General features: G+C 34.2%; 1 protein-coding gene and 1 gene segment (V, D, J or C); both read right to left on the minus strand.

The window, feature by feature from the left end:
• Positions 1 to 5,402: 5,402 nt before the first annotated feature.
• LOC111957167 (T-cell receptor alpha chain constant-like) lies at positions 5,403 to 48,469 on the minus strand. The segment is given in 5 exon segments: positions 5,403 to 5,920; positions 6,113 to 6,220; positions 6,347 to 6,391; positions 6,543 to 6,722; positions 48,439 to 48,469. Coding segments are annotated over 4 exon segments (348 nt in total).
• A 2,795-nt stretch (positions 48,470 to 51,264) lies between these two features.
• Positions 51,265 to 55,539, minus strand: trdc (T-cell receptor delta constant). Its single transcript, XM_070436646.1, has 6 exons — positions 55,287 to 55,539; positions 54,994 to 55,043; positions 53,306 to 53,596; positions 53,060 to 53,137; positions 52,808 to 52,917; positions 51,265 to 52,669 (listed from the first exon to the last, which is right to left on the minus strand). The coding sequence occupies exons 3-5, from the start codon at positions 53,490 to 53,492 to the stop codon at positions 52,808 to 52,810; spliced, it is 375 nt and encodes a 124-aa protein (XP_070292747.1). The 5' UTR covers positions 53,493 to 53,596; positions 54,994 to 55,043; positions 55,287 to 55,539; the 3' UTR covers positions 51,265 to 52,669.
• Between the last annotated feature and the right edge of the window lie 7,997 nt (positions 55,540 to 63,536).

The following is a 63,536-nucleotide window of genomic DNA, read 5'->3' on the forward strand; positions in this document are numbered from 1 at the left end:
AGACTATGGGAGGTGCACAGTACTGTACAATATAAAGCCATGAATACATGGAATTATAGTCCACATCAAGTAACTCATGCAAGCAGAAACTCTGATTTAAAAAAACAGATACAAATACACCTTATGGAACAGTGGGACTGTGAAGAGAGACACACACAGGCACAAAAATATGATAACATACGCACTATGAAGACACGTACAAATGGATTTTGTGTTGTAGATATGTGGTAGTAGTGGCATGAGGGCACATACTTAATGTGCTGTGAAATCTGTTTTTTTTATTGTATATAACTGTCTTAATTTTGCTGGACCCCAGGAAGAGCAGTTGCTGCCAATGGGGATCCATAATATATACAAATACAAACAGTCTAGAGACTAGTAAATGTCCTCATATTAGTTAAATACACAGACTCAAATGTTGCCGTGTACTATCGGGTTAATCATCTCTATTGCACTCCACACTGCCCTTTCCCACCTGGACAAAAGGAACACCTACAGTTGAAGTCGGAAGTTTACATTCACTTATGTTGGAGTCATTAAAACTTGTTTTTCAACCACTCCACAAATGTCTTGTTAAAACAAACTATAGTTTTGGCAAGTCAGTTAGGACATCTACTTTGTGCATGACACCAGTCATTTTTTCACCAATTATTTACAGACAGATTATTTCACAATTCCAGTGGGTCAGAAGTTTACATACACTAAGTTGACTGTGCCTTTAAATAGCTCGGAAAATTCCTGAAAATTATGTCATGGCTTTAGAAGCTTCTGATCGGCTAATTGACATCATTTGAGTCAATTGGAGGTGTACCTGTGGATGTATTTCAAGGCCTACCTTCAAACTCAGTGCCTCTCTGCTTGACATCATGGGAAAATCAAATGAAATCAGCCAAGACCTCGGGAAAAGAATTGTGGACCTCCACAAGTCTGGTTCATCCTTGGGAGCAATTTCAAAATGCCTGAAGGTACCGCGTTCATCTGTACAAACAATAGTATGCAAGTATAAACACCATGGGACCACGCAGCCGTCGTACCGCTCAGGAGGGAGACGCATTCTGTCTTCTAGAGATTAACGTACTTTGGTGCGAAAAGTGCAAATCAATTAAATGACTTAAATGTAAAGATGGCAAGATGCAGTAGATGGTATAGAGTACAGTATATACATATGAGATGAGTAATGTAGGGTATGTAAACATTATATTAAGTGGCATTGTTTAAAGTGGCTAGTGATACATTTTTACATCAATTTCTCCATTATTAAAGTGGCTGGAGTTGAGTCAGTATGTTGGCAGCAGCCACTCAATGTTAGTGGTGGCTGTTTAACAGTCTGATGGCCTTGAGATAGAAGCTGTGTTCCAGTCCAGAACAGACTATGGGAGGTGCACAGTACTGTACAATATAAAGCCATGAATACATGGAATTATAGTCCACATCAAGTAACTCATGCAAGCAGAAACTCTGATTTAAAAAACAGATACAAATACACCTTATGGAACAGTGGGACTGTGAGAGAGACACACACAGGCACAAAATATGATAACATACGCACTATGAAGACACGTACAAATGGATTTTGTGTTGTAGATATGTGGTAGTAGTGGCATGAGGGCACATACTTAATGTGCTGTGAAATCTGTTTTTTTTTATTGTATATAACTGTCTTAATTTTGCTGGACCCCAGGAAGAGCAGTTGCTGCCAATGGGGATCCATAATATATACAAATACAAACAGTCTAGAGACTAGTAAATGTCCTCATATTAGTTAAATACACAGACTCAAATGTTGCCGTGTACTATCGGGTTAATCATCTCTATTGCACTCCACACTGCCCTTTCCACCTGGACAAAAGGAACACCTACAGTTGAAGTCGGAAGTTTACATTCACTTATGTTGGAGTCATTAAAACTTGTTTTTCAACCACTCCACAAATGTCTTGTTAAAACAAACTATAGTTTTGGCAAGTCAGTTAGGACATCTACTTTGTGCATGACACCAGTCATTTTTTCACCAATTATTTTCAGACAGATTATTTCACATTCCAGTGGGTCAGAAGTTTACATACACTAAGTTGACTGTGCCTTTAAATAGCTCGGAAAATTCCTGAAAATTATGTCATGGCTTTAGAAGCTTCTGATCGGCTAATTGACATCATTTGAGTCAATTGGAGGTGTACCTGTGGATGTATTTCAAGGCCTACCTTCAAACTCAGTGCCTCTCTGCTTGACATCATGGGAAAATCAAATGAAATCAGCCAAGACCTCGGGAAAAGAATTGTGGACCTCACAAGTCTGGTTCATCCTTGGGAGCAATTTCAAAATGCCTGAAGGTACCGCGTTCATCTGTACAAACAATAGTATGCAAGTATAAACACCATGGGCCACGCAGCCGTCGTACCGCTCAGGAGGGAGACGCATTCTGTCTTCTAGAGATTAACGTACTTTGGTGCGAAAAGTGCAAATCAATCCCAGAACAACAGCAAAGGACCTTGTGAAGATGCTGGAGAAAACAGGTACAAAAGTATCTATATCCACAGTAAAACGACTCCTATATCGACATAACCTGAAAGGCCTCTCAGCAAGGAAGAAGCCACTGCTCCAGAACCACCATAAAAAAGCCAGACTACGGTTTGCAACTGCACATGGGGACACAGATCGTACTTTTTGGATAAATGTCCTCTGGTCTGATGAAACAAAAATAGAACTGTTTGGCCATAATGACCATCGTTATGTTTGGAGGAAAAAGGGGGACGCTTGCAAGCCGAAGAACACCACCAACCATGAAGCACGGGGTGGCAGCATCATGTTGTACGGGTGCTGCTGCAGGAGGGACTGGTGCACTTCACAAAATAGATGGCATCATGAGAAAGGAAAATTATGTGGATATATTAAAGCAACATCTCAAGACATCAGTCAGGAAGTTAAAGCTTGGTCACAAATGGGTCTTCGAAATGGACAATKRCCCCAAGCATACTTCCAAAGTTGTGGCAAAATGGCTTAAACAAAGTCAAGGTATTGGAGTGGCCATCACAAAGCCCTGACCTCAATCATATAGAACATTTGTGGGCAGAACTGGAAAAAGTGTGTGCGAGCAAGGAGGCCAACAAACCTGACTCAGTTACACCAGCAGTCAGGAGGATTGGGCCAAAATTTACCCAACTTATTGTGGGAAGCTTGTGGAAGGCTACCCGAAATGTTTGACCCAAGTTAAACAATTTAAAGGAAATGCTACCAAATACTAATTGAGTGTATGTAAATTTCTGACCCACTGGGAATGTGATGAAAGAAATAAAAGCTGACATAAATCATTCTCTCTACTATTATTCTGACATTTCACATTCTTCAAATAAAGTGGTGATCCTAACTGACCTAAGACAGGGAATTTTTACTAGGATTAAGTGTCAGGAATTGTGAAAACTGAGTTTAAATGTATTTGGCTAAGGTGTATGTAAACTTCTGACTTCAACTGTATGTGAGAATGCTATTCATTGACTACAGCTCAGCGTTCAACACCATAGTGCCCTCAAAGCTCATCAATAAGCTAAGGACCCTGGGACTAAACACCTCCCTCTGCAACTGGATCCTGGACTTCCTGACTGGCCGCCCCCAGGGGGCAAGGGTAGGTAACAACACACCCGCCACACTGATCCTCAACACAGGGGACTCTCGGGGGTGCGTGCTCAGTCTCCTCCTGTACTCCCTGTTCACTCATGACTGCACGGCCAGGCACGACTCCAACACGATCATTAAGTTTGCCGTTGACACAACAGTGGTAGGCCTGATCACCGACAACTACTAGACAGCCTATATAGAGGAGGTCAGAGACCTGGCCGTGTGGTGCCAGGACAACAACCTCTCCCTCAACGTGAGATGATTGTGGACTACAGGAAAAAGAAGACCGAGCACGCCCCCATTCTCATTGACGGGGCTGCAGTGGAGCAGGTTGAGAGCTTCAAGTTGTCCACATCACCAACAAACTAACATGGTCCAAGCACACCAAGACAGTCGTGAAGAGGGCACGACAAAACCTATTCCCCCTCAGGAGACGGAAAAGATTTGGCATGGGTCCTCAGATCCTCAAAAGGTTCTACAGCTGTACTATCGAGAACATCCTGACTGGTTGCATCACTGCCTGGTATGGCAACTACTCGGCCTCCGACCGCAAGGCACTACAAAGGGTAGTGCGAATGGCCCAGTACATCACTGGGGCCAAGCTTCCTGCCATCCAGGACCTCTATTCCAGGCGGTGTCAGAGGAAGGCCCTAAAAATTGGCAAAAACTCCAACCAGCCTAGTCATAGACTGTTCTCTCTGCTACCGCACGGCAAGCAGTACTGGAGCACCAAGTCTAGGTCCAAGAGGCTCCTAAACAGCTTCTACCCCCAAGCCATAAGACTCCTGAACATCTAATCAAATGACTACCCAGACTATTTGCATTGAACCCCCCCCCTCTTTTACACCGCTGCTACTCTCTGTTATCATCTATGCATAGTCACTTTAATAACTCTACCTACATGTACATATTACCTCAACTAACCGGTGCCCCCGCACATTGACTCTGTACCGGTACCCCCCTGTATATAGTCTTGCTATTGTTATTTTACTGCTGTTCTTTAATTACTTGTTACTTTTATTTCTTATTCTTATCCGTATTTTTTTAACTGCATTGTTATTTAGGGGCTAGTAAGTAAGCATTTCACTGTAAGGTCTACACCTGTTGCATTTAGCGCATGTGACTAATAAATTGAAATGTGATTTGACAATGTAAAACAAAACAAAGGAAATGTACGTGTTTTATTTAAATGGAAAGAACAGGTGGTGTGGATGTGGGTTGTGGATATATTTATTAAGCTTACAGGCTGAGCAAAGGCAGCTGCCAGCAATGTGTTTAACTTTTCATTCATACTGCCTTTGCTGGTATACCCTGGAAAACCTGACACATATAATGATCAAATCAACATGGGGTTTAGTTCTTCGTCTACAAATTCAAAAATAAAACCACTTGATTCAAAAAAATATCAAAATGTTATTATAATCCTATAATTGTAATATAACTTGTTTATTATATACAAATGTGTCAATATTAATGTGGTGTACGTGCTGTTAATAAATGGGTATTCTTGCATTTATAAACATCTAGACGAGAGTAACATGTTGTAAGCAATAAAAGCGTATTTATAAAGCATTTATAATAGCTTATTAATGAACATTACATTAGGTGTGTCTCTAAAACATTCAGACATGTGTTGCCTGATTAATGGGAATTATGAGGTATACTCATGAAGGAATGAAGGCATGAAGGAAATGACTTGGAGGATTTTTGTGAAAACTAATACAGTAGCTATATGAACAAAAAATGTAATCAACTTTGAATATACATTACAAACTTTAGGCAAAACAAATAACTCCATATAATGTATTTATTGAATTAATATTTTCATCAAAACAAAACACTTTACAAAGATTGTTTTTTATATCAACATACAAAAAGGAACAATTTCTTATATATTTCTGTTACATTTAGCTATATATTTTTACTCTAAAGAATAATACAAATTGAGGTTCATGATATTTCAAGCAAAGAGAGAGCATAATCAAAAACATTTGGATGTACTATCACAAGTCACAACAGTTGGAGAAAAAATATATATACAGATAAGCAAATTATAATACATCTTATTTATCACTTGAAGAACATGTTTACAAATCTTTCAACAGACATATTTTCTGCAAACCAATGTTGGATTCTTAATTTGAACCAATGTCTGTCTGGGAGGATAGTGATGTATTTGACATTCCAGACAATCAAGAGATTCCAATGAGTGCAATCTACTTCCTACAGTTAGAATGTAATTACAAGTCAATTCAGTAGTTCTTCTGGGAAGGATTTCTTGTGTTGTCTTTGAGGGACTGATGGACATCTTCTGAAAATATATAAATAAAACAAACAAATTAGTGCATGATATACACATACACATGCTCAGAGGTAAGAGTCATGCTAAATATCAGTCTTGGAAAACAAGGCATTGTCTTGTTCACAATATACCTTTCCATGAAAATATTCAATCACTAAACCATGTTATGCCTTGCAGATTGAGTTATAAAGAGAAACTCACTCTAACTCATCCACAGTCGAAGAGTCATCAGCACGTTGAAAACGATGGTCTTCAGGAACAGAATTCTCAGGCCCAGAATGGTCAGGGATAGGAARTTGATCTTTGCATCTAGAAATGGAAATACCATATTGATCAATATCTTATATTATAAGTAACAAGTGCCAAATAGGGTGATGTTTTTTTTTAGACGTTTGATCATATCACAAATGAGAGAGTAAATGCTCTGATATGTACCTGTGTCAAAATACCAGTTTGCTTCACATTTCTCTGAACCATCTCCTGGCAAATAGAGAAAATAAATAGTTAAGTATATCATACAGTATGGTTAGTGGCAACATTTAGAATCGTCATATTAATCTACACAAGTGATGTTCACAATGAGTGCACATAAATAAGGTAATATGCTGTGATTTGAAACATCTGAAAGTACCTTCCGGGCAATTTTCTGCGAGGGCAACCTGGCTGTAGTAGCTGTCCCCATTCACTCTGGTGGCCTCTGTCTTGTTGAATTCCGAGTGTGTATTAGCATCGTGTGCGCTGAAATCTGTAGCCAGGCAAGCTGTGGTATTGCTTGAGTTCAATCTGTAGTAGGATGGCTCATGTTTCTCTCCTGTAAAACATAAAAATAAACATGTATTTAGAACTTGGGCCTCCATTTCTAAGACCTTGGTTGGATTCAAAATAGTGGCATCATGACAATGCAAAGCATGTCAAATAAAGAATGATGTTACATCGGTTAACTATGTCTGAGCATTTWAAAAATGAACTGATACAAATACAAATACAACTGATATTGGCAAAATGATGGTAGTTGGCTAGTCAACCAAGTTCCGATTCTACAACTCAAAACCATTATTTCTCATTTGCAAGAATGTTTAGAATAACTACTTTAGCCTTATGCTGTGAATATGCTGATTCCGCATTTCATTGAACTACCTGTAGTTACACTCCATAATGAGACCGTTATCAAGCTAGCTGTCACATTGGCTGTTCTAATGTACGCTACATTATCATTTTCATTTGATTTTTTTAAAGAAAAAGTGTAATCCCTTACCCAAAGATTGTCACAGACATGGACCTACCCACAAAAACCTGTTTTCGTTTCTGTAACAGATTTCTTACGGGAAAATAACCAAATCATGTTGGCGAATTATATACCCCGAACATCAATTATATCAAACATATACTGTACACCCTTAACAAGGTCAGTGTCAGGTTTATGTCTTTAACTCCTGGCCTAGTTGTAAGGTTTCTTTATGAAGTGGCATTCAAGGTAGCTATCTCCGGTTTTTACACTTTATCTGTTCCTATATAACCACTAGGGGCTGCATCTTAACTTATAGATGCACGAACAAAAGTTAGGATATTGAACTAATCATGCATTGATTTAATGGGAGATTTTACTGAAAATTCAAGTCATGCCCCATGATTTCAAATTAGGATTCAGACAGACATTACAAACCTTTGGTGATCTAAGCAGGACTACTTTGTTTGTAATAATACTGAATCATTTAAATCACGTAAGAATAAGATTTTACATAGGATGTTTCAAATGTAGTACTTACTGGCCTCAATAGTGATCTTTACCGCAGTTCCAAAAACAAGTTTATTGATTCCTGTTCCAGTCACTCACAGTGCATTAGCTGTGAGCAATACCATTTATCGTTAGCTAGCTACATCAAATTAAATCTGTAGCATAATTTAAATAAAGATGAATATATACTTTCAATTTTTGATCAATTCTAAATTATATGTAAATATGTTCAATTCACTGAATGTACATATGAAGTAGTTTAGTATTTCAAGTAATGGCTATTTTTTTGGCAAGATTGCAATTGACAATATGTGTCATTTTAGCCAGTATGCAATATGTTTATAATGTTTCTCTGAAGTACTGTACTGTAATCTACTGTTACACCATTTTCAGATTACTTTGAGATTTTGAAATACTTTTTACTCAAAACTAATATCTTACAAATTGGATAAGATCTGGCATTTTAAACGTACTTGTCATAATGAAAATGTTGGTTCCTGAACCAAATGTGATCTTCTGATACTCATTCACACAATAACTTATTCTCATACAAAAACATAAAAGTATGGAAGGTGAAACCAATTTGTTAAAATGGTGTGTTTTGTAATTATATGTATTGTAATTCTTATAATAACGATGAGGTGTAAATGTCTACCAATAATCATTATAGATACTACAGCCCTACTTCACAGATATAGTAGCAAGTTAAATGTAAAATGTTACCAAGTTACCAATACATCATTTTTAAGATATATTTTCTATAATATTTATTGCTGCTACTACTATCGTAGACACATTATAAACTTACTTGAATGCACAATTAGTTGGATGCCATTTCCAAATGATATTTTGAATCCACTTGTCACACAGACATTGGCCTCATTACAAAAACAAACAACTAGATTTTACTTAAGATTGTATGTACAGTTTCCTCTTAGAATTTGCAAAGTTCAGAGATTTAGCATTTCAAGACTGAGGTTCTCACATTACTGATTTAGTATCTGTCAAAATAAGTTTAGATCTGCTCAGACTTCATGTATAGTTTCACACATCCTTAATTGGCTATCAATAACATGATACAATTCATTTGAGTCAGATGCATGTTGGTTAATGATAAGCGGCCTACATGAATAGCTGAATTGTTAATGGAGTTATAGAAATGTGTTGCTTACAATGTTGTATAGTGTATAGTCTCTGATAAAATATCAAATATGAATTGTTTAAACAATGTAGTACAAATGTAAATAGTATTACATAATACTATGAAGATATTGCACTTACGACAGAACAACACATTTTGTTCCACGTCCAAAAATGATTTTGTTGAAGTTGTTATTCACACAATAATATGTCCGATTGCAGAAACAACCCAACAATATTTTGTTTACCCCACAACAAGTTACTGCCTTTATTGAAATACCAAATCTTGAAATACCGAATAATAGTAAAGTATTACTAGTAAATGGACTTACTTGAATCAATTATTAATTTTGTTCCGGTCCCAAAGGTTACTTTGTCATATCCAGAATTCACACAACACTTTTCCCCATTACATAAACCCCCCTCTAACATGTGAATGAAACAGCTTTTCCCATGAAAGAACTCCTGGGCTCTGCCATTCTCATTTATTCAGATGAAGTTGTTGACTAATTGATTCATTAATCGTTCAAGGTTTGAATATTTCTGTTCACAATCAAAGACTTAAAGGCTTTGTTCTCACCCACAATTACATTTTTGAACTCATGACCTGTACGCAATAGTTCTTAACTTCTTATAATGTCATTGTACTCTAATAGTTTCATTTGGTCATTTTAACAAGTTTTGATCTTTATCTTATTTTCTATCTTACTATTCATTTAACCTATAATGAATCAATTAAATGCAGAGTATTTCAAATAAAGAATTATGTTACATCAATTAAAGGTCCATTGCAGCCGTTTTTATCTCGATATCAAATAACTTCTGGGTAACAATTAAGAATGTTAAAGTGGTCAAAAAGAAAAAGAAATCTGGGAGTGTTCTGAGTCGGGAGGGGAAAACTGAAAACTGTCTGTTATTGGTGGAGAGGTTTGGAACTTTCTTTCTTATTGGTCTTTTAACTAATTTACCGCCTGGTGATGTCACCAATCAGGCCAAAACTCCATCCCACCAAAACAGGCTGGAATTTCAGGCGGTCTTTTCAAACTGCTCTTACACTAAAAGGGCATTATCATAATTTTCACAATTTCACAGTATTATTCCAACCTCATAGTGTGGAAAGATATATAAAACCTAGAAAAATCTCGTTTTTGACTGCACTGGGCCTTTACCTATCTATAAGCGATTTCAAACATTAACTGATATAATCTTTTTTTTTTTAACAACATGGACAGCCTGATATTGGCAAAATGGTGGTAGCTGGCTAGTCAACCAAGTTCCTACTCTACAACTAAATGACCATTAGGGACTGCATCATTAACTTATAGATACAAGCACATACATAGGATATTGTGTTAATCATGCATTGGTTTAATGGGAGATTTGAATGAACATTCAAGTCATGTACCATGATCTCATTATGCAATTTCAGTGAACTACAACTTGTTCCTCTGATATTGGAAATACAAAACTTTGGAATTCTAAGCAAGGAGTACTTTGATTGCCATTTGTAATAATACTGGGCCAGTAAAATCACCTAAAATTAAGGCTTTACATAGGATGTTTCAAATATAGTATATACTGATCTTTATTCCTGCTCCAAAAATGAAGTTTATTGATTCCTGTTCCACTAACACAGTGCATTAACTGTGAGCAATAACCATTTATTTAGCTAACTACATCAAATGAAAACTGTAGTAGAAATAGAATATAGAGATTTTCACAGATTTTACGTWTAAAATAGTTATAAAAATAATAATATTTTTAAGTGTTGCGATTGAGATCGAGAATATCTATTTGCGAGCTTAAATCTTTTGACAATGACACTGTCATAACAAAACATGTAAAGTTATATTATTGCAAATGTAATACTTATTTTAATAAACACTTACGTGACAGGACAACAACTTTTGTTCCAGATCCAAATATGGTTTTGAAGTTGTTGTTATTCACACAATGATAGGTCAGGTTATAAAAACCTGACCCCAAAAAGCCCGGCAAAGAATTTATTAGAAATCTAATGTTTTGAAGATCTACTTATTAGATATGCTCTAGAGAAGAACATTGTATAATTAAAAGTATATTAATATATCATTATGTCATAATTAGAATTAGCAATTTTAAAAGAGATTTCACATTTCATTATCAGCAACATGATAACATTGATTTGGGTCTGAAATGTATTGGTGAATGGTAGGTGGCCAACATGAATAGTTGAATTGCAATAGATTCAGTTATAGAAATGTGTTGGTAACAATGATGTGTGTAGTGTACTGATATCTAGTTATATACTATCAAATATGAATCTGGTAAAACAATACAGTACAAACGGATCTAGTATTACTTACTACTATGTAGATATAGTACTTACTTGAAAAGACAAGTTTTGTTCCAGACAGCAAGTTTTGTTCTATTATCAATTTTGTGACACTGACAAAGGTTATTATGCCATATCCAATATTTTGCCCCATTGCAAAACCTTCCTTAACAACATCAATGCGATAACTTTCCCCATGAAAACATGGGTTCTCACATTCTCAAAATGTACGAGGTAGTTCACAAATGTACGAGGTAGTTCACAAAATTGTTAAGCAATATTTAACACTTTGAAGTAGTATTGAAGATTTGTGTTCATACTAAAATATGTAAAGGCTTGGTCCTAACATACAATTGAAGTTTTAAACCTGTCAAGTGTAACTAACTTTTTTTGAGTTATTCATCAACTTACTTGCTTGTATAATTAGTTGGGTTCCAACTCCAAATGTTATCTKATATCCAGTATTCACACAGCCAATGGCCTCATTACAAGAACCCTACCTGTTAACATGATTTGACTGACCATTTGATTATAGGCCTACAATAAGATTTATTTTCCATATCAATTTTGGCAAGATTGTCAAAACTCTCACCGCTTCACTTATTTCTGATAAGGGTAATTACATTTTAACCTGGCTAAAAAATAAATTGTGTGTCCTGCCGAAAGTAGATTTTGTTCCATCCATCATTCATCCATAATTTGAAAATGTGAATACCCAATGCATCTTAACAAGTAAACCCAATAAAGGTTTGTTGCTGCTGTCAAATCAATATATATATATATATATATATATATATAAAAAATACTCACTTGTTTCAATTATCAATTTAGTTCCTGCTCCAAATATGACTTTCCGGTTGTTAGCATTCACACATTGTATTAGTACTCAACAATAACCTACTCCACAACCTGCTCCAGGTTGGAATTGTGTGATGGCTTATATAACATCCATAAATGCATCTACAGAATAATGTCCATGTAAATGGGTACTAAATGTATTTTAAAAATGTGTTTGGACGGTAGAGTAAATATATTTGATCACTATCCTATTTTGTTTGTCAATTTGTTTAGAAATATTAATTCAAGAAATAATTTCTTAACAGACCTCATCCACCGTATTACATTAGAAAACAAGGAATTAAGTGTTCATTGTTTTGATTTGAAAGACTGCCTGTTTTATAGAGTGTCTATGAGGACATTTACAGTAACCATATCTAAATAATGTTGAATGTTTTGTAACAAACAAGCCTTTTTGAATGCATTTTTGAATGTACTTATATATATTTTTAATACTTACTGGAATAAACTGTCATCTTTGTGCCAAGTCCAAATATAAGTTTGTTGGCTCCATAAGTCACACTGTGTTGCATCTCTTAGCAATYACTGCCGCAAGTTAGTGTATTTTCTCATTTAAACAAAATGTACTACAAATGAGTTCACATTAGTGATTTACAAATTATAGTACAAAATAATAGTAGTTTGGTTGGATTATTTTCAAATATTTATTCATTTTTTTGAGTGGATGCAAATGCTATCAACATGTGTTATACTAGTGGGATGTTATTTATTATTATTTTTGACAAGACGAGGTAAATATAACCATCTCCCCCAATTTAGTGTAACCAGTTTAAAATGCAGGACTTTCCACAGAATCAAAATCTTTGACTTGGACATTGATTTGGAAACAATGGTTGTATTTGATTCCAATTTTCCGAAATGTGAAATGGTGAGTGAAATTTAGTTCCTTACTAGATTGTATTGACAGAGCGGTTCCCCTTCCAAAGATCAGTCTTCCCGTCCCATCATTCACACAGTAACATATGACATAACAGAAACACTGATTCACTAAAGGGGTTGGGACCACTCATCCATGTCTAACTTTAAGAAACGTTTGTCATGTGGGATACTGTTTTTAAATCAAACTAATTTGTATCATTGATAATTTCCCTTCAAACACATTGAGTTCATTTAACACTGCCATAAATCATCACCCTGAAGTATTACGTCATCTGTGATTAACAGATGGTCAGGAATTACTCACTGATTTCAATGATCAATTGAATTCCTTTTCCAAAAATGACCTTCCTCAGTCCAGAGTCAGTCCCACAATGCTTGGGCCTGAACCAAAAATGCATACTGTAATAAAGCTTCAATTGCTTCAGTAAAGTTAGGTATATAAAAACGAAGTCTCTGGGTTAAACCAATTAGACATTGAATCACTTCAGTCTACGTCCAATATTTGTTTAGAAGGTTGACAATTAAAATATTGTTGATTGATTGAGCTACAGTATAATTATTTTTCAAAACTTGAGATCAACCGAGTAAATCAACAAATCTGAACCCCACAATGTTTCTTACTTGTCTCTACAGATAGTGATGTTCCACTCCCAAAGATGAACTTTCCCACTCCAWCATTCACACACTAACAACAGGCTCAACAAAAACGATCACAGAGAGACCAGAGTCAACATGGAGTGACCACTCTTAATGGTGTAATTGATACTGACAACCATTCTTAAAACGCAATACATTTATGATGATCTACACCACTATCTTGTTTATGCACTTACTTGAATTGACGGTCAACTTTGTTCCCTGCCCAAACACAACTCTGTTGACTCCGACAGTCACACAGTGTTTGATATCTAAGCAAATACATGATTAGGATTTTAGACTGTCAGGATTGGTGAATTTAGTATATATTTTAAATGACACTAAACTATCAACTGGTTTCTCAGATATAATTTTATCATCCACCCTTTGCAATTGCCTATTTAATGCAAGGCGTACGTTTCTTTATCTAGCTTCATCAAAGAAAACTGTAGTAAAATGTAATAAAGAGATTTTCAAAGATTTAACATATAAAATAGTTTTGTATCTAAAAAAGTATRATATTTTGAAGTGGTGCGATTGCAAAACGACGATATTTATTTAAATGTTTAAATCTATTGACAACGACACTGTAGTCTGATGAAATGTCATATAAAACTAAACATATTAAGGTTTATTACTTAAAATGCTATACTTATTTTAATATACACTTACTTGACAGCACAACAAGTTTTGTACCAAATCCAAATATGATTTTGATATTGTTGGTATTCACACAATGATATGTCAGGTTGCAAAACTTAAATACTTAACTGCAACTTGATATTTTAAAGATCTACTTATAAGATATGTTCTACAGAAGAAAATTAGCGAATTACACTAATATTAATATAATAATTGTATTATAGTATTTGCAAAGTTCAGAGAGATTTAGCGTTAGTATTTGTCAAAACAACTTTAGATCTATTCTGTCAGACTTCATGTATACTTTTCATGTATACATTTCATGTATACTTTTCATGTATACTTTCTCTGTGACTTCAAGGTATAACTATCAGGAACATGATAATATTGATTTGGGTCTGATGCGTATTGGTTAATGGTTGGAGGTCTACATGAATAGTTAAATTGTTCATTGATATATACAGATGTTGCTTACAATGCTGTACAGTGTGTAGTCTACTGATATCTAGTGATATAATATCAAACATGAATGGGTTTAGACAGTACAAATATTAAAAAAAATATATAAAAAAATACAGTAACTAGTATTACTTATTGCTATGTTGATATTGCACTTACTTGACAAGACAACAACTTTTGTTCCAGATCCGAATGTTATTTTGTTTAAGTTGTTATTCACACAATGATATCTCTGGTTGCAAAAACAACCCAACAATGATAGCTGTTTAATGGAAATTCCAAACTGAAAACAGATGATTTAATAATCTAGTAGTTTAGAGATGTGAACTAGAAATAATCACCTCATTCGATCAATAGTTATGATTAATCTTCTAATAGTTTTTTCAACTGGATTTGGTAACACTTCTGTAGTAGCAATGTAATTGCACTAGTAACAGAATATCATTAACATGTTGTTAAATAGTAATTTAGTGATTACTTTATAATTGCATAGTAAGAGTAACACAGTTATCCCACAATAAGGAACTGCCTTTATTGAAATATCGCATCTTGAAATATAAAATAGTATTTCTAGTCAATTAAATTAACTTACTTGAATCTATTATCAATTTTGTGCCACTCCCAAATGTTATTTTGCCATATCCAGAATTCACACAACACTTTGCCCCATTGCATAAACCTTCCTTAACACCAATGGGATAATGTTTCCCATAAAAACACATTCTCAAACATGTAGAAATGCTGTATGAGGTGGTTCACTAACTTAGTAAGCAATGTTTTACACTTAAAAGTAGTATATTTGTGTTCATACTCAAAGACAAAAAGGCTAATTCCATTATATGTTTTACTTTGTCATTTTAGCATGTATTTTTCTTATAATTTGGAGATCTCTATTTTCCCTATCATTTTAACCTAATGCATTCATTAAGAGAAACAGTTCATGTGAAAATACTAAATCACAATTTATTGAACCYTATAAAATGTTTGAAACAAGTAAATTTGCATACTTTTTCATCAACTTACTTGCTTGTATAATTAGTTGGGTTCCGAATCCAAATATGATCTTATTTCCAGTATTCACACAGGCAATGGCCTCATGACAAAAACCTTAGCTGTTGACATGATTTGACTAACCATTTGATCATAGGCCTACAGTAGGATTTATTTTCCATATATATTTTATCAAGATTGTCAATAGTCTCACTGCTTCATTTATTTCTGATAAATGTCATACAATTTTAACCTGGCTGAACAAGTTCCCAGCCCAAAGTAGACTTTGTTCCATCTATCATTCACATAATTTGAAAATGTGAAAACCAAATGCATCATAACAAATAAACCAACAAATTGTTTGTAGCTGCTGTCAAATTATACTTATTTGAAAAATACTCACTTGATTCAATTATCAATTTAGTTCCTGCTCCAAATATTACTTTCCAGTTATTAACATTCACACATTGAATTAGTATTCAACAATAACTTACTCCACAGTTTACTCCAGGTTATAATTGTATAATAGTTTATCGAACATCAATAAATGCATCTATAGAATAATTTCCAGATAAATAGTTACTAAAAGTATTATACTAAATTTGCTTGGACAGTGGGTAAAAATATCAGATCACTATCCTATTTTGTTTGTCAATTACAACCTGGCTGAATAATAACCTTTATGCCCGCACCAAAGTAGATTTTGTTCCATCCATTGTTCACATAATTTGAAAGTTTACATGCCAGCTGCATCACAACAAATGAACCAACAAAAGGTTTGTTGTTGCTGACAAATTCATATTATTAGAAAAAATACTCACTTGTTTCAATTATCAATTTAGTTCCTGCTCCAAATATGACTTTCCGGTTGTTAGCATTCACACATTGTATTAGTACTCAACAATAACGTACTCCACAACCTACTCCAGGTAATAATTGTGTGATAGTTCAGATGACTATTCTATTTTGTTTGACTATTTTTTTTAACATATTAAATGAAAAGTTTTATTTCTTAACAGATATCATTCTTTGTTTCGCTTTAGAGAGCAACGAATTGAGTGTTGATTGTTTTGATTCTTACTTTCCCCTGATCATATATCTCCTTTAGAAGATTTTGAGATTGCATGCTTTCTAGAGTGTCTATGAAGACATTTACATCAACCATATGTAAATACTATTATCCTAAATGTTTACGTAACAAACATGGCTTTTAAGAATGAACAGCCTCTTTGCGAAAGAGAAGAAAGATAGTCTTACTAGATACTACATTTAGTTGTGTTCCACCTCCAAAGATCAGCTTCCATGTTCCATCATTCACACAGTAAGTATGGCCAATCAAAAAACCACTGACACCTTTGTGCATTTTTACATTCCATTTTTGTATATCTTTTGATGTTCAGTTGATTCTATTTGGAATACGTACTGGAATAAAYCATAATCTTTGTGCCAAGTCCAATTATACATTTGTTGGCTTCATAAGTCACACAATGTTGCATCTCCTAGCAATTACTGGTTCAAGTTATTATGTAATTTAAACTAAATGTATCACAAGGATTAGTGACTTCCTATTTATAGTAGTTTGGTTGGAATATTGTCCAATTAAGAGTACATTGATCCATCTTTGGGTGTCTAGACTTTAAACATATAAAACATACATGTTAGTAGTGGGATACTATAATTGGTGATATTTTTGACAAGACAAAGCATATCAAATATATTATGTGTATAATCAGCTAGAAGCACTCACTTGTCTCAATGACCAGTTTAGTTCCAGATCCAAAGAGGACTTTCTGGAATCCAGACGCAGTCACACAATACAACAAGCCTGACCAATAACCATCTTCCCCAATTTAGTAATCAGTTAACGACACATGACTTGTCACAGAATCAACATTTTTGAGTTGGACATAGATTTGGGACGCATGGTTGTATTCGATTCCTATTTCAAGGAAAATGTCAAATTCCACTAAATATAGATGTACATGGACTTCGAACCAGTGTTTCTTCTAAATAAACATTTCCATAAATTTGAAATACATGACATTTGTCTCCTTACTAGATTGTATTGACAGTGTTGTTCCAGTTCCAAAGTTCAACCCTCGAGTTCCATCMTTCACACAGTAACATATGRCATAACAGAAACACTGTTTCACTATGTTTGGGGTTGGTACACGCATCAATGTTTTAAATGTAAGATAACGCAGTCATTTTTTAATGGATTTTTTAAACAAACTTATTTGATGACTTTGCTCACTCTTGATTAAAGTACATTCTGGTGTCTCAGCAATTGTTGGCACCAGACATGTATTATGACATTCAACAGAATGTTGATTTCCGCAATCTACAGTTGCACTACGGACAATGCGATCAAGCTAGTAAATCAATTAATCCTAATACCAAAGCCTAGTTTTGATGTCTTACTTGTCTCTACAAATAGTCATGTTCCACTCCCAAAGATGAGCTTACCCACTCTAAAAATAGTTCAACAAAAACAATAACAGAGACCAGAGTCACCATGGAGCGAGACTACTCTTAGTGGAGTTGTTGATAATTGATAGCTTATTTTCTTGAGCAAATACTGACAGTCATTCATAAAATGCAATACGTTTATGATAATCCACATCACTATCTGGTTTATGCACTTACTTGGATTGACCGTCAACTTTGTTCCMTGCCCAAACACAACTCTGACCCCAACAGTCACACAGTGTTTGTTATYTAAGCAAATACATGATTAGGAATTTCAAATGACACTCAACTTGTAATTGCCTATTTAATGCTTCAGTTGTCTTACGCAATCCTACTGTAAGTCTTTCAAATCAAAGCCACATCCACTAAATTACATTTCAACATGGTTTCTTACTTGTTTCTACAAACAGTGATGTTCCACTGCCAAAGATGATCTTTCCTCCTCCAACATTCACACACTAAAAACAGGCTGAGCAARAACTATCACTGTAAATGTTTTAGCTAGTTGAACTTGACTTAATGTTAAGTTGGATGAACTTGTATATTATAATGTCACTAGTACTTTATGACCTAGTTTTGTCAACTTAACTTGGTTCTCAGAATTGACAACTTAAACATTTAGACAGCCAGATAACATTTAGACAGCCTGTTTTTACGTTGAAGCAATGCAGTTTTTACAGTGAAGATTACCAGATGCTACATATGAGTAGTTAGTGAGGTTATGGATATATGAGATACAGTATTAATATCTGTTTTTGGCACATATTATAAATTGGCAGCTAAAATATGTGACAATGTTTAGTTTGTGCATTTGTATGTGAATTGTCAGTCAACTTTGTTCCATTTCTCAAACACTACATTAATATTGAAATAATTGAACTTACTTGAGTCAACTATTMATTTTGTGCCTGATCCAAAGATGATTTTTAGGCCATCAGTCACACAACTAGAACCCACATTACATTAACCTTTTTGAAAAAAGACTAGTTAATCTTGTTTTATATACTGTTGTTCTGTTCATTCTGTTCATTCAGCTTTACTCCTTGACCGAATATGAGTTTGTTCGCAATATCAGTTTGCATTCATTGACTTTGTTTACGTTAGAGCACAACACTATGGGACTCATTCAAAAATTGAATTAACCTGGATCATTCAATAGCCATGTATTTATCTTAACTTAACATTCTTGTGATCTGTTGAATCTAGTACAATATTTAGACACTGATTATTGGCACAAGGAACTTTGTTTTTACTTACTGGATTTAATTATTAATCTTGTGCCTGTCCCAAAGACAATCTTGTAACCACCTCCAGTAGTCACACAGTATGAATCCATATTACATAAACTGTACAGGCTCTATGTTGACAAGTTAGAGTCAATTTGACCAATTCGGGAGATGTAATAAGTAAGTTACAATCCAATAATTTAGAAGGGACATTAGTTTTCAATTTTGATTTTGGAATTTTGGAATTTTATTTTAGTACCTCAATTGCCCGAAATGAAATGGGCCGCACATCTGATTCTGGTTACTCATAGTTTAAATAAAAACAGAGCACAGTATCAATTGGCTCAAAAAAATAACAGGTGTAACAGCTGAAGTACCATGTAACAACATGTTACTACACTGTAATAGGTGTCTGCCTGTGTAAATACTATGTAACTAGGCCACCTTTAAAAATATATATATATTTTTTWATGAACTTACTTGAGTAAACTATTAATTTTGTGCCTGTCCCAAAGATGATTTTGTTGAATCCACCACTAGTCACACAACATGAACCCACAGCACATAAACCTTTTAGCAAAATACAAGTTCATCTTCTAATGCTAAGAGCATTTCACTGGAAAATACACTGAAACTCTTTAGACAGTTTAGATTATTTTTTTATGAACTTACTCAAATCAGCGGTAAATGTTGTGCCTGTTCCAAATAGGATTTTGTTGAATCACTGTGAAACAGACTGTACATGGTAACACTGTGTGGATCAGTTTGACATGATTTTATACACATTGGGCCACTTTGAAATTGGCTCTTTAAGATATGGATTTGACATCAATTGTATATTCATCCATATTGCCTCATATTTGTCCTATGTGCCTCCTTTTTGCCTTGAACAATAACTAAGAATGACCTTTTGACACAGATCTTTTCTGTCATCTTCAACAACATGTAATTTTAAGTATAAAGCAAGAACTACAAGTAACTGTCATCTCATCTAAGTCATGTTAAACTTTCAATCAATGGGCTATGTTGATACGATACCATACAGCAGGCTATTTTACGGTACTTCACCTCAGTTCAGACTAACCTCCTAAATGGATTTAAATTGAAAATTAACTTACTTGAGTTCACTATTAATTTTGTGCCTGTCCCAAAGATGATTTTGAATCCATTCGTATTCACACAACAAGAACCCACATTACATAAACCTCTTAGCAAAACAATGTTCTCATCTGCTAGGGAATTGATTTCTTCACTGAAACAATACCTTGTATATAGTCAGTTACAACTATGTGGATCACTCAACAGAAAGTTTTCTTTTGGTACCATTTTTAAAGACTGATTTTACACTTTTGGATCACTTTTCAAATCTGAATGTCTTTTGCATTTCAATTAATTACCTAATGATGTGATTTGTCCAAACGATCTCTAACACAATATTGAAAATGAACTTACTTGAGTTAACTATTACTTTTGTGCCTGTTCCAAAGATGATTTTGTTGGCTCCARGAGTCACACATCAAGAACCCACATAACATAAACCTAGAATGTCTTCTAATAAGTGGACGATTCACTGAAATAATACCTTGAAAATAGTCCAAAGCATGATTATTTTGTCTTTATCTGAAATGCAGATCTGTAATCTACTACCAATGATGTAAGGTATCTATTAAACCATATTCTGCAGCATTTCATCAGGATAATAACATATTTACATATTTATTAATTCCATAATTTATTTTGTGTGTGTGTATTGTTGTGAATTGTTAGATATTAAGTCACTGTTGGAGCTAGGAACACAAGCATTTCACTACACCCACAATAACATCTGCTAAATAGGTGTATGCGTCCAATAACATTTGATTTGATTTGGATGAATGTTCACAGAAAAATAATCACTGCCACTTCCAGAGGTCCTCTTTGGAGAACATTTAGGAAGCTGTAAGACATAGCATTTACAACTCCTTGGGCTTAATAATACCAGTTTACAACACATATATGTACTGTAAGTGTTCAGACTGAGACAACATTTTAAATTGAAGGATTGGTATAAGTATGAGCAACAGTATTCATATCTGTTTTAAATCTTACTTGATTCCACAAAAACTGTTGTTCCACTTCCAAAGATCAGCTTTTGTGTTCCAGTATTCACACACTAACTGAAGGGTTAACAAAAACAGCAGACCCCAACAGCAGAGCTTCTAACTCATCATAATCAGTATTCACATACAGTGAATTCACTGTTGTATCGTTTGTTGTTGTATTCTTGTTATTGTATTCTTAAATGACTCAACTATGATTAATCTTACCTTTTAGAATGTGTTTTTACTTGAGCTAMTGATCAGCTTTATTCCTTGACTATGTTAAACCAATTAGATATTGAATCAATCTTTAGACTGCATCCAATATTTGTTTAGAAGATTGACAATTAAAATAATGTTGATATTTTGAAATACCAAGTACTATAAAAGTATTACTAGTAAAATAAACTAACTTACTTGAATCAATTATTAATTTTGTGCCGCTCCCAAAAGTTATTTTGTCATTTCCAGAATTCACACAATACTTTTCTCCAGTACATAAACCCTCTTGTACAATGTGAATGGAACAGCTTTTCCCATTAAAGCACTCCTGGGCTCTGCCATTCTCAAAAAAACATATATTGGGATGAGGTTCTTCACTAATTGATTCATTATTCGGGCAAGGGTTTCATATTTCAGTTCACACTCAAAGGCTTAAAGGCTTTGTTCTCACCTACAATTAAAGTTTCAAAGTTATTAATCGTACATAATAGCTCATATATTGTCATTATACTTGATCATAGTTTCATTTGGTCATTTTAACAAGTTTTGATCTTTATCTTATTTTTTCACTATCCTTTTAACTTATCATGAATCAATTAAAAGTAAAAAAATACTCATGTGAAAACCCTTTTCGACAAATGAAATTAGTGAAGGTACTAGCATCAATTCATTTTTCTTCAACTTACGTGCTTGTACAACTAGTTGGGTTCCAACTCCAAATATGATCTTATATCCAGCATTCACACAGACAATGGCCTCATTACAAAAACCTAATCTGTTAACATGACTTGATTGAACATTTGATCATTAAGATGTATTTTCAATATCTGTTTTGTCAAGTTAACATGCTCATTGCTTTACTAATTTATGATAAAAGAAATAAAATTGTATTTACAATCAGCCCATCCCAAAGTAGATGTTGACCTATCTATCATTCACACATTGAAAAAGTTGTAATAGGTCTTTTTTTATAAGTAATAAACAAACAAAAGGTTTGTTGCTGCTGTCAAATGAATGTTAATTAAAAAAAGACTCACTGCTTTCAATGATCAATTTAGTTCCTGCTCCAAATATGACTTTCCAGTTGTTATCATTCACACATTGAATTAGTACTCAACAAGAACCTACTCCAGGTTGGAATTGTGTGATGGTTCAAAGAGCATCCATAAATGCATATGCAGCATCATYTCCATGTAAATGGTTACTAAATGTATTATTAGAAGTGTTTAGACAGTGGGAAAATATATCAGATCACAGGCCTATTTAGTTTGAACATTTCTTGAAACTTTTAATGAAAACATTGAATTGCTTTAGAAAGCAAGGAGTTGAGTTTAACGATGACATTTACATCAACCATGTCTAAATACTGCTGAATGATTGTGTATCAAACAAGCATTTTAAACTACTGACTTTCTCTTGTTGGAAGAAGTGAAAGATAGTTTTTGCATTCCTTTTCTGTACATATCATCTTTGTGCCAAGTCCAAATATATGTGTTTGTCTCCACAAGTCACAGTGTTGCATCTTAGCAATGACTGGTAGAAGTTATTATGTAATTTTAACAACAATGTATTACAAAGGAGATCATTTTACTGATCTACAGTTTATAACACAAAATCATGGCAGTTTGCTTGGATTACATTGATTATTTTGGTGTCTGCACTGTAAATATACAGTCTAAACACATATTATAGTGGTGGGATAGTACAATGTGTTATTTTTTACAATAGAAAGTATATACAGTATTTCCCGTGTATAAGCAGCTAGAAGCATTGTCTCAATGAATAGTTTAGTTCCAGATCAAAACAGGAATTTCTGGGTTCCACACTATACAACAAGCCTGACCAAAAACAATTTTCACCAATTTAGTAATCAGATTAAAATGAAGAGTTTTTCACGGAATCTAGAAACTATGGTTCTATTTGATTCCTATTAGGCTACCTGGTGAAACCCGGGGCGGCAGGTAGCCTAGTGGTCAGAGCGTTGGACTAGTAACCAAAAGGTTGCAAGATCAAATCCCTGAGCTGACAAGGTAAAAATATGTCATTCTGCTCCTGACCAAGGCAGTTAACCCACTGTTCCTAGGCCGTCATTGTAAATAAGAATGTTCTAAACTGACTTGCCAAGTTAAATAAAGGTTTAAAAAAATGTAAGTATCAGATTAAACAATTTGCTTCTTCTAAGTAAAGATTTCAGAAATTTGAAATAGTGAGTTAAATTAAGTTCCTTACTAGATTGTATTGACAGTGTGGTTCCCCTTCCAAAGATCAGTCTTTGAGTCCCATCATTCACACAGTAATATATGGCATAACAGAAACACTGTTTCACTAAAGGGGTTAGGACTACTCATAAATATTTAACTTAAATGTTTGTGAAGTGGGATACTGTTTTCAAATCAAACTAATTTGGGTTGTTGATATTTTCCCTTCCAACACATTGAGTTCAATTATCATTGCCATAAACCATCACGTATTATGTMATCTGTGATTGACAGAATCTACCAAGGTCAGGAATAACTCACTGGTTTCAATGATCAATTCAGTTCCTGCTCCAAAAATGACCTTCCCCAGTCCAGAGTCAGTCACACAATGATTGGGGCTTAACCAAAAATGTATTGTTTGCAGCCTGTATACTGTAATAACGTTAGCTATATCGAAATGAAATCTCTGAATCAAACCAATTGCATATTGAATCACTCTTCAGCCTATGTCCAATGTGTAAAATAGCCTACTCATTGGTATCGTATCAACATAGCCTATTGATTGAAAGTTCAACATGACTTAGATGAGATGAAAGTTACTTATAGTTCTTGCTTTGTATATAAAATGAAATGTTGAAGCTGACTAAGATCTGGGCTGTTGCTGTGCCAGAAAAGGTCCTTCATAATATTATTATTATTATTATTTATTTATCAAGGCAAAAAGGAGGCAAATAGGACAAATTTAAAAAAAAAAAGTTGATTGATTTAATATGTTTTGTGTCTTACTTGTCTCTACAGATAGTGATGTTCCACTCCCAAAGATGAGCTTTCCCACTCCATCATTCACACACTAACAACTGTCTCAACAAAAACGATCACAGAGAGACCAGAGTTACCAAGTAGCAACTACTCTTAATTGTGTTATTGCTATTTCATTGTGTATTTTTTGTGTGAATACTGAAAGCCATTCTTAAAACGCAATACATTTATGATGATCCACACCASTATCTTGTTTATGCACTTGCATGAATTGACCGTCAACTTTGTTCCCTGCCCAAACACARCTCTGTTGACTCCAACAGTCACACAATGTTTGATATTTACCAGTAAGCAAATACATGATTAGGAATATGGATTGTCAGGATTGGTGAATTAAGAATATATTTAAAATGACACTGAACTTGTCGGAATAGAAAAACTACTATCAACTAGTATTTTTCTCAGACATCATTTTAACGTCCACTCTTGTAATTCCGTATTTAATGCTAAGAATAAATTGCTGCTTTAGTTGAGCCTAAATAAAGACATTTCAACATGGTTTCTTACTTGTTTCTACAAACAGTGATGTTCCACTGCCAAAGATGATCTTTCCTCCTCCAGCATACACACACTAAAAACAGGCTGAGCAAGAACTATCACTGTCATTTTTTATATATTTAAACTTGAAAGTATAAATTGCTTAGTTTTTTCAACTCAAATTGATTCTCTGAGTTACCATAACTTAGAAATGTAAGTCAGCATTGTAGCTCTGTTTCTATATTAAACCTATGCAGTTTTTCTCATGTAGATTACTAGCTACTACATAGTCTGTGGTGTTATGGATAATTGATGCAGTAATGTTTGCAAATACTATCAATTGGTAGCTATCCTCAAAGGATTGACAATGTATGTGTATGTGCAGTTTGTGCATTTACTTGAGTTGACATTCAACTTTGTTCCATTTCCCCAACATTACGTATATTTTTTAATTAAATTAACTTACTTGAGCCGACTCTCAATGTTGTGCCTGATCCAAAGATCATTTTAAGGCCATCAGCAATCACACGACTATATTACATGAACCTTCTGGCAATAGACTAGTTCATCCTCTAATAATGCTAAACTTTAACGGAAAAACACACTGAAACTTGTACACAGGAATTGTTTTCGACAATATTAGAGCAATTTAAATAATGTACTTACTTGAGTCAACTATTAATTGTGTTCCTCTCCCAAAGATGATTTTAACATTGCCACCAGTAGTCACACAACATKAACCCACAGTACATTAACTATAAAGCAAAGTAACTTTGATCTATGGATCCTTCAACTCAACATTTGATTTAGAATCACATTATTTCCCAGTAAGTACTTCTTGTTGTGAGCCTTCATGTTACCATATCAATAAGATGAAAAAATGACTTGGTGTGTTGGACCAAAGGGACATGGCAATGTCACAAACTACTATTTTTCTGCATGTTTTGGGCGCTAAAGACAAATTATTGATGTAATACTTACTGGTTTCAATAACTAGTTTGGTCCCTGTTCCAAAGATTACTTTACTGCTTGTTTGAGTCACACAATGCATCTGCCTTGAACAATATCTATGAAGGACCTTTTTTTTACTCAATAACAAGACAGATCTTAGTGAGCTGCAACAATATATAACTAAACAAAGCTGGAACTACAGTGCTTTTGGTTACATTCAAATAATATTTGGGTGATTATTTTGTCTTTATTTGAAGTTGAGGAAGTGGTTATACGTAAATACTGTTGTTCCTATTCCAGTATGATCAACATTGGTAGTCCTGTTTATGTTTTTATAATGTTATGTTGCACACTTACGTGAGTCAATAGTCACCTTTATTCCTTGACCGAATATACGTTTTTTCGCACTTGTCACACAGTGTTACATCACTTATCAATTATGGAGAACTAACTTATATTTTGGTGACTAATTCCATCAGGTTGCATATATTCACTTGTTTTACATTAGTGCAGAACACTATGGACGCAACATTTTTCTTAATTAACCTGGATCATTCAGAACCTATGTATTTATCCTAACTGAAATCTGTTAAAACTAGTACAACATTTAGACGGTGATTACTGGCACAACGCACAAAAAAATAAGGAACTTACTGGATTCAATTATTAATCTCGTGCCTTTCCCAAAGACTGTCTTGGTACCACTTCCAGCAGTCACACAGTATGAATTCACGTTACATAAACTGTGCAAGGTCTATGTTGACAAGTTAGGGTCAACTCGGTCAATTCAGGAGATTAAATTCAATTACAAWTCAATAAATGAAAAAAACATTTATTTTCAAATATGATTTTTCAACTCTTTCTTTTTTTACCGGAATTGATTGTAATGAAATGTAATCGGTCCCCAACTCTGATTTTGATTAATCATTGTTGGAATAAAAATAAATATCTCAGAGTTAATTGGCACAACAAAAAAACAGGTATTACAGTTTAGTACCTTTTGTATCACAAAATCTTGTATCACAGTGCCTCTTTCTAAAGATCTATTTTAAATGCACTGTATAAAATAATATGAATATGTATATACTGTATGAATAGTGTGTAAGGAGTGTTTTTGTTGTCTCTTGGTGTCTTTCCTATATATAAGTCTTATTTTAATTGTATTTTGTAATTAATGTAATATATTATGTCGTTCTAGTCTATCACTGTTCTGTACTTTGTCATGTATTGGTACTCTTTATGTGGATCTCAGGAAGAACAGCTGCTGCATGTTCAGTAGATAATGGGGATCCTAATAAACTAAACTAAACCCTATTCCTACMCTTAGTGTCTGCCTGTGTAAATACTAGAGAAATAAGCCATCTTAAGGTTTTAGTCACAAATGTGAATCATTCAATTAACTAACTTGAATCAAGTATTCTGCTAATTATTTTCAATTATAATTTTTTCATGTTTGATCTGGAATTTTATATGAGTACCTGAATTGACTGAAATGAAATGGAATTGTCCCAAACTCTGATTATGGTTACTCGTGGATGAAATAAAAAACAAATAGCACATTATCAATTAGCAAAAAAATTCAACAGGTATCAAAGCTGTTGTACTTTGTAACTCTATGTTAATACACTGTACTTAGTGTCTGCCTGTGTAAATACATATATATAAATAGGCCACATTAATGTTTTAGTCACTCATTTGATTAATTAAATAAACTTACTTGAGTGAACTTTTAATTTTGTGCCTGTCCCAAAGATGACTTTGTTGACTCCACTAGTAGTCACACAACACGAACCCACATCACATAAACCTTTTAACAAAATACTAGTTCATCTTCTAAGGCTAAGAGCATTTCACTGGAAAATACACTGAAACTTTTGAGTTTTTAAAACAATTATGAAAAATGAACTTACTCGAATCAACAGTAAGTGTTGTCCCTTTCCCAAAGATGATTTTGTTAAGTCCACCACTAGTCACACAACAATACCTCACATTACATAAACTTCTTAGCAAAAGACAAATTCATCTAATTAGAGGACAATTAGTGTCGCTGTGAAACCTACTGTAAATAGCGTGGATCAGTTTAACATGAGAACGATRGACTTGGATTTGTTAGATTTTATACACATTTGGGTCGCTTTGAAAATTGCTCTTTTAAGAYATGGATCTAATATAAATTGTATATCCATCCTTATTGCCTCATATTTGCCTCCTTTTTGACTTGAACAAAAACTATGAAAGACCTTTCCTGACACAGCAAACRCCCAKATCTTAGTCAGCTTCAACAACATGTAATTTTATATACACAGCTGGAACTACAAGTAACWTTCTATCTGAGTAATGCTGAATGTGGATTACATAAATCTCTWAACAAAAATGTATCTATGTTCTCTTCTGCTAGGGAATGGATTTCTTCACTAAAATAATACCTTGAATATACTAAATTAAAACTGAGGATGAATCAACAGAAAAACAGTCGATTTTTAAAGACTGATTTTACACTTTTAAATCACTTTTTAAACATAAATGTCTGTTTAAAACATTTCAATTAAATTCAAACTACCTCATAATGTGAGTTGTCCTAAAGTTCTTTAACACAATATTGAAAATAAACTTACTTGAGTTAACTATTACTTTTGTGCCTGTTCCAAAGATGATTTTGTAGGTTGCACCAGTCACACATCAAGAACCCACATAGCATAAACCTAGAATGACTTCTAATAAGTGGACGATTCACTGAAATAATACMTTGAAAATAGTCCAAAGTATGATTATTTTGTCTTTATCTGAATTGTGGATCTGTGATCTACTACCAATGATATAAGATATCTATTAAACCATATTCTACAGCATTCTATCAAGATAATGATCAATGGATTRATGTTCACAGAATAATAAYCAATRCCACGTCTAGAGGTCCTCTTTGGAKAAYATTTGGGAAGCTTATTCAGATCCTTCTTACACGGGAAAATGTAAGATTTTGCATTTAGAATACTTTGGGGGTAATAATACCRGTTCACAACACATACAGGTAAGAGGTCAGACTGAGACATCATTTTAAGGTGAAGGATTGGTATAAGTATGAGCTACAGTATTAAAACTGTTTTAAATCTTACTTGATTGCACAAAAAGTGTTGTTCCACTTCCAAAGATCAGCTTTTGTCCGCCAGTATTCACACACTAACTRAAGGCTTAACAAAAACAGCARACCCCAACAGCAGAGCTWCTAACTCATCATAATCAATATTCACATACAGTGAATACACTGTTGTATCGTTTGTTATTGTATTATTCTATGTTATTGTATTCTTAACTAAATGATCCAACTATGATTMATCTTTTAACATGTATTTCACTTACTTGAGTSAATGATCAGCTTTGTTCCTTGACCAAGTATGMATTTATTCCCATATGACACACAGTGTTAGATACCATAGCAATTAATCATGGAGAACTTTAAAACACACACTTTTGATTGACTGACTATCTGACTCTTATTAAAGCAACATATTGAAACACATCTTGACATAATATATGTTTTTATCTCGGGCACAATTTACTTTCATAAAAATTCTATTGAATCTTATTAATGTGTACCAGTTGGGAAGGGATTTTGCTTACCTGTTGACACAGTTAAYATTGTTCCTTTTCCAAACACTAACTTTTCTCCCACAGTCACACACTGTTGTATTGCCATACAGAAACAGCCTACCACAGCTAACTATGGTGTTCATGGTGGACTTATTGATCATTGCAATAGCTACCTCTATCTTTCAGTATATACAAAAATGCATTTCTCCCTCTTTTGCATAATATATTTATTGCAATAACCTAATATTTCACTAAAATGTTAAATCCACCGAATATTAACTGCATTTTGACACTGATAATTGAGTGAAGGGGGAAAATGTATGAACTTACTGGATTCAATAAGTAATCTGGTGCCTGTCCCAAAGATAAGTTTGCCAAAACCACCTCCAGTAGTCACACAACATGAATCCACACAACATAAACGGTACACTGTCTACGCTGAAAAGCTGCTCGTAGTTTGTTTTCAACATATTGAGGTTGAATGAAGAATATAATAACTAATATAGATGTAATGATATTCACTAATAGCTATGTTCTGAGTCTATTACAGCCTGTTTTAGGCAAAATCATAAAAAATATATATAATCACTACATAATCAGGAATGCAATATTGAAATGTTTTCTCATGACAAAAAAATATATCTTTGTCTTTGATTGTATTATATGAAGTAACAAAGCTTGAATGATTTATTTTACTGGCTGAAGTACACATACTGTAGAATTAGCTCAACTGCACCCCCAAAATTGAAATGCATCTGAAAATGCTTTGGTTTACAGCACCCACTTCGAACAAAATTAACAATTTGACGCTCTGTATATCAATTTGTTGAATGTAATGAAGAATTTTTTTGTCAATTTTCATCAACTTACTTGCTTGTATAATTAGTTGGGTTCCAACTCCAAATGTTATCTTATATCCAGTATTCACACAGCCAATGGCCTCATTACAAGAACCCTACCTGTTAACATGATTTGMCTGACCATTTGATTATAGGCCTACAATAAGWTTTATTTTCCATATAYATTTTGKCAAGATTGTTAATACTTTCAATGCTTGACTAATTTATGATAAAGATAATACAATTCTGGCTGAACAATAACTTTTGAGCCCAGCCCAAAGTAGATTTTGTTCCATCCATCATTCACATAATGTGTACGTTCAAATACCCACTGCATCATACCAAATAAACAAAATAAAGGTTTGTGGCTGCTGTCAAATTCATTTACAAACATAAATGTTTTAAATACTCACTTGTTTCAATTATCAATTTACTTCCTTCTCCAAATATGACTTTCTGGTTGTTAGCATTCACACATTGTATTAGTACTCAACAATAACCTACTCCACAACCTGCTCCAGGTTATAATTGTGTGATGGCCTATAGAACATCCATAAATGAATCTACAGAATAATGTCCATATAAATGGTTACTAAATGTATTACTATAAATATGTTTGGACCGTGGGTAAATATATCACTATACTATTTAGTTTGTTAATTTGTTTAGAAACATTCAACGCAAGAAAAGATTTCTTAACAGACATCGTATTACATTAGAAAACAAGGAATTGAGTGCAGATTATTTTAATGAACGTATCTCAATTAACAGTTTAGTTCCAGATTCAAGTGGGACTTTCTGGATTCCCAATGCAGTAAATAACAATTTCCACCAATTTAGTGTAATCAGTTTAAAATGAAGGTCTTTTCACATAATCAAAATCTTTGATTTGATCATTGATTTGGAAACCATTGCTGTATTTGATTCCTATTATAAGAAAAWTATTACTTCTGTTAAGTAAAGATAATTCAGAAATTGTAAATGTTGAGTGAAATTAAGTTCCTTACTAGATTGTATTGAGAGTGTGGTTCCCCTTCCAAAGATCAGTCTTCGTGTCCCATCATTCACACAGTAACATATGACATAACAGAAACACTGTTTCGCTATAGTGGGTTTGGACCACTCATCCATGTTTAACTTGAACATGTTTGTGAAGTAGGATACTGTTTTTAAGTCAAACTAATTTGGGCTGTTGATATTTTTCCTTCAAACACATTGAGTTCACTTAACATTGTCATAAATCTTTTGTGAATCAACCAAGGTCAGGAATTACTCACTGGTTTCAATGATCAATTCAATTCCTGTTCCAAAAAKGACCTTCCTTATTCCAGAGTCAGTCACACAATGCTTGGGCCTGAACCAAAAACGATTTGTATGCAGCATACATACTGTAGTAACGCTTCAGTTGTTTCAAGAATCTTAGGTATATAAAAATGTAACTCAATTAAACCAATTAGATATTGAATCACTCTTCAGTCTCCATCCAAAATRTGTTTAGAAGATTATTTTAATTGTGAATGTAATAATGTTGACTGATTGATCTACAGTATATGTATTTTTCAAGAGTTGGTGAAATAAATACATTTCAACCCCACATAAGGTAAGATATAATATGTTTTGTTTCTTACTTGTCTCTACAGATAGTGATGTTCCACTGCCAAAGATGAGCTTTCCCACTCCAACATTCACACACTAAAAATAGGCTCAACAAAAACGAGCACAGAGAGACCATGTTCGCCACTCTTAAATGTGTTATTTTTTTGCAAATACTGTCAGACATTCATAAAATGCTCTCGATTTATGACGATTAACACCACTATCTTATTTTTGCACTTGCTTAAATTGACATTAAACTTTGTTCCATTTTCCCAACATTACTTAAATACTTGAATTAAATGGACTTACTTGAGTCAACAAYWAATTTTGTACCTGATCCACACATTATTTTTAGGCCATCAGTCACATAACTAGAACCCACATTTCATGAACCTTTTAGCAATAGCATAGTTCATCCTCTAATAATGGTGAAATTTAGCTGGAAAAACACACTGAAACTATATAAAACAATATTAAAACAATATTAAAAATGAACTTACTTGAGTTGACTATTAATTGTGTTCCTCTCCCAAAGATAATTTTTCTTTGGCCACCACCAGTAGTCACACAACATGAACCCACAGTACATTAACTATAAAGCAAAGTAACTTTGATTTATGGATCCTTCAACTCAACATTTGATTTGTACATTATTTCCCAGTAATATTTACAAATATTATAAATTGGCAGCGATCCTAAAATAATTGACAATGTTTGTGCAGTAATGTGAATTTACTTGAGTTGACAGTCAACTTTGACGCATTCCGCTTACATTACATTAATATTGAAGTAAATGAACTTACTTGAGTCAACTATAAATGTTGTGCCTGATCCAAAGAGGATTTTTAGGCCATCAGTCACACAACTAGAACCCACATTACGTAAACCTTTTGACAAAAGACTACTGTAGATCATATAGTAATAATGGTGAAAATACTACACTGAAAAATATACTGAACTTGTACACAGTTGAGATTTTTTTACCTCAAAATTAAATTGATATAAAAAGTGAACTTACTTGAGTCAACTATTAATTGTGTTCCTCTCCCAAAGATCATTTTACCGTTGCCACCAGTAGTCACACAACACGAAGCTACATTACATTAACTATAAAGCAAAGTAACTTTGATCTATGGATCCTTCAACTCAACATTTGATTTGGAATCACATTATTTCCCAGTAAGTACTTCTTGTTGTGAGCCTTTATGTTACCATATCAATAAGATGAAAAAATGACTTGGTGTGTTGGACCAAAGGGACATGGCAATGTCACAAACTACTATTTTTCTGCATGTTTTGGGCGCTAAAGACAAATTATTGATGTAATACTTACTGGTTTCAATAAYTAGTTTGGTCCCTGTTCCAAAGATTACTTTCCTACTTGCTTGAGTCACACAATGCATCTGCCTTGAACAATATCTATGAAGGACCTTTTCTTACTCATTAACAAGACAGGTCTTAGTGAGCTGCAACAATATACAACTAAACAAAGCTGTAACTACAGTGCTTTTGTTACATTCAAATAATATTTGRGTGATTATTTTGTCTTTATTTGAAGTTGAGGAAGTGGTTATACGTAAATACTGTTGTTCCTATTCCAGTWTGATCAACATTGGTAGTCCTGTTTATGTTTTTATAATGTTATGTTGCACACTTACGTGAGTCAATAGTCACCTTTATTCCTTGACCGAATATACGTTTGTTCGCACTTGTCACACAATGTTAGATCACTTATCAATTACTCATGAAGAACTAGCTTGTATTTTGGTTGACTAAGTCTATCAGTTTGCTTAAATTCACTTGGTTTTACATTAGTGCAGAACACTATGGACTCATTAAAAAAAAATGATTTAACCTGGATCATTCAATACCCATGTATTTATCCTAACTGAAATCTGGTCAATCTAGTACATTTAGACGGTGATTATTGGCACAATGCACARAAAATAATTAACTTACTGGATTTGAGTATTAATCTTGTGCCTGTCCCAAAGATAATCTTGGAACCACCTCCAACAGTCACACAGTATGAATTCACATGACATAAACTAAACTGTTTTCCCTGARTTTGTTATCATGAAATGTATTCAGCCACAACTCTGATTTTGATTCATCCTTGTTGGAATAAAAACAAATATCTCAGAGTTAATTGGCACAGAAAACAGGKATTACAGTAAAGTACTGTAACACCAAATCTTGCATCTCATCTTTCTAAATATCTATTTTAACTGTACTGTATATAAGAATATGAATATGTATATATGAATAGTGTGTAAATAGTGTTTTTGTTGTCTCTTGGTGTCTTTCCTATATATAACTCCTATTTTATTTGTATTTTGAATTGAATATAATATCTTATGTTGTTCTTGTTTATTACTCTTCTGGTCTTTGTCATGTATATTTGGATTTGTTAGATTTTGTACACATTTGGGTCACTTTGAAAAWAGCYCTTTTAAGATATGGATCTAATATAAATTGTATATCCATCCTTATTGCCTCATATTTGCCTCCTTTTTGACTTGAACAAAAACTATGAAAGAMMTTTCCTGACACAGCAACAGCCCAGGTCTTARTCAGCTTCAACAACAACAAAAAGTAACTTTCTTTCCATCTAAGTAATGTTGAATGTGGATTACTAAAATCGCTTAGCAAAAACAATGTTCTCATCTGCTAGGGAATTGATTTCTTCACTGAAATAATACCTTGAATATAGTCAATTAAAACTGTGTGGATTATTCAACAGAAAAACAGTCGATTTATAAWGACTCATTTTGCACTTTTTCAAATCACTTTTTAAACATMAATGTCTGTTTAAAACATTTCAWTTCAATTCAAACTACCTCATAATGTGAGTTGTCCTAAAGTTCTTTAACACAATATTGAAAATRAACTTACTTGAGTTAACTATTACTTTTGTGCCTGTTCCAAAGATGATTTTGTTGGCTGCACYAGTCACACATCAAGAACCCACATAACATAAACCTAGAATGTCTTCTAATAAGTGGACGATTCACTGAAATAATACCTTGAAAATWRTCCAAAGTATGATTATTTTGTCTTTATCTGAATTGTGGATYKGTGATCTACTACCAATGATRTAAGATATCTATTAAACCAWATTCTACAGCATTCTATCAAGATAAKGATCAATGGATTAATGTTCACAGAATAATAACCAATGCCACKTCTAGAGGTCCTCTTTGGAGAACATTTGGGAAGCTTATTCAGATCATTCTTACAAGGAAAAATGTAAGATTTTGCAATTAGAATTCTTTGGAGGTAATAATATCAGTTTACAACACATATAAGTGGTCAGACTGAGACAACATTTTAAATTGAAGGATTAGTWAAATTTGAGCAACAKTWTTAAYATYTGTTTTAAATCTTACTTGATTGCACAAAAACTTCTGTTCCACTTCCAAAGATCAGCGTTCGTGTKCCAGTATTCACACACTAACTGAAGGGTTAACAAAAACAGCAGACCCCAACAGCAGAGCTTCTAACTCATCATAATCAGTATTCACATACAGTGAATACACTGTTGTATCGTTTGTTATTGTATTCTTGTTATTGTATTCTTCTATGTTATTGTATTCTTAACTAAATGATCCAACTACAGTATTATTCATCTTTTAACATGTATTTCACTTACTTGAGTCAATGATCAGCTTTGTYCTTTGACCAAGTATGAATTTATTCCCATATGACACACAATGTTAGATACCATAGCAATTAATCATGGAGAAAACACATACCTTTGATTGACTGACTATCTGACTCTTATTAAAGCAACATATTGACACACATTTTGACAAAATATATGTTTTTGTGGTCGTTTACTGGTTTTTAAAAATATCCCAGGCACAATTTACTATCATAAAAATGTAAGTGAATCTATTTAATGTGTACCAGTTGGGAAGGGATTTTGCTTACCTGTTGATACAGTTAACTTTATTCCTTTTCCAAACACTAACTTTTATCCCACAGTCACACACTGTTATATATCCATACAAAACAGCCTACCGTAGCTAACTATGGTGAAGATGGTGGACTTATTGATCATTGCAATAGCTACCTCTGTCTTGCATTATATACAAAAATGTGTTTCTCACTCTTTAGYATAATATATTCATTGCAATAACCTAATATTTCACTAAAATGTTAAATCCACCGAATATTAAATGCATTTTGATACTGATAATTGAGTGAAGGGAGAAAATGTATGAACTTACTGGATTCAATAAGTAATCTGGTGCCTGTCCCAAAGATAAGTTTGCCAGAACCAACTCCAGTAGTCACACAACATGAACCCACACAACATAAACTGTACATTTTTGGGGGTGCAGTTGAGCTAATTCTACAGTATGTGGACTTCAGCCAGTAAAATAAGTCAAACAAGCTTTGTTATGTTGAAAAGCTGCTCATAGTTTGTATTCAACAAATTGAGGTTGAATGAAGAATATAACAACTAATATAGATGTAATGATATTCACTAATAGCTATGKTCTGTGCCTATTACAGCCTGTGTTATGTAAATTCATAACAAAAAAGATTACTTAAATCAAGAATGCCATATTGACATGTTTTCTCATGGTAAAAATATAGACTTTTCTCTTTGATTGTATTATATTAAGTAACAAAGCTTGTTTGACTTATTTTACTGGCTGAAGTACACATACTGTAGAATTAGCTCAACTGCACCCCCAAAAATGTAACATCTGAAAATACTGGGGTTTACACCAGAGCTCAGTAGTTACAGCACCACTTTCTAACAAAATTAACAATTTAACGCTCTGTAAATCAATTTATTGAATGTAATAAAATTAATTGATTGTTTGATACATTTTCATGAACTTACTTGATTGTATAATTAGTTGGSTTCCAACTCCAAATGTTAATTTATTTCCAGTATTCACACAGCCAATGGCCTCATGACAAAAACCTTACCTSTTGACATGATTTCACTGACCATCTGATCATAGGCCTACAGTCATATTTATTTTCCATATATATTTTATCAAGATTGTCAATACACTCACTGCTTCACTAATTTCTGATAAAGATAATATCATTTCAACCTGGCTGAACAATAACTTTAGTAACCTGCCCAAAGTAGATTTGTTCCATCCATCACTCACATAATTTGAAATGTTCAATACCCACTGCATCATTACAAATGAACCCAATAAAGGTTTGTTTCTGCTGTCAAATGAATGTGTGTATATATATATAAATACTCACTTGTTTCAATTACCAATTTAGTTCCTGCTCCAAATATGACTTTCTGGTTGTTAGTAATCACACATTGAATTAGACCTCAACAATAACCTACTTCACAATCTACTTCAGAATAGAATTGTGTGATAGTTTCTAAAAGATCCATAAAATGCATCTACAGAATCATTTCYATATCAATTGTTACTAAATGTTTTATTATGAATATGTTTGGACAGTGAGTAAATATATCACTATACTATTTTGTTTGTCTATTTGTTTAGAAACATGTCATGCATGAAAAAAATGTCTTWACAGACATCGTACATCATATTACATTAGAAAGCAAGGAATGTTGAGAGTTGATTGTTTTGAATTTGAGGATTGCATGCTTTCTAGTGTATATGAGGACATTTACATTAACCATATCTAAATAATATTGAATGTTTGTGTAACAAACAAGACTTTTAACAAATTGATATTCTTTTGATGGAAGTGGTAAAAGATTGTCTTACTAGATTCCATATATAGTTGTGTTCCACTTCCAAAGATCAGAGTCCATGTATTCACACGTTATGGCCGATCAAAAAAACATGCAACTTAGATTTTTTTTTTGCAATCCTTTTTTGAAAATGTTATGTACTTGTAATATTTTTGGAAAACTTACTGGGAAAAAAACATCCAAATATAACTTTGTTGTCTCCATAAGTCACACATTGTTGCATATCTTAGCAATTACTGGTACAAATTACTATCTAATTTAAACAAAATTGTATTACAATGGAGACAACAATCATGGTAGTTTGGTTGGATTACATTGATTATTTRGGTGTCTKYACTGTAAATATASAGTMTAAACACATATTATAGTRGTGGGATWGTACAATGTGTTMTTTTTTACAATAGAAAGTATATACAGTATCTCCCGTGTATAATCAGCTAGAAGCACTCACTTGTCTCAATGACCAGTTTAGTTCCAGATCCAAAGAGGACTTTCTGGATTCCAGACGCAGTCACACAATACAACAAGCCTGACCAATAACCATCTTCCCCAATTTAGTGTAATCATTTTAAAATGCAGGGCTTGTCACAGACAAGGACTTAGAAAGTATGGTAGTTTTTGATTCTTATTGTAAGAAACATATCAGATTCAACTATTTATTTCTGTAAAGTAAAAGTATTTTCAGAAATTTGAAATGGTKAGTGAAATTTAGTTCCTTACTAGATTGGCAGTGGAACGACACTGTCAATACAAAGATCAGTCTTCGTGTCCCAACATTCATTCAGTAACATATGACATAACAGAAACACTGGGATTGGGACTACTCATAAATATTTTACTTAAMATGTTTGTGAAGTAGGATACTGTTTTTAAATCAAACTAATTTAGGTTGTTRATAATTTCCCTTCAAACACATTGAGTTCATTTAACATTGCCATAAATCATTAGCCTGAAGTATTATGTCATCTGTGATTAATAGAATCAACCAAAGTCAGGAGTTACTCACTGGTTTCAATGATCAATTCAATTCCTGTTCCAAAAATGACCTTCTTCAGTCCAGAGTCAGTCCCACAATGCTTGGGCCTTAACCATAAAGTAATTGTATGCAGCATGCATATTGTAATAAAGATTCCGTTGTTTAAATAATGTTAGGAATATAAAAATTAAGTCTYCGGATTAAACCAATTAGATATTGAATCACTCTTCCATCTACATCCAATATTTGTTTWGAAGATTGACAGTTAAAATATTGTTTATTGATAGATTTTAAGAATATTTATTTTTCAAGAGTTGATGAGATCAACCTAGATAACTAATTCTCAACCTTACCTAAAGCAATATTTAATATTATTTGTTTTATAAAGCACACTACATTTGACACTTAACACCACTATCTTGTTTATACACTTACTTAAATTGATAATCAACGTTGTTACATTACCCCAACATTACATAAATATTCAATTAAATTAACTTACTTGAGTCAACAATTAATTTTGTACCTGATCCAAAGATCATTTTTAGGCCATCAGTCACACAACTAGAACTCACATTACATAAACCTTTTGGCAATAGACTAGTTCATCCTCTAATAATGGTGRAATTTAGCTGGAAAAACACACTGGAACTTGTACACAGGAATTTTCCAAAATATTAAAACAATAYAAAAATGGACTTACTTGAGTCAACTATTAATTGTGTGCCTGYGCCAAAGATAATTTTACTGTTGCCACCACCAGTAGTCACACAACACGAACCAACAGCACATAAACTATAAAGCAAAAGTACYTTGATTTATGGATCCTTCAACTCAACATTTGTACATTATTTCCCAGTAATATTTACAAATATTATAAATTGRCAGCGATCCTAAAATAATTRACAATGTATGTGCAGTAATGTGAATTTACTTGAGTTGACAGTCAACTTTGACGGATTCCACTTACATTACATGAATAGTGAATTAAATGAACTTACTTGAGTCAACAATTAATTTTGTGCCTGATCCAAAGATGATTTTTAGGCCATCAGTCACACAACTAGAACTCACATTACATAAACCTTTTGACAAAAGACTACTGTAGTTCATATTTTAATAATGGTGAAAATACTACACTGAAAAATATACTGAACTTGTACACAGTTGAGATTTTTTTCCCTCAACATTGCATGTATATAAAAAATGGACTTACTTGAGTCAACTATTAATTTTGTTCCTGTCCCAAATATCATTTTATCGAGGCCACCAGTAGTCACACAACACGAACCTACATTACATAAACTACTATGCAGCAAAATTACTTTGATCTATTGATTCATTAAGTCAGATCTTTTTTGATTTTTTATTCCAGTAAGTACTTCTTGTGAGCCTCTATTTTACCATATCAGTAAGATGAGACAATAACTTGCTTTGTTGGACCAAAAAGACATGGCAACGTCACAAATTACAATTTTTCTGCATGTTTGGGGCGCTATTGATGTAATACTTACTGGTTTCAATAACTAGTTTGGTCCCTGTTCCAAAGATTACTTTTCTGCTTGTTTAAGTCACACAATGCATCTGCCTTGAACAATATCTACGAAGGACCTTTTCTTACACAATAACAAGACAGATCTTAGTGAGCTGCAACAATAGATAYGTTGAGAATCTGTAAACACTGTTGTTCTACTTCCAAATATCACTAATACCTATTCATATAATATCATTTTCATAATGTGAAGGGTTACACACTTGTTAAATTGCACAACCATGATTAATCCAATCTTTTAAATTGCATTTGCACTTACGTGAGTCAATGGTCAGCTTTGTTCCTTGACCGAATATGACTTTGCTCCCACTTGTCACACAGTGCTTGACACCTTAACAATTACTCATGTAMATAAATGGTCTTTACATTTTGGTTGACTAAATCTATCAGTTTGTATGCATTAACTTTTTTTACTTTAGTTTTCAACACTACAAACTCACAAAAAAAATCGAAGTAAAAAAAAATCTAAGTAATCATTCAATAGCCATAACTTGTTAAAATATTTGGTTAAATCTGTTGAATCTAGTACAACATTCAGACTGTGATTATTAGCACAATGCACAAAAAAAGTATTAACTTACTGGATTCAATTATTAATCTTGTGCCTTTCCCAAAGATAATCTTGTCACCACCTCCAGTAGTCACACAGCATGATTCCACATGACATAAACTGTACAGGGTCTATGCTTACAAGAATTRKGGCAATTCAGTCAATTCAGGAAATGAAAGTAAATGACCATTTAATAATTTAAAAGGGATGTTTATTTTCAATTATGATTTTTGAACTCTTGATCTGAAATGTAGTTTTACTACCTGAATTGACTGGAGTGAAATCGGCCCCCAACTCTGACTTTAACTACTCGTAGTTGGAATAAAAACATCATAGCACATGATCAATTAGCACAAAAAAYAAACAGGTATAACACCTGTAGTACAATGTAAATAGACCACCTTTTAAGGTTTKTGTCACTAATGTGATTAATTTAATGAACTTACTTGAGTCAATTATTAATTTTGTGCCTTTCCCAAAGATGACTTTGTTGACTCCACCAGCAGTCACACAACATGAACCCACAGCACATAAACCTTTTAGCAAAATACTAGTTCATCTTCTAATGCTAAGAGCATTTCACTGGAAAATACACTGAAACTCTTTAGACAGTTTAGATTTTTGCCCCCCAAAATAATTTTGAAACACAAACTTACTCGAATCAACTATTAGTTTTGTGCCTGTTCCAAAGATGATTTGGTTGAATCCACCACTAGTCACACAACATGAACTCACAATACATAAAACTTTTAGTATAAGWCTAATTCATCTTCTAAATAGTGGGAAATGAGTTCACTGTGAATCAGACTGAAAACATTAGGCCAAATACTGTGCGGATCAGTTTAACATAGATGGACTTGGATTTTTKGGGATTTCATACACATTTGGATCACTTTGAAAATGTCTCTTTTAAGATATGGATATGATATSAATTATTTATCTTTATTGCCAACATTGTTTGTCTGTTTCTGTTTAATCACATKATTTACCATAAACTGCCTCATTCTATGAGAAACTATGCAACAATATCAATAAGATTAAACAATGATCTGGCTTGTTGGACCGAACGGATGAGACAATGYCACTAACTCCTCTCTTTCTACATGTTTTGTGGTCAAAAGCTATTCTCAATGTAATACTTACTGGTTGAAAATTCAGTTTGGTCACTGATCCACATTTTCTGACACACAGCAACAGCCCAGATCTTAGTCAGCTTCACCAATATGTCATTTTAAAAACAAAGCTAGAACTACAAGTAACTTTTGGTCCATCTAATCAATATGCTATGTGGATGCGATACCATAGAGTAGGCTATTTTATGGTATATAAACTCAGCTCAGACTAATCTTTTACATGTATTTTAATTGTTTTYCCCAATATTAAAACAATATTAAAAAATGAACTTACTTGAGTCAACTGTTAATTGTGTGCCTCTCCCAAAGAKGATTTTACTTTGGCTACCAGTAGTCACACAACATGAACCCACAGTACATTAACTATAAAGCAAAGTAACTTTGATCTATGGATCCTTCAACTCAACATTTGATTTGGAATCACAGTATATCCCAGTAACAACTTCATAATATGAGCCTGTTACTAATCACTCATATGATGTTGTTTTCAAATTAAACAATGACTTGGTTAATTGGACTACTTCTTTTCTGCATGTTTGGGACACTAGACAAATGATGTAATACTTACTGGTTTCAATAACTAGTTTGGTCCCTGTTCCAAAGATTACTTTACTGCTTGACAGAGTCACACAATGCATCTGCCTTGAACAATATCTATGAAGGACTTTTTCTTACTCATTAACAAGACAGATCTTAGTGAGCTGCAACAATATATAACTAAACAAAGTTGTAACTACAGTGCTTTTGGTTACATTCAAATAATATTTGCGTGATTATTTTGTCTTTATTTGAAGTTGGGAATCTGGTTATCTGTAACAGTGTTGTTCTACTTCCAAATATCACTAATAAATATTCATATAATATAGTTTTAATGATGTGAAAGGTTGCACAACCATGATTAATCCAATATTTTATTAAATTGCATTTGCACTTACGTGAGTCAACAGTCAACTTTATTCCTTGACCGAAAATGAGTTTGTTCGCACTTGTCACACAGTGATAGACGTCTTAGCAATTACTCATGGACACAACTTTGGACACAAATGGTCTTTAGATTTTGGTTGATTAAATCTCTCAGTTTGCATACATGGACTTGTTTTACATTAGTTTACAACATTATGGATTTATTTTAAATTAACCTCGATCATTCAATAGCCAGGTATTTATCCTAACTTGTGTTAAATCTGTTGAATCTAGTACAACTTTTAGACAGTGATTATTGGCACAATGACATAAAAAATAATTTACTTACTGGATTCAATTATTAATCTTGTGCCTTTCCCAAAGACAATCTTGTTACCACCTCCAGTAGTCACACAGCATGAATCCACATGACATAAACTGTACAGAGTCTATGCTTACAAGAATTAGGGCAATTCAGTCTATTAAGGAAATTAATGTAAATTACAATTCAATAATTTAAAAGGGATATTTATGTTCAATTATGATTTAAATGATTGATCTGACATTTTATTTTACTTCCTGAATTGACTGGAGTGAAGCGTAATCGGCCCCCAACAGACTTTGACTACTGATAGTTGGAATAAAAACAAGTAGCACATGATCAAGTAGCACAAAAAACTAACAGGTATAACAGCTGTAGTACTATGTAACATGTTACTGCACTGTAATTGGTGTCTGCGCGTGGGAATCTATGTAAATAAACCACCTTTTAAGGTTTTTGTCACTAATGTGATTAATTTAATGAACTTACTTGAGTCAACTATTAATTTTGTGCCTGTCCCAAAGATGATTTTGTTGAATCCATCAGCAGTCACACAACATKAACCCACAGCACATAAACCTTTTAGCAAAATACTAGTTGATCTTCTAATGCTAAGAGCATTTCACTGGAAAATACACTGAAACTCTTACACAGTTTAGATTTTTGCCCCCCAAAATGATTTTCCCTGATTATTTTGTCTTTATCTGAAGTTGAGAATCTGGTTATCCGTAACACTGTTGTTCTACTTCCAAATACCACTAATAAATACTAACATAATATTGCTTTTGTAATGTGAAAGGTTGCACACATGTTAAATTGCACAACCATGATTAACCCAGTCTTCTAAATTGCATTTGCACTTACGTGAGTTAATAGTCAGCTTTACTCCTTGACCGAATATGACTTTGTTCGTGCTTGTCACACAGTGTTATATTCCTTAGCAATTACTCATGCACACAACTTCGGACACAAATGGTCTTTACATTTTGGTTGAATAATTCTATCAGTTTGCATACATTAACTTGTTATACATTAGTTCACAAAACTATGGACTGATAAAAAAATATAACTTACTTGAGGTAACTATTAATTTTGTGCCTGTCCCAAAGATGATTTTGAATCCACCCGTATTCACACAACAAGAACCCACATTACATAAACCTCTTAGCAAAATAWTGTTCTCATCTGCTAGGGAATTGATTTCTTCACTGAAACAATRCCTTGTATATAGTCAATTAAAACTGTGTGAATCACTCAATAGAAAACAACTTAAAGACTGATTTTACACTTTTGGATCACTTTTCAAATCTGAATGTCTTTTGCGTTTGAATTAATTACCTAATGATGTGATTTGTCCAAACGATCTYTAACACAATATTGAAAATAAACTTACTTGAGTTAACTATTACTTTTGTGCCTGTTCCAAAGATGATTTTGTTGGCTCCAAGAGTCACACATCAAGAACCCACATARCATAAACCTAGAATGTCTTCTAATAAGTGGACGATTCACTGAAATAATWCCTTGAAAATAGTAAWAAACTATGATTATTTTGTCTTTATCTGAATTGTGGATCTGTGATCTTATTTCAATGACGTAACATATCTATTAAACCATATTCTACAGCCTTTCATCAGGATAATGATCAATGCCACTTGTAGAGGTCCTCTTTGGAGAACATTTGGGAGGCTTATTTCTATAACTATTTCAAGGGAAAATGTAAGATATTGCATTTAGAATTCTTTGGGAGTAATACTATCATTTTACAACACATATACGTGGTCAGACTGGAACATAATTTTAAGGTGAAGGATTGGTATAAGTATGAGCAACAGTATTAATATCTGTTTTAAATCTTACTTGATTCCACAAAAACTGTTGTTCCACTTCCAAAGATCAGCTTTTGTGTTCCAGTATTCACACACTAACTGAAGGGTTAACAAAAACAGCAGACCCCCAACAGCAAAGCTTCTAACGCATCATAATCAATATTCACATACAGTGAATACAGTGTTATATAGTTCTTTTTGTATTTTGCTTATGTTATTGTATTCTTAAATGACAACTATGATTAATATCATATTATTAATGAATTTTCACTTACTTGAGTGAATGATCAGCTTTGTTCCTTGACCAAGTATGAATTTATTCCCGTATGACACACAGTGTTAGATACCATAGCAATTAATCATGGAGTGATTTTTAAACACACCGTTTTGATTGACTGACTATCTGATTCTAATTGAAGCACAACATATTGAAGAATATTTTGACATAATGTATGTTTTTGGGGTAGTTATTGTGTTTAGAAAAATATCTCGGGCACAATTTGCTTTCATAAAAATGTAATTGAATCTATTTAATGTGTTCCAGTTGGGAAGGGATTTTGCTTACCTGTTGATACAGTTAACTGTATTCCTTTTCCAAACACTAACTTTTGTCCCACAGTCACACACTGTTATATATCCATACARAAACAGCCTACCRTAGCTAACTATGGTGAAGATGGTGGACTTATTGATCATTGCAATAGCTGTCTCTTATACACATCTAGATGTGTATAAGAGACAGCTTTTACATAGGCCTAGTATAAACTAATATTTCACTACAATTTTCAAATATTAAATGCATTTTATTACTGATAATTGAGTGAAGGGGGAAAATGTATGAACTTACTGGATTCAATAAGTAATCTGGTGCCTGTCCCAAAGATAAGTTTGCCAGAACCACCTCCAGTAGTCACACAACATGAATCCACACAACATAAACKGTACACTGTCTATGCTGAAAAGCTGCTTATAGTTTGTATTCAACAAATTGAGATTGAATGAAGAATATAACAACTAATATAGATTTCATGATATTCACTAATAGCCATGTTTTAAGTCTAGTTTAGCCTWTTTTATGGCATTCTTGATTATGTAGTGATTATGTAATCAATTCCTTACAATTGATTASATAATCAAGAATGCCATATTGACATGTTTTCTCATGACAAATGTAGATCTCTCTTTCTTAGATAATATTATATAAGGTAACAATGTTTGTTTGACTAATTTCACTGGTTCAAGCACATTTACAAATAGCTCAACTGCMCCCATAAAATCTGAATTGCTGGAGTTGATACCAGAGCTCAGTCGTTACAGCACCCCCCTTGAACAAAATAAACAATTCAATTGATGCTCTGTATATCCATTCATCAAATGATTGGAATGAATACAGACATAACCCTTTACCAAGAAGACGTTTTGATTCAGTTATAAACTCATTTTAGGGAGATATTTGTTTCTAGTTTAAAATCCAACGGACATTTAAAGAAATCAAACAATAACTTAATAAAGTAATGCATATAGGTTCTTACTTGTCTCAATTATTAACTTTGTTCCTGTTCCAAATGTAAGCTTCCCTCCAGAGTTAGACACACAGTGGTAGATTGCAATACATTTACAACATGCTTTACTAGATGGTCTTCTTTTCATTTTCTAAATGTCCTTATTTCTCATGAACAACTTATTAGGAAGTTATAAAAATGCACAGTATTTTGTTTTATTTACCGGATTCAACTAACAATTGGGTTCCATTTCCAAAGATAAGCCTGTTACTATTCCCCCTTGTCACACAGTACTTTGTTTTACTTACCAGATTCAACTAACAAATGGGTTCCATTTCCAAAGATAATCCTGTTACTATTCCCCATTGTCACACAGTGTTTTGTTACCAGCTAAAAACCAGATGCCAAATTCGAACATGACAAAATAATGGAATAGTGTTTTAAAATAGTGTGATTTTTTTATATTAACTCCCTCTACTTCATCTACAGTATATTTACAGTGAATTACAGATTTTACTTACGTGTCTCTACAACCACTTTAGTTCCACTTCCAAAAATAAGCTTGTATCCCCCCTGGGCAGACACACTGAGCTACACACCTTACCAAATACTCTAAAATGTAAGTGTGATAGAGGGTAGACCAACTACCAATATGTAATCATTCTAACAAGGTAAATTACAGTAAATGGTAAATAATCAATTAACCTTTTATAGATGTGAAGATTTTAAACTCGTACCACCAATATTGTAATTCATTTTGTCATATTACTCTGTATCAATTAGCATACTTGATCATGTAAGCCTACAGTCATCATGACGTTACACCACACATACTTATTTCATAATGCCATAATTAAACCTTAATTTCCGTCCTTATTTCTACATAGAACTTCACACAAACCTCTGAGCAACACCATATCAAAGCTAACTATTTCACATGCTTATAGACATGCAAAAYCATGAAAATAATGAACATTCTCAAAAAGGCCCTTTGACTTTCTTTCTAAAGCAAACTGTACTTACTGCTTAGTACTAGTAGCCTTGTGCCTCTCCCAAAAATKATCTTTGTACCGGCATCATTCACACAGCCTGACACACCAGTATATAAACTCCCAATGCATAGGTCACCTCATCTCAGCAGAAAACACTTCAAATTACAATCTGAACCTGTCCAAACTGATTCAGTATAAAATCAGTACAAAAAAATATTAAAATAAGTTTAAATTATGATGATGGATTCATCACCTACCAGTATTTATGAACAGTTGGGTTCCCCTACCAAACACAAGTTTTCCTGCTGTCCCAGTAGTCACACAGCATTAAACTGCAGTACAATTACAGCAGTTTGTTGTGCACTTACTGTAATAAGTCTTGAGACGAGACAATGCATTTTTAACTCATTCTCAGATATATCTTGAAATCACTCAACCAACCAACTTCAGGTTGTTATTTGAATAGAAGTTCTGCCCTTTATCCACACAAAGCCAACACTGTAGTTAGTTTAGGCTGATTACCTGATTTGTGTATCTCACTATTTATTTAATTAGGGTAGTTGTTAAAGAAAAGTCCCAGTGATGTTATACTTGAAATAATCTCACCTTTCTCTACAAACAGTTGAGTCCCACGTGCAAAAGTAATTTTGTCACTTGTTCTTGTCACACAGTGTATTCTTGCTCACTAAAAACCTGATTTGCCCAGACTTCCTGACTAGACATTTTAAGTCACTATTTTAAGTAACTTCTCACTATTAMGTTCTGGTTACCCAATGGAAACAACATCCAAAAAAGTAAAACGTAGGAACATAGAAAGTTTTGTTAACTTTTTAAGAGAACTTAGAGTTTTTGGGGTTAAATCCAAATAATACCATATATTTTACTGTTGGGAATACATTTAATTCAGTATTTAAGCGAGAAATATATTAAACTTACGTGTCTCCACAATCATTTTTGTTCCACTCCCAAAAATAAGCTTTACTCCCCCCTGGGTATTCACACTGAGATACAGACCATGACGATTACTCTGTACTAAAAATGGACCATTTCCAAATCATCTCTTCATAGATAACAAAATGCTAAATATGGACTGAAATTAAAACTGAAAATGTTTAAATATTAAGTAATATTATAATGCATTTTGCTACATTCTACTGTATGAATTGGAATTATTTTATCAGCTAAGCCTAATGAAGTTACCACACACAGACTTATTTCATAATGCCATGATGAAACCTTAATATTTGCCCCTATATCTATGTAGACCTTGACACAAACCTTTGAGCAACACCATATGAAAGCCTTTTTTCCTTTCTTACATGCTTATAGACATGCAAAACCATGAAAATACTGAACAAGGACTGCATGATATTATTCAAAAAGGCAGTTTGACCTTCTTTCTAAAGCAAACTGGGTTTACCGCTTAGTGCCAGTAGCCTTGTGCTTCTCTCAAAAACAATAGTATCATTCACACAGCCTGACACAATGAATAGTTCACCTCATCTCAGCAGAAAACAGTTGAAAATTACAATCTGAATCTGTCCAAACTGATTCGGTATTAAATCAATGCTAAAAAGATACAAATACGTTTAAAATATGATGATGGATACATCACCTACCAGTATTTATGAACAGTTTGGTTCCCCTGCCAAATATTAATTTTCCTGTTGTTCCAGTAGTCACACAGTGTCAAACTGCAGTACAATTACAGCAGTTTGTTGTGCACCTATACAATATTGTAATACTTCATGAGACAATGCATTTTTATCTCATTCTCAGATATATCTTGAAATAACTCAACAAACCAACTTTAGGTTGTTATTTGAATATTGAATATAAATGTTCTGCCCTTTATCCACAAAGCCAACATTGTAGTTAGCTTAGGCTACTGGTTACCTGATTTGTGTATCTCACTATTTATTTATCTATGGTATTTGTTTAAAATAAGTGTCCCAGTGATGTTAAACAATCTCACCTTTTTCTACAAACAGTTGAGTCCCACGTGCAAAATAAATTTTTTCACTTGTCACACAGCGTATATTTGCTCACTAAAAACCTGATTTGCCATGACTTCCTGACTACATATTTTTAGTCACTATTTGAATTCACTTTCCACTATTAAGTTCATCTTACAAAACTGAAAAATATATTTAAAACAAATATATATGAAAAACGTATGAACACACAGTTTAGTTGACTTTTTAGGATTATATTTAGTTACTCTAATTTTAAAAAATGAGAAATTCAAATAATTTGTTTGTTAGGAATGCATTTTAAAGCATTTAAGCAAAAAAATATTAAACTTACGTGTCCCCACAATCATTTTGATTCCATTCCCAAAATGTATCTTTCCTGCCCCCTGAGCAGTCACACTGAGATACAGACCATGACATTTACTCTGTACTGACAATGGACCATTTCCAAATCAGCTTAGAAAACAAAAATCTCATGGAAAAGAAAAATCGAAATATGTTATGAAATTAAAACTGAAAATGTTTAAGTAGTAAGTATTAAGCATTGAGCAGAAGAGCAGATTTTAACACAAACAGTTAATTCCCAATAACGTTGTAAAATGAATTTGAGAGAGCTATATTCTCCACTGTTGCAACACATAGCTGAGAAATGACACAATATTGAAAACAATAAGTAATACTTACGGGATTGCACAATGACATTCACTCCAGATCCAAAAATCAGCTTATTGTTAGACCCAGCCGACCACAGTGCTACACTCCTGTACACAAATCCTCTTCTTCACTACAGGGTCAACAAAACAGTTTTAGGGTCAAGTCGAAGACATTATTCAAGATATACCAAGCAATCTCAGTCAGTATTTTAGTCACATACAAGAATTTGAAAAACAAAAACTTAAAAACTTCAGATAATCAGAGCAATATTAATGTGGTTCATAACAAACTGTACAATACTTCACAATGTATCATTTTTTTCAATGCATCATTTATATCTTATATCTTGCAGCACGTGCAAGTATAAGATGATGTAAATATCCACTTAGTGATTTTAATATATTCCACATTCAAGAACTCTACATAACTACATAAATCTCTTGTTGCACTTACATGACTGCAGCTCTTCTGTTCCTTTGAGAAATGAAGTCCTTGGCTGAGGAAAAGCTCTCACACTGCAAACTCTCAAAATAAATACAGTTAGTGTCACCAATCCACCATTATTTGATTGTTTTACATTGCCTTACATACATACATAGCCCTTGCACCTATAAACTGTGTTTCAAATTAATGTGTAATATTTGCTATATGATCTTTGGATAACTGTAATTAAATAAAGTACCTTTAAGTCCGTGTGCTCTTTGCTGAATACCGGCATGTTCTTCCATTCAGGACTCATTTATACTTCTCTTTATCATACTTCTTTGTCTTGCAGGAAAGGATCAGGATATCAGATATATAATGTACATACTTTTGACCTACTGGCCTACATTGCTCCACGGAAGAGACCACAAATTCCAAGCCTCACCTGTGGCCTACATTAGGTAGACCTTAGTCTTGTGTGCCAATCTCATAGTGTTGAAAGAGATCAGGTAGACCTAGGAAAGGTTTAGACTTTCAACACCATAGTTTTTAGGACCAGTTATTGGCTACTCGACCATGTGTGTGGAGAAAAGATCAGGTTGAGTCCCAAATGGAACCCTATCCCCTATATAGTGAAGTACTTTTGACCAGGGCTCCTGGGGCCTCTAGATGTGTACTACATGTGCATCTTCACCAAAATGTACCAATAACATGACAAATATGATGTATTTATTCATTTAATAAAACACTTGAACACCAAAAAGCTGCAAATTCACAAGCAAAATGTATTACGGTGGTTCAATTGATCATATAGAAGATACACAACTGAAAACACAATACTGCATGACATTTTTCCTCACATCATCTCTCTATGCCTCCTTCTCAAAATGCATTAGAGGAGAAGGAACCAGAAAGAGACAAAGAGGGAGGACATGAAGAATCAAGAAAATACTATTAAGATACACGCAGTGAAGCAATACTCAGGGCCCAGTTTTTCAAAAATGTTCTGGATTTGGCAGATCGGATAGGATTAAGTGCATAAAAATAGAATGAATAGAACGGACAAATAGTTGACTTGAATGGGGATTCCCGTTTCTGTCAGTCTATTTCTATGCATTTAATCCTATCCAATAGGCAAAATCCAGACAGATAACTTTTGAAAAACTGAGCCAGGTGATTTAGTGGTCACAATGTCAACAAAGAAAAATACATTTGCAACCAGCAGAGGGCAACATCATCTTATATTTTAAAATGTGCACTTCTCTACTAAATCTGAAAGCCAAATGATTAGTCCTAAGCAAATGTTTCTGGTAAACCGGAGTCTGACTACTACTTTCCAACCATTTTAGTCATTTGATAGACATTCACCTTTTCACATTCATAATGGTTTAGATTAGAATAAAAAAGCTGTGTCTGTTTATTTCTATACATTTACAGCTCCCATATACGATTATAAAATGTTTGACTGATATCAGACACACATGTAATTGCAAATGATTTTCATAATACAATTCATCAACCATTATAAGGTGTGTGTTTCTCACTATCATGTGTGTTTCTCGCTATTGTTACTTCTTGAGCACGCATGCAAATAAAGTAACTGATGGAGCCATTTCTTGGAAGTCAAGGTGTCTTATAGATCTTTATCTGTTCATTTGGTTTGACTGTTCATATGGTTTCAATGTACTGGTGAAAATGTGGTTTAAATTCTCTATTGACAGGTTTTGTGCATTTAGAAACAACTGCAACGTATTCACGTACAAAACTTGATCAATGTACAATTACATTATTGTTTGAAATCATTTTTGGAGTCTTTATACACTTCTGATGACAACTTGCAGTTAAAGATATAATACAAGTAAATAGAAATAATATAACATAATATAAAATGATATAGAATATAAAATGTAACCTAATGTTTAATACCAAACAATCACATGCATTACATGTGTATTTAGTATCTAGTATTTCCAAAATGTAAGCAGAGGAATTGCAGCATTCAACCCTGAAAAAGTCAGATACTAATATTGTTGAAGCTCTTGATAAAACCACAAGGCAGGTTTGACAAACTGGATGCATAGCAGAACTGAAAAGTAGGAGTCCAAGTGAAAAAATGTCTGTAAATAGAATAATTGCGAATTATTCTGTAATGCAATCAAGCAAATTATTATATATTATACTTTTTCTTTACAGCTGTCATTTAATCAATTTATGTCAACAATCGGTTAAACAAAAACAGAGTTCATTTCACTTACCTAGAACACCAGGGCCTTGACAGTAAATAGCACATTAAATGCCACGGCTTTGGCAAACAGCACTCTCAAACCATATACAACCAAGGATGTGAAGTTCATCTTGGTATAATCTGTAAGAAACAAGTGTCATTTCAGTGTTTTGCACACTTAGACTTGCTGAAACGTAAACATGTGTGCATTATACAGTAAATGTGCGGCAGTACAATTGACTTTACACCATGTTTTTATGAAGTGTAGCAAAGTATCACCAACCGGTATAGTTGGTGGCAGTAGCATTGTTGAGGGGTTCATCTTTGCAATTGACAGAAGCAGTTGTAGCCGTGGTGTTATCTGAAAGCCAATAAGTGATTATTAAAAGTTATTTCTCATCATGTCATTTACAGCCATCTTTACCATTCTCGATGAATGATCGAGATGTTCATTGATAAATATACTTATTTAATTAATTGTTCAAAGCCTCAGTAATAATGTGAGGTATTATTGTATATAAATTATTACAGTTAGACACATCTGCAACATCATCTTTATCAACAACGCGCTTCTTGACGCCCTTCATCTCACAACCCTTGATATTCTCTTTGGAGAATGCGGCAAAGAAGTAGGTACGTGTGGAAGATAAAGCTGCCTTGGTTGTGTCGAGACCGACAGTTTTATTATTCCCCAGGGTCAGTTTCATGTTTTCCATCTTAGGAAAGAAGCCTGTAGCCAGGCACACATCAGGCTGGTCATCATCCCCTATCTTGTGTAGTGGTGTGAGAATGGACAGTGTTGGGCTGGCAGAAGCTCCATCTGGAAAATACAATAGGTTTAGGTTGATTTAAACATCTTGCTAAATATGCAGAAACACAAAAAAATGATATGTCACACAATATATTTTAAAAAAACAGGTACAAATGTAGGGTTAGTTGCCCATCCCTAAATCAGGGATGGGCAACTTTGATGGGGGGCAACTTTGATGGGCAACTTTGATGGGGGCCACAAAATCTGGGCTCATCATAATGGGGCCGCGGTTGCTAGCGGGTCTGCGTACCCACATTACAAGCAAAACAATCTTTGTGACAGCAAAGATACATTTTCCAAGTTTTAGAGTACAGTTTGTGCAATTCTACACATTTTGCCATGTGGTGTAGAGAAACTGTTGCAGTTTTAAAGCAAGTTGCTGCAATTGAACACATTTTTCCATGTGGTGGAGAAATGATTTAGCAATTTTATAACAAATGTCATGTTGTTCTACTCATATTACCATGGGGTGAAAGAGGAAAATAAAGTGTTTTACAGCAGATTTTCCGCAAATCTACACATTTGCCATAAGGTGTAGAGAAATATTTGCCGTTTTTAATATGATTGATATTTATGTGAGACTGAGTAACAAAATCAATGAGGGTCCCTGGCCAGTGATTCGACCATGATAAAAAGTTTAGATAGCTGGCCACGAAACTAATTTAGCAATCTAAAAAATGTTAGCGGACATGGGCTAATTGACTGACTATCAGTGACTGACATAACAAGAGAAAAACTGCTGATTCACAGCCACATTTAGAAATGGCACTTGGTGTAACCTACTAATGTAACTTATCTTAGGGGGGGGGGTATATTTATTTATTATATATTATTTATTTATTTATTTTAATATCCAGATTTATTTTTATTCTGTATAATCTGATGGACAGTTTGCTTGAAGTATTTCAGTAACTTAAATGATCAGACAAAGAAAATGAGAACTGGCCCCACATCACAAATCAACTTGTAACTTCCAACATTATGTATTTTCTGTAAGATAAAACCATTTGGTGTGGTAGATTTAGGTGGTTCATATACTGAAATACTGAATGATTATCATTATTAATACCATTATCTATCCAGCGCAGGCTCATTGAGAAAAATATATTTTACATGTGACATGGTACGAGACAGCAATAGCACAGCAATGTTATAAATCATTTGAAATATTCAAAAACATAGTGTGATAACTGAGAGCTTGGTCCAAAACTAAAGCTTTTGTTGCACATTCACAGCCTGTTTGCAAATCTCATCTAAAATATAAGGCTTTCTCCCAAAACATTTGTAACATAGGCTACTTGTATCAAATTAACACACTTTCACCCCCTAGATATTTTAGATTTTCACAAATTTCCTAATTACTCAGTAATAACATGTTAATTATTGCATATTGAGAATTTACTTACTGGGTTGAACAATGAGATTGATGGCTTTTCCAAATGTCAGTTTAKCTGCACTGTGGAACATGTCAGTACAAAAACCTCTTACATCTGGTTTGTATAATTACAGCGTTATGTCACTTCCAAATACAGTTTGGGATTAATTGCAGAGTCAAGATGGCAACCTAGGACATGTTTAAGTTTAAAAAATATATTTTCACACTTTCATAATCAAAGTTGTAAAACTAAGGCTAAGACCAACTTGAACAAATAACTAGATATATTGCCATGTTTGCAAAGATAATGAACTAACTACTTACCAAAACTGTAGTGCAATTTGTTTGCCCAGTAGTGTCAGGTGCCTTGTTGACTTTTAAGGTTCTGAACATAGAAATTATGTTGAGGGTTTTTGTACAACGCAACATGAATATTCAGTCACTGTGGTATCCCAGTCGACACTGTGAGAAAACGTAGCACAAAAACCCATACACATTGATATCATCAACCTTTGGATAGGTGTCATAGAATGACAATGTTTCTTGATAGACAGGTAGCATTTCCTTAGCATTCTAAAAAGTTTAAAAAGTCAATGATAAAAAAATATGTTAAAACGTTTTTCTACTTTTTTTTCTGTTTGTGAATCAGGCCCTTTAGGGAAAAAGACATTCAAGCACCGTCTGAACCCCCTTTAAAGCGGCAATCAGCAGTTGAAACAATAACAAAGCAACTCCCCGCCACTGTTTCGGTAGAAAGCTGAGGGATGGTGCTAGAGAAATGTAACCACTCAAATTCATAGACAGAGCTATGGATGCAAGGACTGACCATCCATGACATTTACATTTTAACCATGTTTTGAGGCTATATAGTGTTTGTTTATATTACATTTGTTTACAAACAGTGGAGTAAAACGAGCTTATAATTTGGGTTCTGTTGGTGTATGACAATTGCTCATGAGCTCATGAGGCATTTATAAGCTATATTCTTCAAGAATCAATGGGCAGCCAGCCTACTTATCATTAAAAGTCCCAAAATGTATGCAGCAAATGGAAGTAAGTGTCATTTAACGAAGTTTAACTATACTTCCTTACATTTACTGTAGGCGTAAATGATCAAAGGATCCAGCCCTAACCTTTTGTGTAAAACATTTTAGTGGCCTCCCTCTTGATGGTGGAGCTCACATTTTTTAGTTTTAAAGCAAGTTTGCTGCAATTATACATATTTTGCCATGGGGCGGAGAGAAGATTGTGCATTTTATAACAAATATTATGCAGTTCTACAGCAAATTTCCTGCAATTATACCCATACCTGCAATTATACACATGTTAATAGGATGTCCGGTCAGTAATTCGAAGTTTAGATGGCTGGCTAAACTAACCTACCAATCAAATGTTTTTACATACTGTAGGCTAATTGAGTGACTGTTTCTACCTAGGTTTCCATCCAATTCGCGACAGATTTTCATGAGAATATTATAAAACCTGCAAAAAGATATGAGCATTTCCCCACTAGAGGTGTGTTTCCATCTGGCTAACTTTGTTGCAAATAAAAGGCTGTACGTGATGACGTACTGCACATAGAAAAACACTTTTGTGCTTGTTTTCATGTACAGAAAAAAAAACGAGTTTAATGTGCTTACATTGCATTTTCCAGTCTACCGATAGTTTTGTCACACAAACTGTTGCAATAAAAGGCAAACTTACTGGTTTGCGCAGGCGCTCTATACAACAGTTCACTTATCAAGTGGACACTGGACAGCAGTGTTGTGTTTGAGACYACCTAAAGCGAGACAGAGTCAAGACCATGATTGTAATTAAGTCAGATCGCCACCATAATAAAATAACATGTAGATATGGATTCTTTAGGCATTCAAAAWGTTTTTTTWAAATGCATGCTGAGAAATAGAGAKCAACTCTACAAATTGTCACTAAGCAACCTCCGGTCTCCCCTTAGCGAGTGCATGACAAAAAATGTTTTGCCCAGACTCCCATACTAGTGGAGAAAGAAAATTCCCACAAGGGTGACAAGGTTTGAGGATATCTTTCAACAAATAAAGGACAGTAATGTTATGAGTAAAGTATGAACCATACTTTATAAATGTGTCATGAAAGAAGCGTGTATTTGGCCTGGCAAAGCAGTTTTATGTGTTGACTGAACAGGGGTTAATAAGTATGAATTTTCTCCTCCGCTGGTCTCAGGAAGAAATAAATTACTAGTCCTCATGCTCCAATCATCATTGTCCGAGACAAAGTCAAGACCCAATCAAAATGTATTCGACACCCAGGCAAGACCAAGACACTCAATACATGGTCTTGAGACCGGACATGAGAGTACTACAACACTGCTGGACAGGTTAGGTTAAATGATGAAATTGAGAAGAGAAAGATCAATTTTATTTGTTAATTGGCAGCTAAGCACCGATCATCATGTCACTAGCATACAAATAAAGTCCCTCTATTGGAAAGGAGCATCAAGCTAATAACCGTGCACTTTCATCACCCTGTGGCCTAAACTGTGCATCTTTTCATAGCATCGCTTGTTTTGAGCGCAATTCATCACATAATACATTTTACCGACACTAAGAGATCCCACCATGTCGAACGAACAAATTGTCTGTCACCATTTATAAAATTGTACCGAAACTTCGTGTTTCCATCACACTTTCCAATAATTTTTTTAATGAATAATGAMTTTATTCGCATAAAAACTGTGGATGGAAACGTGATTAGCGACTGACATAAGATAAAAACTGATGATGCACAACCAAATTTCGAAATTGCACCTTGTGTATTCTTCTATTCTAACGCTCAACAGTGTGTTTGTTTTTGGTCACGGGGGGCCGTAAGCGGTGGCTTATCTCACGTAGTGGCTAAGGCCAGCCCGGATGATCAGTTGTATTTCTTTTAGTTTTTGTTCAGGTACATACCTAGTTTGAATCAATGTGGTACCCCAMTCCACACACTGAAATACCCCTCAGCAAAAACTCTTCAATCATTTGAGATATTAACAGGTGACTTGCGCATGTGGAAAGCTAGGGTTTCCTGTGTGTGGTGGGGAGGGAGGGTGACAAGTCTGTGTGAAAATGTAAAGTTCTTGCTCAGTTCTTCTTGATAGCAATAAGCCTACATAACACAGTCAAAAYTATCCATTTAATGGATAGTTACGTTTAGTTACTTTCTATACAAATTCTAAACCAGTACAGCATGAATGGAGACCATACACAAATGTATTGTACATGCTTTTGTCCTGAATAGGGAGAGCTGGGAAAAGTAAACTCGGTGCACAAATTACCATAATACTTTGAGAAACCATACATACAGTATGTGATAGTCGGGTCATTCCATATGATTATAATCACTTTCTGACTGAACCCCTTTCATACATGTTTGCCCATGGTGGAGGYGGTCAGAAAGTGACTTTTTGGACCTGAATGCCAAAACATTCAGAAGCTAGAGGTGCTCAACTTGACCCATTTGAAAGTTTACAAACAGGGTTGTCAAACTGTTTAATGGTTTATTGAAAAACAATGTTTAATAAAAATTGCAATTTTCTTTTTGTTTTAATATCAATTATCTAAAAACACGTGAACTCAGATTTTTCAAATTTTCACAAATRTTGTAGCTTMGACCCTATTTTACATCATCTGAAATGTTTATGTTGTGCCCACCATCGGTTGAGACACGGAATACTCTAATACAGGGTGGGCGTCATTTCAATCATAGATATAGAATTCATAGAACGTATTCAAATAATTCAGACCCCTGCAATTTAGSTGGTACACCATAGACATTCAAATTACATTTAACCTCCAATTACTAGCAGAAAGCTGGCCRAAAGCTGTCGAAGGTCAACTTGAATGGGAATGTATATTCTATTAYGAATATTTCTATGATTTCAATACGTTTTCTATGGAGKRTTGACAGAATAATTTATAACAATGGATATTCCCAATCAAGCCAACATTCTCTGATGTGTGGACCTCCAACCATCTTTGTGGTACAATTTGAAAGTTTTAATTTCAACTTCATTCACATTTTAGTACATTTACAATGCATTCAGAAAGCATTCAGACCCCTTGACATTTTGCACATTTTGTCACGTTACAGCCTTATTCTAAAATTGATTAAATATTTTTCCCCCTCAATCTACACACAATACCCTATAATGAAAAAGCTAAAACAGGTTTATAAATTTTTGCGAATTTATTAAAAAGAAAAAACAGAAATGCCTTATTTACATAAGTATTCAGAACATTTGCTATGAGACTCGAAATTGAGCTCAGGTATATCCTGTTTCCACTGACCATCCTTGAGATGTCTCTACAACTTGATTGGAGTCCACCTGTGGTAAATTCAATTGATTGGACATGATTTGGAAAGGCACACACCTGTCTATATAAGGTCCCACAGTTGACAGTGCATGTCAGAGTAAAAACCAAGCCATGAGGTCGAAGGAATTGTTCAAGACAGGATTGTGTTGAGGCACAAATCTGGGGAAGGGTAACAAAAAATGTCTGCAGCATTGAAAGTCCCCAAGAACAGAGTGGCCTCCATCATTCGTAAATTGAAGAAGTTTGGAAACCCCAAGACTCATCCTAGAGCTKGCCGCCCAGCCAACTGAGCAATCGGGGTGAAGGGCCCTGGTCAGGGAGGTGATCAARAACCCAATGATCACTCTGACAGAGTGTGTGGAATGGTACTGCTTGACCTACAGAAGGCYTTTGATACAGTTAACCACTGTCTCYTAATCTCCAAACTGGAGGCACTGGGGTTAAGCAGTATCCCTCTAGGCTGGGTAAAGTCATATTTAAAATCAGGAAGGGAGCAAGTAGTAGAGGTTAATGGTTCACTGTCTCAGGCAAAACCAATGAGTTGTGGCGTTACGCAGGGGTGTGCTTGGGCCTCTGCTGTTTTTATTGTATATTAACGATATGAAAGATGCTTGTTCTTGCCATCTTTTTCTTTATGCGGATGACTCTACACTTCTGGTGTCTCACAAAATGTAAACTATGTTGGAGAGCATACTTAGCACAGAGCTTACTAACATTAGCAAATGGCTTGGAGATAAGCTATCTCTGCACTTAGGGAAAACTGAAGCAATTATTTTGGGATCCAGACCTAAATTGTGTAGGTCGTCTRAAATCAGAGGAGTTAGGGGGTGAGGTGCTGACTACTAAAACCTCTGTTAGCTACTTGAGATGTATCCTTGATGGAAGCTTGGGAGGTGTGAGCATGGCCAATAAGGTGCTAGGGAAGGTTAATGCCAGGACTAAGTTTTTGGCTAGAAAGTCCAAGCTGCTTGATAAGGACTCCATGAAAGTGCTWGCTACTGCCCTCATTCAATGCCATTTTGACTATGCTAGTACTTCCTGGTTTGGGGGCTTATCTAAATTTATGAAGGGGAAGCTCCAGATATCCCAGAATAAGCTGATCAGGGTAGTATTGAAGGTGAGTCCACGTACTCACACAGGCAGGAGCTGCTTTCAGGAACTAAACTGGCTGCCTGTTGAGGCTAGGGTGTCYCAGATACGACTAGGTTTGGTTTACAGGAGGATTTATGGTCCTGCGCCCAGATATCTAAGTGATTACTTTCCTCGTGTTAGGGATACACACAATCAYAGCACCAGATCAGGTGTTGCTGATGTGTGCTTWTACAGGTGTTAAAATTTCCAAATACATTTTTAAAAGTAGCTAAATTCGTCAGGGTAGTCTGAAAAGATGCTAAAACTAGCAACAAAATTGCTAGGTGGGCATCACTGGTTGGTGGCGCTCACTGGGCTATATTTGGCTATAAGAGAGGGAGGTCTGAATAGTTGAATCATGAAAGTTTTGTGATAGCTCTTTATTGATTTCTAGTTTGATTGTTTAGGTAACACCAGTGAAATKTAACAGGAWGTTAAGGTATACTAATATTAGAATCTGTTTCCATTATGTGGAACCATGACAGGTCCACAAAGGGGATTAGAGGTTGAGTTGATTTTATTTTAAAGGGACAGTGCACGGTTATCACAGTTGTGTGTGTCTAATAGCAGGGTATTCCTATCAAGCATTTTGGGGAGACTGTTTGAAGAGAGAMTGAATGGSTTTTAGWTATAACCATTAAGGAAATTTAAAACTAATGTTTCGAGGGAGTACAATAGAATTATCATAATAATTAGGTTTTGTTTGTAGTAAACGTTTGGGTTTGAGGNGGATTTCCATGTTTCCCAGAGACAAGATATCTTAAAGGGGTACACTCACATATGGAATATTAGGAGTTTTATTTTCTGAAGTTTTAATTAAACACGTGAATTCTTTAGATAAAGGGTTCTTTAATATGTCTAATATAGTATGTAACACGGCTGTAAAAGGGTGGTATAACCTTTGTGGTCTTATCAGCCTCAGGGGAGGGCCATTTGGATAATGAATTTGTGGTCATTTGTGATACTGATTTCAAGGTAAAATAATTATGATGGAGTTTATGGCTCTTGGACATAATTGTAGTTTGAACCAGAGGAGAAAGTGGAATTGAGACAGGATAAATTATGGGAAGCGGGGAAATAGACTCTAGTGAGGAAGAGGAAGAGGTTCAGGATTCTGTTGTAAACACTGACTGAAGGTTTCGAATAGGCTACTATTGATGTGGTATTACAACAGGAACAGAAATCCTATTTATCATCGATAATAAATAGGGGAAGATATGGTCCTTTGAGGTTTGGACAGGACATATTTTAAGCCAATAGGGCAGGAAAATAGATTGAGATGGAAAAATTGTGATTTTATAAGAAAGAAAATGTGTTGCCGTTCTTAGGGATGGTAAATCACTGTAGATAATGGATCCCACACTATGCAACATATATAAAATGATTGATGAGACTGATTTAAGATTAGCCCACGTTATTGTTAGATAAAATACAGTGGAGTCCCGAAGGAGAGATGTCATTAGTACAGAAAACATATGCAATGTTTAGCATTCGTTTTGGCTTTATTTAATCATTAGAATTTTTTATTTGAGTAGAAAGTTGACAGGGATATATGACATCTGTGTTGATCCAGGATAATTGAGGGTTCTTGGAATGATGAACTATTGTCGAGCATGGGTACCATACTTTTCCTTGCATACAGAACAACTTAGTGAGTTGATTTATGGTAAAGCTATGGCAGCAAAAKATAAGATCGAGTGGACGGAGRAAGCTGAGAAACAGTTTGTAGACATAAAAAAGTTATTGACATCTAGCTCTGTTCTAGGGTTTCCCCAGATATGATGGTCCCTTCACCCAGACAGGAGACTGTAGGGAGGGGTTCAGGACGTCAGTACTAACTCAGGAACACGGGGGGGAAAGCAAGCCTATGGCTTTCTACTCCTCCCTTTTAGATGAAGTAGCCCAAGCCATGCCACTATGTTTGCAGACTGTGGTGTCTGCCGCACGGGCTGTGGAGGATTCAGCCTCTGTAGTACTGTATCATGAATTGACGTGAAGGGTACCGCATGCCGTATCGATTTTATTATTGGAACATAAGATGGCTTATATGTCACCAGAGAGAAGGGTGTCCGATATGATAATTCTGTTGAGCATGCCGAATCTAACAATTGAACGGTGTACTACCTTAAACCCCCCACTTTGATCCCCATAGCCACTGATGGGTGCCCCCATGACTGTGTGGCGCAAACGGAGAAAGTTGTTCTCCCTAGAMCWGATCTAACTGATTTGCCTTTGCCTGATACAGAAATAACTATGCTTGTGGATGGGTCCTCTAGGAAATTGTCACCCTCACCAGGGCTTGTGAATTGGGGAAGGATAAATGCATTACGATACATACTGATAGTGCTTATGCTTTTAACACCGTCCATATATTTGCAGCTCAGTGGAGAAACAGGGGTATGATCACTACGGYAGGTAAACCCATTACACATGCGCAGCTAATTTTGAATTTGCTAGAAGCAGTCTTATTACCAGAGAAGGTAGCGATTTGTAAATACGAAGCACATACGAAAGGCACTGACTACGTCAGCATTGGGAACAACCCATATAATTGACAGACAGAAGAGGAAGCAAAAAGGGCTGGCGGAAAGCCACACCCACAGATTCTCACTTGAAGGAGGAAGTTAGTATAGACACAGAATTACTGAAGGAAAGTCAGCTTCGAGCCACAGTTAAGGAAGTTACTAGATTGGCACAAAGGGAACCTCTCTATTTTTTACCTAAGTAATTGTTTAGATGTGATCAAGATTGATACATGGGCGGAGCCAGGTATCAACTGGAGGGATGAGGGCCTAGTGGCCTATTGATGGCCCAGTGGCCTAGGCAGGATAGGAAATATGTTGTGGCCTAGTGGCCTATGTGATAATGAACTACTAATTAAAAAATAAATTGTAATAAATAAGCTAAAATATTAGGTCAAGATATTATCCCTAGAGTGGTTTACTAGGATATATGTCTTTAAATAATGGATGACATTTTAGCTAATCAGGTAGAACAAATAAAATGCCAGAGTTAGGGACCAGAACAAGTAGACATAGAAGTTGAAGATATACTAGCAGAACCCATGAGAATACTTTCTGGTAACCAAACCCGTATGTCCAAGATTTTGTGT

This window comes from Salvelinus sp. IW2-2015, linkage group LG32, assembly GCF_002910315.2.
Source record: "Salvelinus sp. IW2-2015 linkage group LG32, ASM291031v2, whole genome shotgun sequence".
Taxonomy (NCBI): Eukaryota; Metazoa; Chordata; class Actinopteri; order Salmoniformes; family Salmonidae; genus Salvelinus; species Salvelinus sp. IW2-2015.

Bases quoted from the DNA above. Each gene is read 5' to 3' on its own strand.
- trdc (XM_070436646.1), bottom strand. From the start codon at position 53,492: ATGGAAAACATGAAACTGACCCTGGGGAATAATAAAACTGTCGGTCTC. The intron at 53,138-53,305 runs GTAATAATTTAT...ATTGGCTTTCAG, and splicing joins TGTTGCAGATGTGTCTAACT to ATAACACCACGGCTACAACT. The intron at 52,918-53,059 runs GTTGGTGATACT...TGTTTCTTACAG, and splicing joins TACTGCCACCAACTATACCG to ATTATACCAAGATGAACTTC.